The following is a 53,511-nucleotide window of genomic DNA, read 5'->3' on the forward strand; positions in this document are numbered from 1 at the left end:
TGTGTGTGCTGGTGGTCCAGGTCATTAACTGATAACACGCTGCCGCCTCCACCTTTCAATAGTTGCCGCGTTGCTCTTTTTTATTGTATCTGTTTTTTGTTTCCAGGAGAAACCAGGACGCACACATGGAGAGGGAAAAAGGGTGAGGGAGAGAGAGAGAGAGGGAGAGAGCAGGCAGGAGGAGACACCTCCTTCTTTGTACAAACAGGTCAAACCGCCTATGGCAGAGCAGAGGACGTTGGCCCCTGCTTCCCGCTCCTCTATCCGCCCGGGGGACAGTATTTAAGAGTGACACCCGTCCATGAGGAGAGGAGAGGAGAGGAGGAGGCAACAGGTGCAGCAGGCAGCAGCAGCAGCTCAGCCTCCTCACACTCTGAGAGGAAAGCAAATATTACATGAAGGTGCGTCTGAAACTCACAGCTGCAGAGACACATGACTGGGTGAGCCTTTACGTTTTGTGTTTTTAATTAATATATATATATATATATATATGTATATATATATATATATATATATATATATATATATATATATATATATATATATATATATATATATATATGTATATACATATGAAGAAATGTCCATATATATGCTTTATGGCTTCCCTGCTTTCACATATGTCCTGTTGCTGTTGCTGCTGCTGCCAAGCAACCACTTCAAAACACATGACTCTTTCTCTTTAGTTGAACCATGCACATCACACTGAGCACACCATGCATTAATAATCCATAACTGTGCTAAAGCTGTAGGTTTAGCATGTGGCAAATGATATGGATGATGATGAAGCAGCAGCAGCATCACCTTGATTTTTTTTACATTCTTTTACTCCTTTGTTTGTTTGTTTCCTGTCCAGGACAATATGAGGGACATGTCCAGAGATTGTGTAGGAAAGAGGAAGCAGTGGCTCTTTAAGGTAAGAGGAGAAATAAAAGTGTATATTCACAGATATAGACACACCTGCTTTAAGGGCACTGTTTTCAAGGTGCCTTTCTATCATCTCAAACCGGTCTGCTCGTTTTTGTCTGGCATTTTCACGCAGAGAACTGCAGCTCAAGAGATATTTTCTTTTTTCAGTATGTGATAAATCCCAGTTCTGAAATACTCGCCAACAACTTTGTCACTTTCAAAGTTTCAGTTCAGTTAAATGACCGTTATCCCTCATTCTGATGCTCAGTTTGACCTTTGAACTGAGTTACTGCAGAGTGAACGGCTGATTAGATGAGGAGAAGTTGAATGAGTGTAAGTGGCTAGTGACAAAAAAAGGTGACTCCTCCATGCGGCTCCAGATCTGGTGGTGACAGTGTGGCAGTGTACCGCTGCTGGCTGTGCTCCGGCAGGACTGACAGCTGCCAGCTGCACTCCTCACTGCTGCTACCACCTGATCTCCAACTGCTGCAGACACCGCCACACACTGTGGACACCACATCACTCACCCGTGTGGGAAATGACTAAACAGTGGCACAAAGATGACAAGAGGAGAGAATTAATAAGAAAAACATTGTTTGTCACACTTAAAGATCCAGTGTGTAACTTTTTAAAGGGGGTTTATGATTGTCCATTAGATGTCAGCATTTCTTACACACTGGACCTTTAGTATAATATCAGTTCAACATTTAGAACTCAGATGAGTTTGTTTGCATGTGCAGAAGGCTGTTGACTTGTGACTGGTTGGGAGGCAGTGTAATGTTAGCTGACGTTCCTCTGGCCAGCTCACACTGCTCTGCTACCTTAACAGTTACGTTCTGTCCTCGTTCCGTGACTCGAGCATCCTTCAGCCGGCAGAGGACAGTGAGGTTTATGTACCTCCACTCCACCTGGGAGTGCGTCCCAACAAAGATGCTCAGTGGCTGGCTGGTAGGCAGTGTCTTGTTAGCTGGTTGTTTGTGTGTGTGCCAGCTTACCTGCTGCTGCCCACCAGCTGTCCATTCAAATCCAGCACACTTCAAAACCAGTGGACTGGGATTCAGAACTGCGATTGTGCAGAAGGTTTGAGTGAGAGGTGACAATTTCCCCAAGAGAAATATCATCTATACTTTATAGAACTATAGAGTTCTGGGGTCTGACTTTAAATAGGGTCTCTGAGATTTTATCAAATCAAACTTAGGACTTTTTGAGCCCATTCTGAAGCTATATTAGTATTAATATTTTACATTTCAGGACAGCACTGGGCTTACAAACTGTTTGTAAACTTCTTTGCAGTTTTTTTAAGCATGGAGAATACAGAAAGAACTATACAACACAGATATTATCATTCAAAAACAATATAAACCCTCCTTATCCTCAAATCTAATTTTAAACCTCAAGAAAATCTTTATAATTAAAATGTATAAAAAAAGTTTGTCAGGTATTTTAGGTGTCTTTGTTGACTACCTATTTAGCTCTTTTAAAAATATGAAAATCACCATACAATCTCACTGCTTGACCTAAGATAGATCTTTTTAGTGTTTTATAGCGTCATATTATTTTTAACATACAGATGTTTTCATTTAATTTCAGTCATTAAATTAAAAAATGACTGAAAAAAAGTAAAAAAAAAAGATATAAACAATTTTTCAGAAGGCTTAAGTTTTAAAACATTCATTTTTCCAGGCTCATCAAGTAATAAAGTCATTTTATTTTTGTTGGATGGATGGTATAAATTTCGCTGGGCTCAAATCAGCCAATATCAGCCAATAATAACTGCTTTTGCTTTAAAAAACATATTTTTGTGGAAATGTTAGAAAAGTAAAAAAAAAACAACAACAACAACAAAAAAACAAAATCCAACATTTTTTCGAGGGCTGCAGCAGTGGTCATTTAAAAAAAATAGAATGATTGTCATCGGTCACCACAGGTTGATCTCTGTTACACACAGACACTCATTCACTCAAGTTTACATGACTTTCATTCTTTTGAGTCTAAAGCTAGTGGATCTTTTTCAAAATCTGTTACGTGTCTAGAGTGAGACACAGCATCGACCATGCTCGCTTTAACAGTTTGCATCTTCCACCACTTTGTGTTCCTGTCCAAACACAGGAAACACCGAGACAACAGAGCAGCAGCGTGTCCGCTTATTGAATGTTAGGCTCCGTCATAGCTCCATGCGTTTCTTCAGGATGATTTCTCGCACCATCACCGTCACTTCTTGTCGGATGCTTTCCATGGGCTCATCGGCTCGCCAGTAGCGCACGACCTTCCCCTCTGGATTTACCAGAAACTTCCAGAAATTCCACTTTGGGATTTTCTGCACAGAATCTAAAAAAACAAAAGTAAAAATCATTAAGTCAATGTGCTCTTTAAACTGTTTTCGCTTCAGGAATCATGTAGAACCAAAGCTAATCCGACTGACAACATGTGTTTAATTTCATTTAAAAAATAAACCATTTATCCTTTCTAACGATATCAAATCCCCAGTGTTGTGCTTTATTTTAACCAATTTTAAAAAAAGACTTGACCTAATAAAGTCTATGCCTGCTCAAGTCTTAAATATCTTAAAACATGTTTGCCATTGGACAGCTATGGACTTAAAAAGCAACACAACCTTCAGATACTGTGTAAATGGGCTGTTTTACTGGCGAAATTAAAGGGAGCAAACATATTTTTAAAACATGGTTGACCTAAGCATGCATCTATTTACTGAGGTGAACCATTTTTTCTTGTGTCCCTGCTGGAAGCCTTGTTTTCACCTTTCCACTTTGAACTGAACATTAGTAACCACAGGTCTGGAAAAATGTTATTTAATCAAAATCAAACAATTAAATTCTTCATTTGCAACTATGCACAGCACAGAGAGAAGTGTGCAAGGAATAAAACTACTTTCTGGCATAACAGACATTTAAATTAGGGATGGGAATCAGTATCAGTCAGATAAAAATATAAAATCTGATACAATCCAAAAATCCTGTGTATTACATTCTTAACAATGCACAGACTGTAAAAATGTAAAATAAAAATCAGCACAAGCATTTTAGCTGAGTCATGTTTGGGCTGCTTATTTCCTCTTCTTGGGAGAAGAATACTTGTTGCAGTTGGTGAATTATGTCTTTGAAATGACTCAGCACAAATGTGCTGCTAACAGCTTCATAAAATTCATAAATGGTCTAAAATGTCTGTATCAGACTAATATCAGTAGATACTCGAGTTTGTGATATCGGTCCCCAATTTAAATGACTTAAAATGTAGACTTTAAACACCCATTTAACTTTAAATGTGCACCTACAGTACTGTGTAAACGTCTTCAGCCACCATTAGATGTGTTTAAGCAATACTATGAGCAGATATAATTATATATTAATGTCTATTATAATACAAGAAAGTAAAGACAATGTGTAAGTATTTAAAAAACCTTCAAATATAGAAATACCTTCTGTGAGCTTAGTATTTATTTTGACCTGCCCTTACACTTGCTCTGTGGAAACCTAATTATTGTCATTAGCAACACCTTTGCCAACTTGTCCTACTCATTCAGGTCTGTTATGCCAGGATTTTTCAAAACACTCTATGGCATTACTTGCACATGTCATGTATACGAGTTTAAAGGGGTTACATTTATGTAAAATAAGTACAAAAGCAACCTTTCGCGATTAAAACACTTAGACACTGTAGACTAGAGTGTGGTTGCCCAGGTTCCCTGAAAACAAGGTTTTATGTATTTTTTTGTTTTTTGGCTTTTCCATTAGGGATAGTACCTGGTACTTATTATTATTAGTACCTGCTCTGACGAGGTTCCAAGAGAGCCGAGCTGAGACTATATATATTTTTACATTACATTACATTACATGTCATTTAGCAGACGCTTTTATCCAAAGCGATTTACAATAAGTGCATTTAAACATTTGGGTACAAATAAGAGCTATATACTTGATACCCAACTAACCTGATTTAGTACAACGAAAAAGAACTGCTTTGCTTGTCACTAGTCTGTGTGTCTGTGTCACTTATAAAACAATATCACAGCAGTTTCATGCAGCCGTGCTGTGACGACCCCGTCCAGGTGCTATAGTGATGGAAAACAACGTGCCTGATACACAAACCGTGTCGAGACGAGCCGTGCCGAGCTGTATAGAACTGTACAGTGGGAAAGTGCAATGAGTTAACCTTGGTTGAAGCTTTGCTTCTCTGACCAAGAGAAATTACTATCCACACCAGCATATCTGTTGCCAACAACCCTTCCACTTTAACACATCTCTACTGTGCATACCCCTAATTTTGCGTCTGATTGAGATGTTTTTGAGAGGCAAGAAGACCAGGTTTTCACAACCGATTGGAAAAAGGGCCTTCCTGCATGGAGTTTGCATGTTCTCCCCCGTGTGTGTGTGGGTTTTCTCCAGGAATTACAGATTAGGCAAGGGTGTACCCTGCCTAATCTGCCCACCACGACCCTCATGTGGAGGGTAAAGTGTAGAAGATGGACGTTTCCCTAACATCTGATAACATATCATGTTCATAGTACGAATAAATACTAATAATAAGCAAATTTGTCAAATTTGTCAGGCATAAAATGACAGTTTGTATCAGCAAGACTGCTGTCAAAGTTAAGTATAACTTTATAACTTTGTTAAAACAGCACAGTTAGTTGTGGTCTGATATTTCTTACACTGTATATAATAGTGACAGAGATAGTTTTAGTTTGACGTCTTTCCACGGACCTGTGAGGAACTTGAAGGCAGGTTCCGCCTCTGAGCCCATTAATTTAATCTTGCTGAAGAAAGGGAAGGTGACTCCGTAGGTGGACTTGGCGAAGACCTCGATGTCCCGGCTGGTCCCGGGCTCGGTGTCCCCGAACTGTCCGCAGGGAAAGGCCAGCACGTTGAAGTGAGAGGTGCCCAGATCCCGGTGTAGCTCCTGTAAGGACCTGTAGTTCGCCTCCGTCTGCTCGCTGTGACTCGCCACGTTTACAACCAAAGACGCCTGAGCAGCAGCAGGAGGGACCACAATCACCACAAATAACCTTTTTTATATAGATTTACTGAACAAACAAATACATACGATGACGCAGTGAAACCAGATTTAAAGTGCGAGAGGATTTCCAGGTTACACCCTGCACGGATTTTCTACTCTAAAGTGCAAACAGTGGTGATGATGTGGACTTACTTTTCCTCGGTACTTCTCCAAGGAGACTGTCCTCCCCTTCGCGTCTTTCACCTCGAAAGAGTAGAAATCCTCGGACTTCTTCGGCTTTACCAGCTGCGTTTGCAGGAGGAACAAACAGCCCACACCCACGGTCATGCTCAGCAGCACCGTCAGCCTCTTGGCTTTGGGGCTGGAGGACCTGGTAGGGTAGCCCCCTAACGCCTCCATCTTGGAGGGGGGAAGAACAGACCGTGCTCGGTGTGAGTGTCAGGAGGGTCGATCCTGATCCTGCCCGGATTCTGGAGGAGGAGGAGCGCAAAGTTAGCGGAAAAACAGGACAAAACCAGAAACTTAAAGTGCTCATTCCTTCAAAATAAAACCGTCCCCGTCACCAAATCACAACATCTCGAAGCACTTTGCCCAGACTTTACAACCCTATCAAGAGATAGATAATTCAACTGTCCACACAATAAGCAAGCACTTGGCTTCACTGGGGATAACATTCTTCCATTTACCATTTATAAATTCAAACATGCCCTTCTATCTATTAAAGAAGAGATCTAAATCAACAAATGTACTAACTAACTAACTATGCAAGCTCACTTGTCTATAGGTAAACTCCTGCAGATAAAATTATTATATTATATTATAATGATTCAAGTTGAAAACAAGTTTTTATTTGTCAAAATGTTCTTAATCATTAAATAGTTTTGCAGATTTCAAAGTTTTAACATTTACGTTAACTATCAGCATCCACAACTGCATCGTTGATAACTTTCCAATATCCTTATGAAATCAAAGTGTAACATTATCTCATGGCTTGTGTCACATGCATCATGTAACTACACCGTAACAACCCCTCCAAACAAAGCAGCATCCACAGGGCAACACAACCACCCAACACTGAAACACCATAACAATATCTGAACAAACACACATGACCCTTTTAGGGGCATTTTAGTCACCATGGCAACAACTTAGGCAAATGATATGATAGTGACATTAATTTGTTGATGATTTGGCGTGGTATAATATGCGTGATACATATCATTTATTATATTATATGTACTTAACAAGATTTAAATAGAAGGGTCAGAGGTCAATGTGAATTGTTTTAGGCTGAAAATATTAACCAGAAATACATTTTTAATTTTAATGCAGCTTGCTTCAGTTATGAGTGTGTCAATGTCAGAGGAAACTATTTATTTATTTATCTATTGTCGTCTTCTCGTGGACAGCAGGGCATTCATCAAGGGCCCTACAAGCGTTTCAAGAGGCGGCTCATCTACTGCAGCAGAGACTCCCCTGTTGTAAGTCCACCTGTGGCCTCTGGGAGGCGCCGTGAGTCAGGCTTTGACCTGGACACAGTGTGTCAGAGACTGGAGCTGGACGAGCTGGACTCTCCACCGAGATCCCGTGGAGCAGCAGAGCAGATGGGCCTGCGGAGAGACTGCCTCACAGGTGATCATGTTACCGCAGAGGATTGTAGGAGACCTGCCTGGACCTGCCTCTCACACTGATCTGTTTCTCAGACTTCACAATTTTCTCTTTCATTTTGACATGACTGGTCAATCGAACCAAACTCAATCAACCAACAGTGTTATACTGCTTTTATAACAAATACATTACTTTAATTGTGTTTTACACAAAAATGTAGGATTAACTAGTTTTACTGTTAAAACTTAATAACTGACTTGAAGATTCAGATTGAAAACCAATTCAATTCAATTCAATTTTATTTGTATAGCGCCAAATCATAACATACATTATCTCAAGAAGAGAGAGAGGGAGACCAGCAGCAGATACACAACAACTGTATCAGGTTTTAATTACAAAATAATAATAATGGTGATGATAAGCGTAGCCTCGAAAACTGGATCTTGATCCTGCAACCTGCATGATGAGAATACAGAGAGAGAGAGGGAGGGAAGGAAGGAAAGACACAAACTAGGGAGAGAAAGAGACAAGGTTAATGACATATAAAAAGTCATAATCAAATCCTGAGTGTGAGAGAGTGAATGTGCGTGCACCACAGGAAAATACCAACCAGTGCATTCATAACAATAAAAGTTGGATTTCACAAGAACACAGCTGTAACAATAACATATAAATACATTTGTTCCATAACTGTGTTGTAATACAAGTTAATATCTCCTGTCCTCATCTGTTTAATTATCTGTCCTTATCAGAGACAGCAGTTGACGGATGTGGGGCTGTTCCAACACCATCACATGGCACGATCAGTGTTCCAATGCCAATCAATTCATGTGATGTCATCTGTGCCCGCGGACGACCTGCCACAGGAAATGCCCCAGAACAGGTTTGTTTGAGGAACATGAACCTGTGCTACTGCAGTGATGCATTGTTTTTGTTCTCAATTGCATTTTCAGACTTATACACACACACACAAAATGAAGTAGTGGAAATAATGAATTGCTTCTGTTTATAGCTTTCGACGAGTTTTAAAATTGAGACAAAAGCAGAACAAATTATTCGTTCGACAACTGAAACATAGTAAAAACAGCAGCTCTCACTATGGTTCAAGTAACAGGTTTAATATTCTAATTATTTAGTGGAGCTAAATATGCCACACGATACAAACCATCATTTTTAATGTTAACTTCTACAAAGTCTCATGAATTAGCATGTTTGAAATTTTTTTATAAAAACAGTAGTTGATATTTTTTTCACAGGGATGGACATGGAGAGCTGCAGATGAAGGAGATGCCAATGCACAACAGGAGGGTAGAATAAACCTGGTCACTTTTTTCATTCTCTTCAGACAGAAATGTTATGCAATACCTTAGGAATGTCACCAGGAAATGAAAACAAATAGCTAAAACAAACAAAGAAAAAAAGCTGCTTGGCCTGGCTATATTTGTGTTTTTATAATCACCCTGCAACACAAATGGGAGTATGGGAAAGTGTGTTACAGTGCCCATATAGTATTGGAACAATTCCTTTATTTTTGCCATGGACTGAAAACATTTGGGTTTGACATCAAACGATGAATATGAGACAAAAGATTTCAGCTTTTACTTCTAGGTATTTACATCTGGATCTGATACACAGCATAGAAGATATCACCTTTTGTTTGAATCCACCCATTTTTCATGTGAGCAAAATTATTGGAACATGTGACTGACAGGTGTGTTGTGTTGCTGAGTCTATTCAAACAATAAATTGCGTTGAATGACTACGCTCAGTTTCAGACTGGGTAGGATAGGTTTTGCATGTGCAGACTGCATACTGTTAGCAGAAGACTTCATGAACTAACATACAGAGGCTACACCAGAAGATGCAAACCACTCATTAGCAAGAAGAATAGGAAGACCAGGCTGGAATTTATCAAAAAGTGCAGAAACAAGCCTGAAAAATTCTGGGACAAAGTTAAATGGACAGTGAGACAAAGATAAACTTTTACCAAAGTGATGGAAAGGCTAAAGTTTGGAGAAAGAAACGATCTGCTCGTGATCCAAAACATACAAGCTCATCTGTGAAACACAGTGGAGGTAATGTCATGGCTTGGGCTTGCATGGCTTCTTCTGGGATGGGCTCAATACTCTTCATTGATGATTTAACACGTGAGGGCAGCAGCAAAATGAACGCAGAAGTCTACAGAAACATTTTGTCTGCCAATTTAAAGAAACATGCAACCAAACTGATTGGGAGATCCTTCATCATGCAGCAAGATAATGACCCCAAACACAAAGGAGTTCATCAGGGGCAGGAAGTGGAAGGTGTCAGTCACATGTTCCAATACTTTTGCTTACATGAAAAATGGGTGGTTTCAAACAAAAGGTGCTATCTTCTATGTTGCGTATCAGATCCAGATGTAAATACCTGGAAGTAAAATAAAGCAATTGGCCTCACTGTTTCAATACTATAGGAGGGCACTGTACAAATTAAAAAAAACTCTTGACATTCTTTTAATTTAAATAATTGAGAACATTTAAGTGATCCTTATCATGAATGAAAACCAATGTGTTACCAATGTGAAACACTGTGTTTTTGTGTCAATAATGTTTTTCCATTGCAGGCTCTGATGAGGGAAAACCTGGTCCGGTTCCATTTACTGTTCTGGACAAAGTTCAGGGGGAGTCGATGGTGAAGCTAGCGGCGCCGTCACTACTTAACGATTTCTGTAAGTGAATGCACACAAATCCTGTGTTGTACTTAAAATGCTCTGCATGTTATAGAAGTGTCCTTGCGCCAACACACCCAATTCAAATAAATGGGTCGTTAACAGGATTTTTGTTTTGTACTCAATTCTATTGTAAGTCGCTTTGGATAAGAGAGTCTGCTAAACGACATGTAATGTTTAAATCAGGCCTTGTATTGCAGGTGAGCTCTAAAGCTCCCAGTACTGGTTTGTCTGATCTTCAAAGTTGACACTTGCCCAGAATTAAATAAAGAACTCTTAAAAGCCCATGTAACGTATGCTTTAAATCGGTTAAGACACATCAGAACTTCTGCAACTGTTCTCTTTGTCCCATCTCTTCACTTTCAGACACTAATGTTCTCGACTGCAGTTGTGATGGTCTGGTTGCATTAGCACTGGGCTCTTCTGTTTACCTCTGGAATTCAGAAACTCAAGCTCTGATGGGAAGTTTGTGCCTGAATCCACAACCAGGACGACTGCACCGTCAGTCCATCTCGTCTCTGTGCTGGAGCAGAGACGGCAGAGCTCTCTGCTTTGGGACCAAGTCGGGGGAGATACAGGTAAACTTCAAGTAAATGGGTGGTATGCAACAGGTTGAATCTGCAGGCTGACAGTTTGTGGTGTCTTTGTATCGCTCTGACTCATTAGTTGTGGGATGTTGAAAAAAAGCAGACCACGAGGAGCCTGCCTTCACACTTCTCTGCGATCGGAGCACTTTCCTGGAAACAGCACTTACTCAGCAGGTACTGGTTTGTGTTTGTTGTCAATAGAACAAATGACACAGCACATTAAGCTATACGTGGTTAAAGGGATAGTTCTTGTTTTTTTGAAGTGTGGTTGTACGAGGTACAACCACATCTCAGTGTCTTACAATGATCAACGCATCATTTATGTTGTGCAATCACAGTGTCTCAATCAAACAGCGGGTCTGTTCTTGGACGTATACATCACCTTGACCCTCGGGCTCCTGCACCGCTGGTTGGTGCTGCAGTGCAGACAGAGGGGATCTGCAGCCTGCAGTGGTCACCAGGAGACGACTGGCTGGCCAGCGGCTCCACAGACGGCCTCCTGCATATATGGGATAGTGACATTGCAGGGCATACAAGATCAAAACAGCCAGTGAAGACTATGAAACAGCCCAGTGCTGTTAAGGTCAGTAGCAATGAAACACATTGGTTTACTTTGTGTTGTGTATGGGTATTTTATATTTTCAACTAAATAAATTTTCTGTGCGCAAACATGCATTCCGTCTTGATCATCACATATCACGTTTGTGCAAACTTGAGTCACATGATCATTTTGGGCGAAAAACTAATCATTGGACGATCTGTTCAAACAATTGAACGAACTCCTGACCATTATTTGTCTTGTCATGTAATCAATGTGTTTGTGTCTCCAGTCAATGGGATGGTGTCCGTGGCAAGGAAAGATGATCGCTACAGGAGGAGGATGGAAAGATGGAGAGCTGAGAATCTGGGACACACAATCTGGGACATGTGTGACCTCTGCAAACACAAACTCACAGGTGCTTATAGATACGTGCTAAAAGCTACCAATGTCCACTGATGGCTATTAGGATGTGGAGAGAATTTTAACAAATAAGATAAAAACAAACACATTTCAGACACTAGCTTTAAGCCTCCGATGACTGCAAATGTATTTTTGGTGTGAGTACATAACAAACACATTATTAGTAATTCATCTCCTTCCAGATCTGCTCTCTGCGATGGGCTGAAAAGAAGCAATTTTTGGTCACAGGTCATGGCCGCCCTCATCACCAAATCATCCGCTGGACATGGGAGTTTCCTTCCCTCAACCCAGTCCAGCAGCTCACAGGTCAGGGACCATCAGTAGTTGTGTAGGAAGTAGTAACATCTATTGGTGAGACTGTGCAGATTGCAACAAACGTAGGACCCCGCCATTCTCCCCTCCTTTTCTACATGCAGAACATGGAACTACATTGTCCATCACATACCTGGAGGGACAACTCACAACTCTCTTCACTCTCTCTGAAAATTGAGTTTGCATCATAAGCTTCCTCTTCAAAACAAAAAAAAGCACACTTAAAAACATGTTCTCAAATATACAGTATTTAATTAGTAGTTTCAATTATTCAGACAGACAGACAGAAAAACAACTTGATTACTTTATTAATCTCTTTGGGGGAAATTAAAAACTCACCCGCAGCAGTTAGATTAAACGCCCTACAGGAAGCAAGAAAAACTCCCCAGGTACCATACAGGTGTGTGTGTATATATACGTATATAAACTGTACAAACTCCTCGTGGGGGGGGGGGAGGGCGAACAAAACAAACAGAAATAACAGAGGGACTGAAGGGCAGGGAAGAGTAGTCTGCAAACAAATAAACAACTCACAATTCACAAAAGCATGTGCAATAAAACTATGTGCAATATGGTGTACACACTCACTTACACACACACATATATATACTGTATATATACATATACATACATATATGTGTATATATACGCATATATACACATATGTATATATGCGTATATATACAGTGGGTACAGAAAGTGTTCTGACTCAGACTTAAGACTTAAATCTTTCACTCTTTGTTTCATTGCAGCCATTTTCTAAAATCAAAAAAGTTCATTTTATTTTCTCATTAATGTACACTCTGAATACTTTCCGTACCCACTATATGTACTCCCCTCCCCAATGAGGAGCTCATAAACTCCCCCTTACTGTGACACATAGAACCCTTAAACAGTTCTCATCATAGGAATTACCACATGGTATTTTTAATTACCACAACTCCGTTGACTGATATAATGAATAGCAACACTTTTCTGACTCATTCCCTTCCTGAGCTTCCAGTGACTGTGAAACTGATACATGTCAGAAACCATTGCATTTGATTTGAAACAGTGTCTTTAAACAATACATTTCAAAATTGCATTTGTTTTGTTTATATTTAGGTCACTCTCATCGAGTTCTGCACTTGGCCTTAAACCCTGACGATACTCAGGTCTTCTCTGCGGGAGTGGACCACCGTTTTCACATCTGGAATATTTAGTCATCATCACACAGAGCTCAGAGCATGTCACTCACGTTTTTCTTGGTGATTCTTCTGTGTCAGGCCTTCACATTTCCCGTCATCTGCCAGAAGCCATACCGCCAACAAGTCATGCACCACAATGTGAGGGTTTTTGTGGATTCTTTATGACAAATTTATAAACCCTTCTTATTTATGACCTTTTTAATTGTGGAATAAACCAGGAGTGAATGCTAGGAGTGAATCTTACTGAGGGTCAAATGCTTGTTATATAATTTACAACATTTTCATGATGAGATATTGAAGAAGAACTGGAAATAGCAACTCAGGAAAATGTTTACAGATGTTATAAATCAAGTGAGAAGTAAATTCATTCTACAACACACTTCCATTCAAACTGACTTCTTTTTGCAACCAGCAGAGTTGCCCCCCGGTGGCTATTTAACTAATTCATCTTTGACTTAAACTGGACCATAATTCACAAAATGTACATCATGTTCTACTGAAGGTGGCCTGAAACTAGTCATTGAGACCATGAGCACTTCAGGGAAAGCTGTGCTGACATTATAAATAAGTGATAATTAGACCAATTTTCTATAGATTCACTTACTAACTGACTTTGCAACAAGTGGAGTCACCCTCTCATGGTCATTCATCCAGGTTTCAGGCTCTTCAGCATTGGCTTTATTCTCTTTGACTGAAGACATGTCCATAATTCATATACTGTCCGTGATTCCATATGCAGCATAAAAGACAGTTGCATTTATTTGAAACCAACACCTTAATTAAAAAAAAATACAAATATGAACAGAATTACAGAAAATCTGATGAAAAATCGGTATCAGAACTGTATGATCAAACAAACTGAGCTGGGCCTATAAAATGTGTTTTAGGGAACAAAAAGTTGTCAGGCTCATGTCAGTGTAACTGATGTGTGTTAGTGTTTAAAGTATTTAAAAGAAGGGCAGTGATGACTGCTCAACATCGATAAAAATGAAAGCAGAGTTTTCTGTGGTAAAGGTTTGCATGTTGACTTGATGAGAATAAAGAGAACACTTTGTCGAAAAGTGGTCAAGAAAAGAAAAAAGTGTGACAGTGTGGCAGTGTGGCTAACTGTGATGCACGTGAGACCTGTTTCTCAGGCTGAGCTTAACCACTTTTCATCAAGACACAGACCGGTAGTCTGATGCAGAAGCCACGATGTGAAAACTGCATACCCGAAGTTTGGGTTTGCTGTATTTACATTTTTTGAAAGTTGAACTGAGGTTGCACCTCACATCTGTAATAAATACATATGTACTTTCACCGTAAGCCAATGACGGGAATGTCATTGGCTCTCTCGTGGGAATGTGTAAAAAATGTCAAATAAAATATGTAAAAACACTGTGGATCAGGTCAAAGATGAACTGGCTGAACAAGAAATCCTGAAACATGGTAACAGGGTGTGTCCTGGCTGCAAATGATTAATCTCACTTTCCACTTTTAAATGTTATACTGCAGCTGTAGGTGCTCACATCATAACTTCAAGATCCTTCTTCTTCACACCAGGTCCAGTTTTTCATATGATTTTAGTTCAGTGAGGACAGAGTATGAGCCCAACAAACATTTCATTATGTTTCAAGATCTTCCTTTTTAGATTATGGTACTTTCCGTAAATCATTGTCTGGAATTTCCTTGAGCTAAAATATGCTCTAGGTCAAGGTGGAAGTGCTAAAAATAGTGCCACTATTGTGGGTGTGTTTTTTTGTGTGCTATAAATAGTGGCACTATTTTTAGCACAAAAAAAATCCACACCCAAAATAGTTCTGCAGTTCTGAGGCAGAGTTCACTCTCTCCAGACACATGGTTGATAAACAAGACAAAGATACACAACTTCATCAGAAAGAAAATTTATGAAACTAAGATTTTTGTTCTGAGAATCATTAAAAAGTGCATTGTCAGATAATAAGCAGGCGTTTTAGTATCTCATTCTCAGGTGTGAAGTATGTGAACATGACGTGAGTAAACAGGTAAGCAGCCAAAGTGGCCTCTCCCACTTTCTCCGTGTCACGCTATAACACCACCTCTACTGTTGAGTCATAAGCAGGAGCACAGGGAATTTTTGGCAGACCGGGGGGAGAGAGGAGAAACATTGCAGAGGACTTTCATAATAATAAGATTTGAAGAAATCCTGCTGGATGGAAAAGGAAGAAGAAGATACAACACACCACCACGAAGCAGAGACAGATTCTACTGTATGTTCACCTGTGAGACCCAGATTTTGCAGAGACTGGCTGTCCTGGGTAACTGTTTCCAACTATCAACTAACTCTAATCGCAAGTTTGTTGTAATGCATTGATATATTTAACCACAGGCAGAACTCTTGTACATTTGACAAGGTGTCATTTATATCAGTGTTATTTGTTCTTTGTTCTTAGTAAGAATCAATTCAGTATATGACAGCACAAGAAAGATTTTGCTGTTTTCTGAAGATCATATATAATTACATTGTAAAGAATGTAGACATGTTGAACAATTCTACATATATATGTATATATACATATATATATATATATATCTTTTCCAATAACAATACAATTACAAAAAAATGACAGAGGTTGCACTTCCTAAGTAAGAAGAAATCAAGGACAACATCAGACAAAAATACTCACATTTCTCTTAATATTTTGGCTCAAATCACAAACAAAAGTTTGCATGTTTTGGCACGTATCCCTCATCACAGCGTCTGCAGTATTGTGCAGGTTTAACGTTCAAGCTCAGCTGTGAACCTATTTATTTTGGCACATTAAATCCTCACAGTACTGCAAATGTTTGTGATGATCTGTAGTAAAACAATGGCCTCTTCCATCATTCATTCATGCACAGCCATTACATTTGTCAATATCTCACCTTTTCCCCAACTCTCTTATGTTCTTCTGCACAGTGGTGTGTCATGGCATAGCAGTGGGTCAGATCACCTCACACTACTTCATAGTGCAGAGGCCCATGTCCTGGTCTGAAGCCCGGGAGTTCTGTCTGAGGCACTATGTGGACCTTGCTGTCCTCGGCACAGAGCAGCAATACTTCACTCTCCTCAATGCCACACTGGCAAACAGAGTCAGCCTTTGGCTCGGTCTGCAGCGCAAGACGATCTTCAGTAGCTGGACCTGGGTGAATGGGGAGGAGCTGAAGTACCAACACTGGTACAGGTGGAACTATGAAGGCCACTGTGCAAGTCTGGAGTCCATGATGGAGAGAAATGAGAAGATGCTGGCACGTTACTGTGACGAGTCACACATGTTTGTCTGTCAGGGTAATGAATGTTCATATTTCAATATTAATAATTGTTTATATTGTTTCAGGCCAATATTTGTTTTCATTGTTTACATATACTACATCTTCTGTGAAAATATACATTTCTATAAATACTGTATTACTTCTTAAACTAGCTCATCTCCACAAGGTAATTCGTAGATAGATATATATATATATATATCTTTGTAGATATAGGTCATTTTGCAGTATATATCCATTAAAGCAGTTTCATGTGTTTGTCAAATTGAATTTAATCTTGAAATTCACATTTGTTTTTGACTTGTTTGCTCTGTCTCGCAGGTCCAGTTTCCCCTCAGCCAGTGATGGCTGACTCTGTGGGCGTTGACCAGATAAATCTCAGCTGGAATGTCTCCGCCTATATGCAGATGACATCACACAATTACAGCGTGACAATGTGCAGCAGCACATGTAAAACTCATATTTACCCCTACGCCGAGGGCTCAGCCTCCATGAACATCAACATCTCCAACCTGACTTCGGCCACTGAGTACTTGATTAAGACTGCTGCTTTTGTTGTTCGACCTGAGAACAACACTGGTGAAAATACAATCCTTCAAAGTAAAACAACGGTTTTACAAGTCAAAACAGGTAGGAGAGACTTCAGTGTAAACTTTGTCGCTTTATTCTCCATTTGTATTGCTGCAGGTTTCTTGACTTTATTTGTAACTACTTCTACCATGTTCCGTAAACACTGTCTCTAACTCAGATTTGTATTTTCTCCTCTGTAGCAGATTGTTGTGCACACAATGTCATCACTATCATTTTGAAGTGGCTTAAGCTCATATATGTGGCTATTCCATTCTGGACCCTTTATTGCATCCTGAAAAAAGGTAAATCTCCTTCCTTTTTTAAAAGATAATATCACTTAAGTCATTACATTACATTACATGTCATTTAGCAGACGCTTTTATCCAAAGCAACTTACAATAAATGCATTTAAACATTTGGGTACAAATAAGAGCAGAAGTAGAAGAAGGTAAGAGCTTCAAGTAAGCCAAACTATGAAGTGCTAGTCGTAAGTGCGACTTTTTTTGCCGTCTCTGCGATCCTCTCAGTGAGGGGGGAGCAAGCCGGTTTGCCGATGCAGAGCGGAGTGGGCGGGCTGGGGTGTAGGTTTTGATCATGTCCTGGATGTAGGCTGGACCGGATCCGTTTGTAGCATGGAACGCAAGCACTAGAGTCTTAAAGCGGATGCGAGCAGCTACAGGAAGCCAGTGAAGGGAGCGGAGGAGTGGTGTAGTGTGGGAGAATTTTGGTAAGTTGAAGACCAGTCAAGCTGCTGCATTCTGGATGAGTTGCAGAGGTCCAAGCGTGAGATGACAAGAGCCTGGACCAGAACTGTGCCGCCTTCTGGGTTAGAAGAGGCCGTGTCCTTCTGATGTTGTGCAACATGTATCTGCAAGATCGAGCTGTTGCAGCAATGTTGGCAGTGAGGGAGAGATGGTCATCAAGTTCCTTGCGGTATGAGAAGGAGCTACCACAGAGTTGTCGAGGGTGATGGTTAGATCTGTGGTGGGAGAGCCCTTTCCTGGGAGAAAAAGAAACTCAGTCTTGTCGAGATTGAGTTTCAGGTGATGGTCAGACATCCACTGAGAGATGTCGGTCAGACAAGGGGAGATCCGTTCTGCTACATGTGTGTCGGAGCTGGGAAAAGAGAGAATGAGTTGGGTGTCATTGGCGTAGCTGTGATAGGAAAAACCATGAGAGACAATAACAGAACCAAGAGAGTTGGTGTATAGAGAGAAGAGGAGAGGGCCCAAGACAGAACCCCGAGGGACCCCAGTAGCTAGAGGACAGGGTTCTAACACAGATCCTCTCCAGGTTACTCTGTATGTTCGGTTTTGAAGATGGGATGAGAGTAGTGCAAGTGCAGAGTCTGAGACACCTAGTTCCTGAAGGAAGGTAGGAAACAATTGCAACAATTGACAGGTACTTAGCCTCCGGTTTAGCCTCCTGAAGCTGCCGCTTCAAAGTGAGTGCTGATTTTTAAAAGACACCTGATTAGGTGCTGATTGGTTGCAGCTGTGTGGCCACTCCCTGATTAGGGGCTGATTGGTTACAGCAGTGTTGGCCACTTCCTGTAGCCAATGAAACTTCAGTGAAGCTTTTTTTTCTAAAAGAAAACACCTGATTAGGGGCTGATTGGCAACAGCAGTGTTGGCTACTCCCCTGTAGCCAATGAAAGTTCACACCTGGTGATGGTGATGGCTCAATAGAAATTTGGTCAAAACAGCAACAATAACAACTTTCTCTTTGACCGAGCAGACAAAATATCAACAACAAACTTTCACCTTAAAGTCATAATCCTAACACAAAAACATGTTTAATGAGTATCGTTTTTTGTTTTTTTTCAGGTGGTGATGCTGATAACGATTTTGAGTCAAGTCATGAGGTCTCATCAGTGAAGTTATCTGAGGACACAGTTATTAATCTGGATCAGGAGAAAACCAGACGCATTGGTTGAAAAGGGGGCGATCTTTATCTGTATCTATTACAGAATGTCATCTAATCCTTTAATCATGTTCACAGTGTTCACAGACAGTTGTCAGTTCATCTAACCAGCTAAGTGATAGGAACATGACAATGAAACGTGAGTCAATCTAATTGAAGCATAAGATAAACTTTCATGGCCAACTCGCACCAACATGGTGGAAACGCAGTCTGAAACTCTTCCCATTTACTTTGAATGGAGCAGCATCAAGCATGGCCAAGTGCTTTGTGAATCCATTACTTCAATCTGCCCGTGTTGATTTTTTACACGCGACTAGTCACAGACAAACTAGTGACTAGTGACTCGTAAAACAGTTGTTTTGTGTCTCATTAGAATTAGAATCAGTCAAATTAAAATTGTTCAGTCCTTTCTCCATGACCAGAACACAGACTCTGTCTGACAGGGTTTGTGGTGCTGCTCGTCAGTGTTGACACTAAATACACCAGACTCCTCTGTTAAATGTTGAGATTTTAAATATTTACTTGGTAATTGTTGGAGATGAACCCACGTTTTCAGGATTGTTAAGTCTTTTTAACTGATCTACAGTTCATCATTGTTCGAAAGTCTGACGACGTCATGCATAGTGTCATCTCAACTCACTTCTAACCTCAACAGAGCAAGCACTGCTTTAGAAACAATCAATTTTTTGAATTTATATTTTGCTTTAGAAGCCACATAGGAATGGCAGCCTGTCGCACACTTCCTCATGTTTTACCACTCCAGTGGGAAGTGCAGCTGAAAAAGGGTAAATCTATCTTTTAGTACATAATAACAAATCCCTCACAATGATGATCCTATTTATTTCAAAAAGCAGAACGTAAATGAATGTGAAATTGTCCAGTGTCCCTGAAAAGGGAATCAACTTAATCTGGCATCCCTGGTCAGGTGTTATAACAACTTCATCAAAAAAAAAATTTTAGGCATAGGTTTGCCCTTTGTATAATTAGTATCTGTTGTTTTTTTTATTTCAACTTTTGCTTGCTAACTTACTCTAACTATCAAACTCTATAGGTTTATACAAAACATATAAATATTATACAGTATATTACAAGATCTTTTTTTTTAGGAGAGAGTGTCAGTAATTTACTTTGAGGCCTTCAAGAATATTGAAAACATTGCACTGATTTGCAAAAGGTCACATTTTACGGTACTGTGATTACAACTATAATGTTTCTCAACTAAGCTTAGCCTACAACAGTGTTGTGATACTTCAGGAATCTTTGTTTGAATCTCTAGAGTGCATTTGGGATATAATATTCTACTCTGCGATTTTCATAACACTTTACTTTTAAGTACACATATATTAGGGTTCTGTCACGTTCAAGAACATTTTGAAATGCAGTTCAAGATGTCGGTGCATGAAAGTATGGTGGCAAACCAATGTTGCCTGAAATTATTCAGTATTCATATATTTTATAAAAAAAGTAAGCTTTAATAGCTATTGTAGGAATAGTGAAAGTAAAGGTTTTTGAAAGAGGATGAAGCATTCAATTGTTCTTTTCATTCAACTTTCTACCAAATGTCAGAAGTTTTGTCAATAAATAATCTCATCTCCTCATGTTTGTGTGTACATTTGTTAGTGTTTAACTTTTTGGTTTAGTCTCTCAACCATATGCAGCGTCATTAACAGCTGAACAGTGAAAAACGTAGACTGACACATTTGCACTCTCATACTGAGACGTGCGTCACGTTTAAAGAAAAACCTCGACCCCAGCTGCCTGTGACTATGCTGGACATGAGAAATGACAGTTACTGTGACCACATTCTTCCATCCGAACGCACCCTGTTTCTCATGAAAGAGATCACATCCATGAAGATGAAATTTTGGTCAGGGGCCGAACCACATCCTTTGAGCTACACACATAAAGAGAAGTGTGTGCAGCGCGGGTGGGTTTCAGTGCATCTCAGCACAGCAAAGACAGAGAGTTGAAATGTTCCACCTGAGACATTTCACTCTTTTCTTCTCCTGCATTTTACTCCTCATCGTCTTCTCAAGTGAGTAATATATACACAGTATATATGTATATAAACATATATGTATATATATGTATATACTGTATATATATATACATATAGAATTTATTCATTAGCATGGTGCAGCCAATGCTGCAGATTTTGATTTGTTGGCCTGTTGTTTTGATCCTTTATTTTTGTCTTAGGTCATGGTTCTGAGATCGTTAATGGAAGTGAAGTTGTGCCCCACTCACTGCCTTACATGGCTCTGCTTCTCAACAACAAACCAGTCTGTGGAGGGGTACTGATCGATCCATTCTGGGTCCTGACAGCTGCACATTGTTCTGAGTAAGAACAAGATTATCACAATATTATCATAACATTTTCCCAACACTATTTAAGGCATTTTAGTACAGTGGTTAACACTGGTACCTCACAACCAAAAGTTCTGCCTCTTGCCAATGTGAGTTTGTGAAACTAAATTTTCACTGATTCTTCAGCTGAGGTGTATAAAAAGTGACTTTAACACGCTTGCTCAATGTCTGCTGATTTATCCTCCACATGAGGGTCACAGTGGGCTGGTGTCAGTTCCAGCTGACATAGGGTGAAACTGTCGAGTTACCCTGGACCGGTCAGCCAACATACAAGGACAAACAACCATAGACTCTCATAGTCGCACCCACAGTCAATTTAGAGTGCCAACCTAATCTGCATGTTTTTGGACTGTGGGAGGAAGCTGATGTTCCCGAAGAGACGTACACATGGGGGAGGATATGCAGACTGATTGATTGATTGATTCTTTAATGACAACACAGCCAAGCGGGTGGAATTTGTTTTCAGTACAACATTTTTTCCTTAGCCGGTTCCAACATTGAACAGTGTTGAACATAATATGCAATTACAGACAAACAACACTTTTGGCATCTACAATACAGTATTTCACATGCTTGTTGAAGGATGTTCAGAGTAGCATTGTTTTTAGTGGCTCTGTGTGTCTGTATGTGCTTTCGCACTTGCTGTACTTGCCACTATGACCTAAAGAGGGCGCCAGATGCTTATTGCATGAATGGTGGAGATCATTGTCTGTGCACCAAGTCATTTCTTGGTCAATCTGTGCATGGTATTCTGTTTCATTGTTGTTTGTGATGAAGCCTGTAATTGTTGAATTGTCCACAGTCCGGTTGAACTGGGATTCAAATCATTGACTTTCTTGCTGTGAGGTAACAATGCTAGCCATGGTTAGCCCGACCATGTGACCCGTGACTTATTATTATATACATCATATTACAGTGATTATGATATGATAATGCAATTGCAATTGAATCTACATGTTATTTACCAGTAAAATTCTGTGAACTATAATTGTGAATTGAACACTATACTGTGGGTTGTGTTGTTTTTTTGCTTCTACAGCATTAAAGAGGTGTGGCTGGGGGTACACTCCATCAAAGCTGCTGAAAAGAACGCCAGGCAGATCCAAAAAGTTAAGAAGCAATATCGTCATCCCTGCTATGACACAACAGAAAATGTCAATGACCTCATGTTGCTCAAGGTAAACTCACATTACAGCAGCAGTGAAGATGAAGAATGGACGATGTAATGTGCATACTGTGAAAGTGAAACAGACTTTTATTTGGTTATATCTTTCATATAGCATCTTTAATCTTTCATCTCCAGCTGCAGTGGTTCAATGTGCAGATATTCTCACAGACACCACATTTTCATGTAATGTTTTGTTTTCAGCTTCAAAAAAAGGTGAAGGAAACTGACACAGTAAAGTGTCTTAAGTTGGGTAAAGCTGCCAAAGATCCACAAGCTGGCACCAAATGTACAGTGGCTGGATGGGGCCAAACAAAATTCAAAAATAAGGAAATGTCAGATGTCCTGAGGTCAGTCACTGTGGCTGTGGTCGACAGGAGGGTGTGCAACTCTCCTGCGTTTTACGACTTCAACCCTGTTATCACCAGGGGCATGATATGTGCTGGTTCAGATGGTAAACATGTTGCTGATACATGCACGGTAAGTTACAGTGATTTTTGTTTTACAAGAAATAAACTGACTGCCATTCTTCACATCAGTGACTCTATTTTATTTTTATTTTTTTTATCTCTGCAGGGGGATTCAGGAGGCCCTCTGTTGTGCAACGGAGAGCTACTTGGAGTCACTTCTTTTGGCGAGAAGTGTGGCCTCATTAAAAAGCCTGGAGTGTACACTTTCCTTTCAGTGAAACAACTCTCTTGGGTCAAAGAGACGATGAAGAAATCTGACGCATGAGTCACTATTAAGGAGTTTGTATTTGCCTCCAAGTTAACCAGTTTGATTGCTTAGACTTTTTCTTTGACATATCCACTTTCCCTACTCATATGTAATAGGGAGGGGGCTTCTGCTGCAGTAAAAACAGGCAAAACTATTTTTTGAGACTTCTCATTAACGTGACCACAAGTCCTTGCATATTGAACTCCCAACAGGAAACAAGCAACATGTCGACAATATAGGAAATGTGCTTTTATTTGAAGAATCACATTACAAATGAATACTGCACATACAAAAACTGGGAAATTGTGGTTTCCTTGAAATTAAAAATAATTTATGTTATATATTAACACACATATTGCTTTATTTTGTTTTTCAATGTGATTTTTTTTATTCTGCTTTTAACACAATATGTATTAAAAATCAATAAATATAAAATTGATCTTATATGTAATACGTGTAACTGTCATTCCATCTTTGTTTAATCAGATATTTTAAAGGTGAACTTTACCACAATGTATTTGTGCTCGGGCTCCCCTTACAGTTGGCAAACGAAATTGTTTCTTACAACTGTGATAAAATATACATGTATGTCACAGTAACATGTGCATTTGTTGACAAGCCAACGGTATTGGTGAACTCTGAATTTTCCTGCTACTTAATTTAAGTATTGACGAACACTACTTAAGGGACACTTAAGTGAAGTTTTTAATGAACTGCAGGTTGTTTTGTCTTGTGGAGGCAAGTCATGACAGCATTGAAAGAATCACTTGAGGTACAAGAAGGAAGAGGAAATCCATGGTGTTGAAGACAGAGTGGCCAACATTGTGCAGCTCAGTTAAACAAAGTGTCTCTTCCAACACCTGGTGAATCTCTGCAGTGATGCCTAGACAATGTATCACAGTTGTTGAGACATCCATGGCTTTTTCTCATGATGTCTAGTCAAACCTTATTTTGAGAAGTTACCATGTTGAGCCCACTCCTTTCAGACATGCAGATATTCAGTGTCATGTTTACCCCCAGATACTGAAAATTTGTGAGAAAGAAGTAATTTTTTTTTCTGATTTTTTCTGCATATACAGTATAGATTTATTTTTGTTTTTAAATACATTTACAATCAAACGATGACTGTGCTGTTACCTTTGGGGTGCTCAGTCAGCAGGTATTTCAAATCCCTAAGAGCATGGGTGAGATTCTCCAGCCGGTGCTGCAGGTGGAGGTTTTCCTCTTTCAGAGAGTGAATGGTGTTGTGGAGCTCATAGGCTGAGGTGCAGAGGAAAAACACAGGCCTGCAAGGTACACAACATTATAGTTGAAGGTGGAAAATGTTAGTGTTATTCAAGAGCTATTTTGGTTTCTGTGTCAGAGTTGATTCAGTGATGAGTAACTAAATGGGGGCTGGAATGCTCTTTACTTCACCAGCCACTTAACTGATCAATTGTTCTGCGAGAGACATAGATTGAGCTGTTTTAGAGTTATTTTGCAATTTGTAAGTAAAATATCACATCTAATCAACTCTAATTATTGTGAACTGTAATGCAATTCAAAATGACAAATGGCAAATCACAAAACCCAACAATAGAGAAAAGACCTTTAACCTCTTTAACCTCCAGTGGAAACAAACTGAAACACAAACAAGTAGATACAACAAACCTATCAAGACATTATCTAATTTATTTTCTCCAGTAATCACCATCTTCCAATACTAGTTCCAATCTTATATTTCTTCTTAATTATATAAGTCCCACAATGTTAAAGACAGGTCATTGAACACAAAAGTTACATGAGGTTCAAACATTCAAAGGTTTCTTCACCTCAGTGACTTCCTAGCTTTTGTATGTGAGAGTTTTCATTTATAATCATCATTCTTGGCCTTTGTATGGAAAAAGGAAAAAAGTTTGTAGTGTGTATTGTGTCTTAACTAAACGACACTAAGCTTAAATACAATAAAATAAAACAAAATAACCTAAAAATAAAGTTACTTTTTTTAATTAAGAAGGCTGCTGTCATGTTGGTAGAATCTGTGAAATAATTCCAATTAAATTAAAAACTGTAGATGGACGGCTGTCATTACTATGGTAAAAAAAATAATAGTTAATGTATATCATAATGTATATCATAATGTATATAATGCATCGGTATTGCGTTATTAGTTTGTGGCCTCGGCGGAAGTGCTTATGGAGACTGTCATCATGTTCCGGGTTGATTTCCGGTCACAGAAGCTCGAAGATGGCGACTCACATGTCGAGCTGTAGGAGCTTGTGTTTACGCTGGGGTCGTGTTCACAGGTAACGTTTTAACTACTTGTTTTGCAGAAACGCGGAAAATCTGCTGTCACATTCGGCTCTTTCCTGTAAAGTCTCTAAGTTCTTAGCACGCGACGTTAGCTCACGCAGTTAGCATGGCGCTAACAGTCTGAGCTAATGTTGCCTCATCACTTTTAGTCAGTCATTAACGTTTCATCTTCTCATAGTCAATCGTTATGTAAACACTTTATAGAATGGTCAAATAGAAAATAAAGGGTTGTTACTACTATAAATTATAATGATGTACATTTTTTGCTGTAATAATAGTGAACACGAAATTGGACCTAATGATTAATGTTTTGCTTATTTTAGACAAATCTTTCATCCACAAGACAAAATGTATAAAGACCCCACCGAGATCAAAATCTATGTAAAGTCCCTGAAATTAATGAAATCTAAATTTGCCAGAGACCTTTATGCATTAATAAAGGAAGAATAAAGAATGACCTAACCAACGTGCTTCACTGTTTTTGTACCTAATTGTCTGTTGTAGTGTTCTTTATATTTCTGTTTATCTAAATGTTCAAATGCATTACAGTGTTGTAAATAAGAAGTTTAAATAAACAAATAAGAAGTACACATGCTCTAAAAAAAACAACCTCCCAAAACATCGACTTGCAGCTAAATAGATATCATTTGAAGGTTGCATCAGATGGAAATATGTATTTGGCGTCATATTCCTATAGTTGTAAAAGTGCTTGGTTGTATGTGTGTTTTAATTATGATTTCATTAATGTGTGGACTAATCAGAGACTGAACAGAGAAAACAACCCTTTTTATTAGAGTAAACACTTATTTTTAAAATTATATGGCCATTAGAATAAAGGCTTTTTAAGTTCTTCTATTACATATATATATTATAAGTAAATGAAAACAATAAACGCTGAGGCTAGTTTCTGTTTCCACATCTACCTGACGTTTTAAACTATTGCTTTGTTTTTCCAGAAGGTTTGGGATCACAGGTGACAGGAAGTACAGCAGTGGCAGCAGATACCCGAACATCTCCCTCTCCACGCCGCTGCCTGGCATCCCCAAACCAGCGTTTGCGTCTGCAGACGGTCATGAAAAATATGAGACCAGGATAACTACTCTAGAAAATGGCCTCAAAGTTGCCTCACAAAACAAGTTTGGTCAATTCTGTACAGTTGGAAGTAAGTTGCAGGAGTGACATGCAAATTATGTTTATATCCATTCTTTTGTTCACAATCAAGCTGAAGTGATTTAAATGTGAATGTCTTCTTTCTTTCCTTTGTAGTTTTAGTAAATTCTGGATCCAGATATGAAGCTAAATATCCAAGTGGAATCGCTCATTTCTTAGAGAAACTAGCCTTTTCTGTAAGTATCTTACCTTTTGAGACTTAAAGAAGCTCATGTGTTCACTTTGCAGTTAAATTTTATTGTCCAATTTAAGCTTACTGTCACTGCTTACAGTCAGTTTACAGTTAGGTGTGAACTCTGTTATTTGTTGTTTGGATTATTTCTAATGGCGCATTTCCACTGGCTTTACTCGCCTCGGCACGGCACGATTAGGTTGCATCTCCACTACAAAAGTCATCACTGCACAGCTCAGTGAAACTGCGGTGACTTCGTTTTATACGCGACACACGCACACACTAGTGTCTTCACACCACACTTCTGTAGTTGTTGGAGATTAACCCATGTTGTTAGGATTGTTAAGCAGTTTTAAGTGATCTACAGTTTGGCACTGTTTGGCTTGATTTGTATGTGGGAGGTCTCGTCCTGTGACGGGACTCAGCGGCCGGCAGTCTGACCAATCATCGCATAGTACCTACTTTTAAAGGGGACATATTATACCCTATTTCCCCCATTAAAATAGTTCCCTGGTGTCCTAATGAACATGTCAGTGACATGCTTTGGTCAAAATACCATAAGGATGAAGAATCATAGTAGTTCAATAACCCTGCTAAACCCGCCCCTTTCAGAACGCTCGGTTTTTGTGCATGGTCCCTTTATATGCAAATGAGACACAGGCAAACACTGATGCGAAGTGGTGCGAACACACGTTTGCTGACTTTATCCGGCACATTAGCTTCATATATAAAATCCTCTGTAAAACACTGTGCTCCACTGTGCAGCCACCAACAGCACACTTGTCCCTCTGCGTTGACATAATACCGCTCTTCCTCCCTCGCCTGCACTCTCGCAGGGACAAGGTGGAGCTAAGGTGGAGCTTGCGAAGTAAACGTACTGGTGGGGCGGTAACATTCGCGGTGAAATGCGCATGCTGACGTCATAAGCGCAGGGAATTCAACATCGAGCGTTTTATCGCCTATACTTACACTAAGCGGAACCACGAAAACATGACTGAGTATTGTTTTTCCACACTTTGGCGACTGGTAGGGCCCCCAGAGTCCCAAATATCAGTATTAAAATGGTTAAAAAGTTGATTTTGCATAATATGTCCCCTTTAAGCACGCTTGGAACCTCGTCTGAGCAGGTACTAAAAATAGTACCTGGTACCAGGTACTAGGCTAGTGGAAACGCTACATAAACTGTGCTGTGGCGAGGCGAGTAGAGCCGGTGGAAATGCGCCATAAATGTCCTTAGGAAGTATCTTGATGCAGTAGAAGTATTGCATAACAACAGAGAACAGCTTGCAGTTATCCACCTGGCAATGTTGTTTTCCCAACAAAAACTGTTGGCAGTAATGTAGTTGCAACAACTTGAGAGTCACTGCGTTGAAAGATATATTTTTGATTTAAAGGAAGTCAAAGTTAAGAATTAAACTTGTAAAATCATATTTTAGTTTTTAGTTGATATTCATGTAGCTTATATTCGTTCATATTGAGTGCAGGGCCTTGAATTGTATTGAACCAATTTGTACGTATCATGGTCAATTGTTGTTGTTTTTTGAAGTCCACAGCTCAGTACGGGAGTAAAGATGAAATCCTGCTGACACTAGAAAAGCATGGAGGAATTTGTGACTGTCAAACCTCAAGGTATGAGTTCTTTCACTTATGTCAGTGTTTGAAAGTCCATGAAATTCCATGACCATCTAAGTAGAACCTATTTTTTTTTTTTTATTGTGTTTTACTATGTAGAGATACCACCATGTATGCAGTGTCTGCTGAAGTGAAGGGTCTGGACACAGTGGTCAGCCTTCTCTCTGATGCTGTACTACAGCCTCGTCTGCTGGGTGAGTCATGTAATTCCTCCATGAAATGACAGATGAGAGATTGAGAAATGTGTGTGAACATGGAGACTCCTCTGTAGTCTTCATGATAAGCTATTTTTCACACAGATGACGAGATTGAGATGACCAAAATGGTGGTACGCTTTGAGCTGGAGGACCTAAACATGAGGCCGGACCCAGAACCTTTACTTACCGAGATGATCCACGCTGTGAGTTAAATGTGATTTAGACACACCAACACAAGCTGACATCATTCCTTAACCAGGTAACATAGTGTAACACATTTCAGTTGTAACCAGTTAACAAGTTATACTGATCAAAGCAGTTAATTGGGTGATTAAATAGCTATCAAAAAATATCTAATATCTGTTTTTAATTGATTAGACAAGATATGCCTTTATGTCTCCCTGAGGACAACTTTGTTGTGTGCATTTGACAAAACATGGATGCAGTTGTCTAAGCTATTATCAGTAAACCACATACATAGCCATGTATAATGGTAAAATGTAAATCCACACCAGGATTTCAAACCATTGTGTCAAATTAGATTTTTGAATTAGCTTCTTAGCATGCTTTTTATTTTTGAACCAGTGTGTGACCGTTGATTGTTCGTTTCCAGGCTGCCTATAGAGACAACACAGTCGGACTGCCACGCTTTTGTCCTGTGGGTAACGTAGACAAGATTAACAAAGAAGTACTGCAAAACTACCTGCGTACCTACTACTGTCCTGAGCGCATGGTGCTGGCTGGAGTGGGCATTGAGCACGAGCAGCTGGTGGAGTGTGCCAGGAAATACCTGCTGGATGTGAAGCCAGTGTGGGGAACGAGCACCGTGTCCAGAGTGGACCTGTCTGTAGCTCAGTACACAGGTGGCATTGTCAAGGTAATTCATCGGGTTTATTACATTACATTACATCACATCACATCACATTAGTCATTTAGCAGACGCTTTTCTCCAAAGCGACGTACAAGGGAATTTGAGTACAATTAGCCAGGGGTGGAGTTGAACTTGTGACCATGATGTCTTTTGCACACAGGGTACCGGTCTTAACCACTGAGCCACATCACTTTGTTACATGTTTGGGCCTGAATGTTTTCCTCAGCTGATGTTTATCTGGAAAAGAGTTTCAGTTTTAAAGGAATTCTAGCTTCACAACAAAAAGAATCATGGGGGGGAAACACAATAATACAATTATTTTTTTTTTTTACTTAAACATGTACACATGTTTTTTGGTCACCGGTTTGAACAGGAAATTGACACATTACTTTTAATGCATCACCCACTAGTTAATTAGCAAAGTTAAAATCAAAGTTTGATGAATATAAGCCCAGTGTTCACCTGCTTTAAATCTCCTGGGGAAAGTATGTGGCTTTTTGGTTGATAAATGCTCCACTAACCCTAAATCATCAGTTACTGTAGTCACTAACTGTGTTTTTCACTTGAAACAGCAGACTGAGCCTTAACAGATCTGACAGCTAAACAGCAAGCACTCGAAAGCTTTGCAAAGCAAAGGAGAGCTAGGTCAATCACCAACTGCATTGTTTTAACATTGTCTTCTATTATTAGATAGTCTAAAATATTAGTATATCTTAATATTATAATATTGCCACCTTCATATGAAGTTTTCCTTAATTTTCTATTTGACAAATCAGTTTCCTGAAAAACATTAGATGTGACACAACAGTCGCTGAACAGTAACTACTGTATTATTTTTTTTTAGAAAGAAATATCTGAATGTTTACATTGAGGGAAATTTCACTGTCATAAGGAAATGACATGAATTCTGCTGTAGTTGATTTTGTGAGATAATGGCTTTGTCTTTTAATCTGACAGATGGAGAAGGACATGTCAGACGTGAGCCTTGGCCCCACCCCGATCCCAGAGCTCACCCACATCATGATCGGCCTGGAGACCTGCTCCTTCCTGGTGTGTGTTTGTGGTGCCTGGATTCTATCAGTTGTGTGATTTGTGTAAGCTTCAAAGTCCAAAAATTAAAAAATAAAGTTTTTTCTTTGTAATAGGAGAATGACTTCATCCCATTTGCTGTGCTCAACATGATGATGGGTGGAGGAGGCTCCTTTTCAGCAGGAGGACCTGGTAAAGGCATGTTCACCCGTCTGTACCTGAACGTGCTCAACAGGTGAACAGCTGAAGCTCCACTGTTTGGCTTCACTTCACAGTTCAGACTCTGCTTCATTAATTCAACTCCAAACAACAGGATGTATCGGTTGTCACTAATTTAGCTTTCCGTGTTTGGTGCAGGCATCACTGGATGTACAACGCCACCTCCTACCATCATAGCTACGAGGACAGCGGCCTGTTGTGTATCCACGCTAGTGCTGATCCCAGACAGGTTGGTGCAACGCTAGGGCATCTTCAGGTTTTGAAACATTAGATGTAGTTTCTGTTCTGATTTTTCAGTTTTCATTGGTTTATGCATACACCTTTTTTGTCCTCTTAAAGCTCAGGTCTGTTACATGTAACTTATATTAATCCTCCTCACTTACCAATAGCCCTCAATAAGTAAAGTTGTCTGGGAACACTGTTGCCCTTGCATTGTATACGGCAGAGAAAAAGTGCAGCCAACATTTTTTCAACATTTTGGGTGTGAAATAAAATGTGCTACACTGCAATGATAAATAATTCCAGTCTATAATGGCTTTCCATTATACTTTTATACATTATTTGAAGCTGAAATGGGTATTTAACTGTCAGATTACCTTATTGTGCTTTTGCAGCTTTAGTAATGAATAACTTTCAGCCTGTTACATATTTACAGAAGAAAGTTGAACCATGTCAGATATCTCTCTATTTCAGAGACATTTTTGATATTTATTTAGTTTTTCTTCATTTCATGTGATGTATGAGGGAATATTCTTACTTTAATGGTCTGGTAATTCAGTTGGTTTAGTCTTTGCCGATGATCACATTTGAATTCTTGCATTTTCTCTCCAGGTGCGAGAAATGGTGGAAATAATAACCAGAGAATTCATCCAGATGGCTGGAAACGCAGGAGAGGTAACGCGGTCATCACAGATTCACAGACATGTTAGTTATTCTTACACGATCTAACAAGCATTTTATCTTTTCACCTCTCTGTTCAGATGGAGCTGGAGAGAGCCAAGACTCAGCTCAAGTCCATGCTGATGATGAACCTGGAGTCACGGCCGGTTATTTTTGAGGATGTCGGTCGCCAGGTTCTCTCCACAGGAAAGAGAAAGCTGCCACATGAACTCTGTGACCTAATAAGTGAGTATTGAATAAAAAAAAAATATATATAGTGACTTGTAAAAATGTCCTCAAATTATGAAGAAATCAATAAGTGGTTTTGATTTGTGCTTTTTAATTATAATTATAATTTCTGTTTTTTAATCATTTCACTCTTGGAGATTTTAAGTACTGATCATTATTTATTTCACCTTTGTATATTTTATCTTATTGTTGTCTTTTATCATTAGTAGTATCAGAAACGCAAATCATTTCTAAATCTGAATAAATCATTAATTCAATTTTACATCCATGGTTTTAGTCAATCATCTTTTCTGTTACATTTAGACTTTGAATAGCCCTTGATTATTAATTAATTAAGTGCCGTATAAATAAAGTTTAACCCTGTAACACAGAGTGTATCGCAGTCGACATGTTTGTGCTAACGGAAAAAGTTTCTGAAACCTGAGAAGTTGCATGTCAAAGCCAAAATGTGGTTATTATTATGGTAATTTAACTCCCGCCGTCTTTGTCACCAGAAAGGAGAGAGTTGGAAAAAACACCTTTTCATAGTTTCCAATGTTTGGCCTGTTTTTGGGCATTGAGACAAATACTCAAATGTTATTTTAAATATGTTTAACACTGTTGTGTTCATATACAACTAGTGTTTTCTCTCAATAAAACTTGAGACACTATTTTTAACATGCAGTAAAGTGTAAGTTACTGCCAGATATTGAAAGTTATTCTGGAAAATGGGCAAAAGCACTTACTCACAGGACATTTTCTGGCTCTTTTATGGTTCAAATAAGCAACAACAAAAAAGGCTAGACAGACATTTTGAGGCTTAGTTGTCAAAGGGTTAATTGATTTTGTATAATTTCCAGGCAACGTGACAGCCAGCGATATTAAAAGAGTGACCACGAAGATGCTGCGCAGTAAGCCTTCAGTCGCGGCTCTGGGAGACCTGACGGAGCTGCCGTCATACGAGCACATCCAGGCCGCACTGTCCAGCAAGGACGGACGTCTGCCCCGCATGTATCGTCTGTTCCGATAGAGCCACGCCCACCACGGCCACTCGGCCCACATGAACTGAAAGATAGAAGATTACCCTTATGTTCCCTCCCATCATGCAGCTGGACACAGCTCAGTCAGGGAGGATGCAACATCCCTGACACGGGAATTAAAAAAAAAAAACTCTCAAAAGCATATACGGTTGGAGTATATGTATTGACTGTTGGTGGCCAGAAAGCCATATGTCAATATTTACTGATGTCTTGCAGGAGATGGGTTTTAAAAGGATGTTTCACCCCAAGCCACCACGTTTTGTTTTTACACAGTGAAATACACAAGCAGAGATGAGGTCATAACGCTGGTACTTTTCATTGAGCCTTTCAGTTTTCAAACCTTCAGCTCCTTCAGTTTCAAACCTCACACTTTCTTTTCATCCAGAGCAAATGTAAAAAAGCAACTTTGAAATACTCAACTATTTATACAACAGCACTTGATAATCTGCCTTTACTGACTCAAGACAAACAATACACAGTACTGCTTAATTAAATAATTATAAAGAAATATGTATGGCCAACTTTACAAGTGAAGCCAGTTTGTGCTTGAGACTGAAAACATGGTTTTAGTCACAAACGTCTCCTGGAGAGACTGAAACCTGATTCTGTCTGCATTTGTGTGTGTTTGTGCGTGCGTGTGTGTTGTTACCATTGTAAATTCCAATAAACTTTAAGGAGATCATTTACAGGCCTAGTTTGAATCTGAAAAGTTATTAACAATCTGGCACAAAGTAAGGTGAGATGTGGGCTGGTGCTCTGATCCTCGGTCTTATTTTTAGTCGCATAATAGTTATTGACATTAAGCATTGTCTTGTGTTTTAACATGCTGATGATTAAGTATAAAAGCTGTCATTTAAATATATTAAAAAGATGCTTGTTCATTTTGATAGCACATTATGATAATGACATATTCTCTTCCTTACCTGATGGTACATCAGTAGCTTTTAACAAACATTGATATTAATATTATGATCCTGAAACCAACAAAGATAACAATCTTTTTTTTTCAACATCTTTTTTTTACAACATCTTTTTTTTACAACTGCCAGGGAAAATGACAAATATTATTATTACCATTATATCAGTGGCTTCTGTCCAAAGTGAATATATTAAATGTGACCTCTGTTAACATCTGGTAAATAAAACACATTTTAAAGCTGTTTACTGTGTGTAAAAAAAAAAAAAATAGCAAAGAAGTAAAAATTCTCTCGACAAAAAATGTTTATTAAAGGCTGTAAGATTACAGGTTAACATAAAAAAATAAAGGTAGAAGGTCTTGAGGAAATGACAAGACCCACAGGCACTTAATGTGGAGCATTACTGCTCTTGATGCTGGAAATGCAGCTTCATTAATATGGTATGTAACATATACAGTACATGGATACAGTCTAATGTTTATGAGTTTACACAGCAGCAGGATAGATGAGCGGTAAGGCAATAAATTAAGATTAGCTGCAGAGGATCACTTGGCCTAATGAGAGGACATTTAATGACAGAAAAGTTTAGTTCCTCGATATAAACTGTCCCTGAAATTTGACTTTATGTAACACCTGCTTCGATTCTCAATCTGAAGCTGCTTCCAAACATGCAAAGTGTGAACATTTTCCAGAAATAATCTGGAGTGAATCAACCATTATGATAAAAAAAAAGCCCCACTCATAAATTGATCATGGTGAGTTTCAAATGTGAATGGAGTGACTTAAAAATTCTGTCTAACTGGCCAACATTATGATTTCTTTGAAAATAATAAACAAATATGTCGGATTTCTAGTCATTCAAGGACTTAATGATTTATAATAATCTGATTTATGGTTCTTGTTTCTTTTAAAGCAGTTTCTTGTTCAGAATATGAAATGTGCATACTGTCTCATGGGCCTAGTGACAAGACAAATTCTCTCTGGAGAGTTTCCATCACTTAGCCAGTGAAACTTGCATTTTATTTATCTGTATAAGTTAAGTATAAGTATAAGTGTGTTGGATTCAGGTTGGGCTTTTGGGGAATCACATTTGGACACATCACAGGCAGGTGCCAGTGTGCGTCCATGTTGGAATACAGTGGGAACATTTCTGGAAAAGCTCACAGCGAGTCAGCGTCCTGACCCAGGCACCACTCCTCGTCTGGGACAGTGTGTGACTGAGACAGTCTTCATATGTCAACACGGACGTCCACAAAACTGAGAGCAGGTATTTTTGTGTTCCATAGTTCTTGTCTGAAAACTGCTTTTCTGTCTAAGTCTCCTTTAAGGACAGTTTAAATGACCTAAATGACCTAAAGTGCACCTAAATGTTTGCTGCCGTTTCATGTGATGTGCTCTGTAATGAAAACAAATCACAAGGCCTTTGAACAAAGATGTACCATTCAGAAATAAATAATCTAACACTGTGTTTTGTGATGCTATTACAATATCTATATATTATAATATTAATAGCAAAATTAAAATAGACACTCAGCCTGCAGGGTTACATCAGTGTACATTGCATCATGTGACTGACGATTAAGCCGCAACAGCGAGCCCCGCCCCCTCACTCTGTCCCCGTCTGTTTCAGACAGCTGAATATAGAAAGGTCAGACTGCTGCTGTGTCTCTCTGACCTTAAGGTCCCTGACCTCAAGTGCAGTCAGCTGCTTGACCAGCAGGGAACAACGTAGTTCAGTCATCACAACCAACAATGGGTGCTGGGAAGTCACTGCTGGTTTTCCTTTTGGTCATTTTTCCACCTCCCTGTTTGTGGAACAGTGTGAACCAGTCCAGCCTGGTCTGGTCTGGTCTGTTCTGGATCAGAGTTCACTTTAAGAGATGGAGCAGACGGTGCTGCTACTGTGGTTCTTCATGGCTTCCCTCCTCTTCAGCTCTCTGGTGATCCTTCTTCTGATGCCCTCTAAGTACACGCCTCGGTCAAACTGTCCCGCACCCAGAGGAATACTGACACACACATGGGCAAATACAGAACAGCAAATATTAAATATGATGTTTTTGTGCAGTAGCTCCAAACAATTTAAAGTTATCAAGTTAAGGAGGGCAGAAGATAGAAATCTTAGACTCCACTCAGACCTGGTATTAATCTGTCCTGAACACTCCTCATCGATCCTGAATCCACCCTCAGATCAATAACAAAAACCACATCCTGAGGTGGTTTGAGGACGCGTCTGTCCACATTCCTGAACTGCATGAATGTGATCGGTCCTCAGGACAGATTAGAGGCTGTCTCCTCAGTTGAAGTCCTCTGATCTGCAGTAGTTTCAGTATTTTATTTACACTAGTCAGCGCTCATAGTGAAATGTATTTGCAGCCACGGCAACAATATTAACACTAATAGTGACTGATTTATTTTACTAATGGTTACATACTATTCCAAGAACATGTTTTGGCCAGTCCACAACTGTGTGGGTGAATATTTGTGCTAATATTTGTTCTTAAAATCATGTGTTGTGAGGTCACAGTAATCCATCCATTCATCTTCTACTGCTTTAGAGTAGACTGCTCTTCTTCTACTGCTTTATCTCTCACCAGGTCATCATTGAGTGTACATGAATGTTTGTGTCACATCATGTAATGAAAAACGAAACACCGTGTGTGACTCACTTGTCTCTGCCTGGCCGCAGTTTGACCTGGAAGACACCGATGACGGGCCGATGGTCTGAGGTCTTGATGTTGGAGCAGCTGGTGTACTTGACCACTTTAATGTCATCGGCCTGTCTGTTCCTGAACAGGATCCTGTCCTGTGAACACAAACACAGATCCAGTTGGAGCAGCTGAACACGTTCATGTGTGACAGAGACATTCGGCACTTTTCTTCTTACTGTGTATGAAGGTGTCCTCTGTTTGGAGGTTGTGTCGTAGATGTCGCAGCCGATGTCAAATTTGTACGTTGGGTTGAAATGTATCGACGCCTCTTGGAATCCTTTGAAGACTGCGCCTGGAGAAACAGATGCACGTTCTCAGAGTTAATCAAATGCAACAAGCTTCTCTACATGCTTTCACTCCTCAGGTGTGAGCATACCGTCCTTCATCTCCTTGGAGAGCTGATCATGCTCCAGCAGTGAGCCCATGTCTCCACCCTCTGTGTGACTCATGATGGCCTCCACGTCACTGCGGTCCTTACTCAGCCGGAAGTTAAAATCTCCAAACCAGAAGACCTGGTCAAATCTTGTGGTGACGTCAGCTACAATCACAAATAAAAGATTATATTCTTATCAACATCGCAGCTTTAATCTGAGCTGAGTACGAGCGCACATAGGACAAGTGCTTGTATACAGTAGGAATGACATGGAACTTTTATTTTGAACTTAAAAACCAGACCAAAGCCGGGACAAAGACAGAAAGCGATGGTCATGGACACAGAAAATAAAGATTACTCAAGCTAAAAATATTTCAGGGGAAAAGCAGAGCAAATAACTCTGGATCAGCATTTTCTCAGTTAAAAAATTAAAGCAGAATTTTGGATATAATTTGTGAACTGTCATGGATCCAGTTAAAGTTTAAATTTTAAGTTAGATTGTTAAGATACCCTTCACATGTTCTACCAAAAACTTCCAGCTAAATGCTTAGTGTCCTGCCACTTTCAGGTTGTTTCCTTATTAAACAGTGATTTCTGTTTTTAACCCTCTATTTGCCACTGTGTTGAAGAAAATGCTATCATTTCAGATTTTGGTCTTACATGGTGTGGAGCGGTAGGGGTTGGTGTCCGGAAGGCCTTTTGGAAGAGCCAGAGCCTCAATGATTTTGTTGTAATCAAGGATTCTCTCGTAAACTTTGGCATCTCCAGCTGGAAAGACAATCGAAGAAGCGCTTTGAAACACAGGGAGGACACATTTAAAAGCATTTATGGTGAGTGTCATAGCTGATTAATGCTTCTTATTGCACATAAAAATGAATTATGTTGCTCCATAACTTTAACACAAATTTTCATCGGGCTCCAGCTGCAGCCACTTGATGCTTTTTAAGGGAAATCACTGCTTTAGCCTCTGCAGCCTCACTCACACGGACAGATTTCTACTCACAGGTAAAATGGGATGTGATGAAGAGGAAGGAAGTGCCAAAAAAGGTAAAGGCGATTCCCACGGCCCCTTTGGTCTTGATCTGAGAGATGATTCTGGTTGTGACTGTAGCATGCTCCACTTCTGTGTGAGTCAACAAAACAAAGGTTTCTTCAGTCAAATCAGTTTCACAAACCTGTGTGAGAAACATTGTTATTATATCAAAATGATCTTTAAGCCAACAATGATGCATCATGACGTAATTATACACATGGGTTACTGTTGAAGGACTAGGTTATTATCCATTATCGTGTTTTAATTTCTTTTGATTATTTAGTTCATCTCAAAACTCACAAGCAAGGGTCTTAATATTATCTGTACAATATTTGTTTTATTTTTGAGCCAAATGTCTGAGTCGCTACTTATTTCTGTACATAGACTAATCAATCACGAGATAAACTGATGTTTATTTCCTGTGTGGAATTGGGACTGACCTGAGCAGAACCAGATGAGGTCTCTTCTGACAAATACAGTGAGATACAAAACGCCATGTGATGCAGCATACAGCATAACGTAATAAGGTCCCAGTGTCTCCTGAAGACGTGTCTCCCACTCTCTCCTGCACACACACACACACACACATACACACAGTGATAATGTAAGCACATTTACAAAACTGAATTATCCACCAGAATTAAAAAAAAAGCATAACTTACCTGTCAGGACAACCCTCCTGAACCCCAATAATATAAAAGTCTTGTGCAATATCAGAGTCTGTTGGAAGGAGGAGGTCATCTAAGTTGAGTGGCAGCCCCTGAAAACGACAGAAACGTGGTTAGAGCTCAGCCGGTTGTCTGGTAGTGATTTTAGATTACACATGTTTCCCAGCGATGTGAGATGCTGCTACAGTGTTTTGATCTCCTTGCACCTTTTCTCCCTGCATGTTCCACGTGGTGATGTAGATGCCCAACCTCCTGTCTGGGAAGTAGCGGTCAAGCTCCTCAGCTCCAAGCAGGGCACCACTTCCCATCACGCTGCCCTCCAGAAAGCTCCTAGAAGATATAGAGTGTGTGTAAAAAAACAAGTAAGCACTTTCAGTGGCAGCCAGAATGAAGTGTTTTAAGTGTTTCTCTGTTTATTAAGTTTTCTTATGTCCATAAAGAAGTTTAAAAACACAATAAACTGGTTTCTTCACAAACAAAAATCAATCTTTGATTACCGATTATTATAAATAACGATTGGATACTTTCATTTTGTCATGGTAACATTTTTGGCCATATGTAACCCACAACAAACTTAATAACTAAAAGCCAGACAATGTTACAAAATTATGACTTAACAAAAAAAAGTGCTGAACAAGTATCCCCTATCACACTCACATTTTCTTCTCGAGATGTTCACATTCATAAGAAAAATTACAAACTGTTGTTTTTGATTTTTGAAAAATGCTGAACTTAATTTGAAGAGTGCATGTACTTTTCTTTGGACACATTTTCTTTTGATTAGACCAAAGATAAGGCGGTTAAAACTAGAGCTCACAGTGACACACAACTGACAAAGAAAAGCAACTAAATTACTACAAGATAATTATTTTACAACATACATAGATGAACTTCTAAGTATGGCTTGTTTTATGTTAGCACTTGTGGAGCTTAGACACCTTTGAAAGAGACTGTTAACTAAAAGCCTTATGACACCAGATTGAGTAAACTGTACAAAAATCCTTCAAACCCAGCCTAGGAAAAAATCCAGCTTCATTATCTACATGTTCTGCTATGCCCACTGTACCTGTTCCTCACATCCTGAGGTCTGATGGGGCTAAGCACACTGTAGGTGGACCTCAAGGAGTTGACAGAGGCACTATCTGACCCCATGTTGTCCAGAAGCCGGCTGTCGCTCAGGTTTCGGTGCAGTCTCTCCCCGAGCTTCTCTCTGGCCAGCACAGCATAATCCAAACAATCCCTGTCAATCCTATTAGCAGCCCTTAAAGTGGCTGATACAAAGTTCTTTTCCAGAGTGGGCAGTGGCCCTGAGGGTTGCACCGGGGACAGTCGCAACTTGGCAGGCCTCACCCCGAGGTCTTTGGGGTCGTTATGCTGACTGTGGCTCATTTCATACTGAGACAGACTGTTTCCTCTCTCCTGGAAGACTGGAGATCCTGTTGTAACAGCAGAGAGCGGTCTCACACTGGAGTCCTGGTTTGTGATGGTAGCAGCACTACTGACGACGATGCCATCACGAGCTGCGACCATTTGCTCTTCTTTAAGTGAGTCTGTTGAGGAGCCAGTCTCAACCGGGTCACTCAAACTCTCCTGGCTGTTCCTCAGTGTCCTGTTTCGCACCATCTCCTCAACAGAGCCACTTCTGATGGACTTTGACTGTCTGGGGAGTAAAGGTGGCCGAGGTTTGTATGGAATGACATCTCCCTCACCATTTTTAGCTGTGATCTTAGTGTCATGTTCTTTGCAGGGTTTGACACCAACTAAGGAGGCTTTGAGTGGCCTGTTGCTGTCATTAACAACTGCATCCTCTTTGTCAGGAGCTTCACAGTGCTGATCCAGGCTGCCATTCACTCCATTCTCAGTCATCCTCTTGTCATGTCTGAGACCAGCTGTGGTCCGGTGGATAGATGTCACTCATTGCAATGGAACGCACACCTAAAGATGTGGAGCACAAAAGAATTCAGTAAAATGCCTTAAACCAAATCTGCTAACCCTGAAATGCATTGCATGGTCTCAGGTAATGCATTTCAAGAGTTGAACACTGTAGGTACAGCCTTGAGAATCATAATCTGTTTTTGTTTTCTTTTTACAAGGTACATTCTTTTGTGTTTTTGTGTATAACAAATATAGTAAGAAGGAATGATATTCCAATTAAAAAGCAGGGACTGTCAGTTCTGGAGAGAAATCTGTATCATGAAAACAAATAGTTGTCTTCTGTTCATTTCTGGGGGGGTTTCAACCACATAATAAATGTCATTACTGCTTTATTCATAATTCTGCTTAAAAATATTATGTTTAAGTGTTTAAGAAAACTAGAAGATGAATGACAGCTTAAGTTGTGGTTACATTTTGTTCTACATAACTCAAGAATCAGAAGCTTTAAATCTGAGGCATCGTTGAGTTTTGTTTACTGATTTATAACCATAGTAACAAAAAGGCGAATCTGTAACTTATTAATTGGCTGTTTAAATGTATGCTTTACACAGATATCGCCACTCTGCAGCTTTAATTAAGGACAGTTAGACATATCTGCATTGGTTTGTAGGTTAGCGTACAACGAAAACTAGCAGCGGCGGCTAAATAATGTTAACCTTGTCCAGGCAACAAAACAGAAGGAAAAAAAATCACAGTTTTCCAAACACGTACATGAAAATATGCATTATATTGCGATTGCTTTGCTGTCATCTGTCAAAAGGTAAAATTACAAATATACGCAAATAAACTTTATGAGCTACAAACACATAGTTTCTATAGGCTATGGATGAGCTAAACCGTAGCAGTACGCAGGTTAGCTTAGCTTACGTTTGAAGCAGACGTTTGTACAGTTTATTTGGCTGATGTTGAAAGTCGCTGTCCTGTGTGGTAGTTAGCGTGTTAACATAGTGAATGGAATTACCTCTTGTGAACTGCAGTTTATTCCCGGTGCGGCTTATTTCATAAGCTAATTCTATCTCGACTTCCTTAGCAACGTTTGACAACACAGATTTAGTAACTAAGACAAGAGAGACTCAGAGTGACTCTCAGCACGATCAAGCGTCACAGCGCCATCCTGCGCTGAGAAGTAGAGCTGCAGGCTACTACTGAAGTACCTTTTCAACTCGTATGGAAGCCCGTTTCTGCCATTTGAAAAAAAAATATTATAATATGTATAATATGATAATATATTCACAACAATGAAATACTAAGGCATAATAATTAGATACTAGTCATAATTATGAGATACTAAGTCATAATAATGAGATTCTATAATAATGAGTCATTATTATGATGAGATACTAAGTCACGATATTGTGATACTAAGTTATAACAATGAGATTCTAAGTCATAATAATGCAATAGTATCTCATTATTATGAGATGCTGAGTTTATAATCATGAGATACTTGCTTGCATGACTCATTTTCATTTTCATGAACCATTGACATTTGCTTTGCACTATATCTTCGTTATTATCTGTGCTGAAAAACAATAGCCATTAGGAAAGGTCACATGTTGAACCCAAAATATCATCTGTGCTTTTTTAATTTTAATTTACTGACGGGCTTAAAGAAAACATCTTTACACCATTTTTACACCAAAAACCTACAGTTGAAGAGTTGAAACGAGGATGTTTGGATTAACGGATTCATATTTGTATTGACAGAAGTAGAATACAGACATAATTCATATGAAGGCATGTGAGCAGCATTACCTGAAACATTATTTATGTTTTTAACTCATCATCTGACTGACTTTTGTTTTCTTCATATGGAACGCAATCAAACATAAAATCACTGACTCTACTGGCTCTAGAAAATATGTATATTTGTCATATACTGTACTGTGTAATATTCTTTTTGTCATGTTTAGAGTAAAGACAACATTCCTCTCTCTTTATTACAACATGCTTAAATCTGTGACTAAATGTCAGGAAAAATCAAACAATAGAAAACATGTTTTTGCTGACAAAACAGCATATGTCACAGTCAAACAACAATGTCAAGTTGCGTTCGCTGATTGTTAACCCTTTCACAAGTTCTGTCCCCCCCCTCCCCCCCCGTGTGTTGTACCAGAAATGGTACATATTCTGCACATTTCCATGGCACCATTGCTGGCTCAGGGGGTTTTAGACAATGGGGCCGGTCTGTGGGGCAGGTATAAAAGAGAAGGGTTAAACCAGGCAGAGTACAGTTTTGTGCAAGAGCAACCACAGCAGCCACCCAGAGTCCAGCAAAATGACTTCCAGTGGAATGAACATGATGAGCAAGGTGAGTTTACTTTGTTCTTGCTGTCACCAAATCGTAAAACGTTTAAAATGGGGATTTCTGGTTGAGCAGGAACGTCACTTATGTCAACATTTTGACAGTTAAACATGTGTCGCTTAGAGTGATGTACCCACAGAGAATCATTAGGTCATACAACTCCATATTTGTGATATTGTTGCTCCTGAAAATAGCCAACTCTTTAATTCTGATCACATGTGGTAAGTAAGTAAGTAAATGTAAGATGAAAATCCAAATGTTCTTCCGTGTGTTATTTATTTATGGTTTATTTACCATTGGACAGATACAGTGCACATCGATTAACTTTTATTTGTTTGTTTTGTCGCAAATACACATTCTATCCAATAACTGACAGCTACCACTGATTTTTCAGTCTATAATTTGCCAATCACTTAAACCCACGGAAAGGGGGTGAAATACTGTTTTTTAGTGGCTCTGTGGGTGTCTGTCTGTCTGTCTGTTTGTTTCTTTGACTGTGCTTCTACACTTGCACTTGCACTTACCAATATGACCAACAGAGGCCGCCAGAGGCTTGTTGAATGAATGGGGGTGAAGACTGCCATCTGTGATTGTCTCACATTTATTGATGTGTCTCTATTTGGTTTCTCCATTTTTCACAAGTAGCACTTCAAACTTCCTTGCATTGGTCTATTCTATTCTATTCCATTCTATTCTATTCTATTGTATTATATTCTATTTTTTTGACATTTGTCAACCATTAACCAGGATTTGAAAAAATCGTCCCCAAAACACTTGATAACTGAACTTCATCATGTCACATATGCTGCATATATCTCTAACCGAAGCCTCTCCCTCTGTCCCCTCAGATCGTCTTCTACGAGGACAGGAACTTCCAGGGTCGTTCCTATGAGTGCATGAGTGACTGTCCCGACATGTCCTCCTACCTGAGCAGGTGCCACTCCTGCAGGGTGGAGAGAGGCTGCTTCATGGTGTACGACCGCTCTAACTACATGGGCAACCAGTACTTCATGAAGAGGGGCGAGTACGCCGACTACATGAGCATGATGGGCATGAGCGACTGGATCAAGTCCTGCCGCATGATCCCCATGGTAAGACCTCACACCTGGCTAGATGTGGTGTAGATGGCGTGTGTGGTTAGCTGTAGTGTAAACCTCTCTCATGTCCTGCACACCACAGCACAGGGGATCCTACAGGATGAGGATCTACGAGAGGGAGAACTATGGAGGCCAGATGTATGAGCTGATGGACGACTGTGACAGTGTCATGGATCGTTACCGCATGTCCAACTGCATGTCCTGCAACGTGATGGACGGCCACTGGCTCATGTATGAGCAGCCCCACTACAGAGGCAGGATGATGTACATGAGGCCCGGCGAGTACAGGAACTTCTCCAACTTCGGCATGAGCGGTATGAGGTTCATGAGCATGAGGCGCATCAACGAGTCCTGGTATTAGACTCTTTGCACTGAATAAAACTGTCATAACCTATTCTGAGTGTTCATGGTCTTTCCTTCACATTTAAGAGATGGCCAGTGTCTTTCATTCTCTTTCAATGTTCATTTCCCATCCACATTTTCTCAGATCAGCTTCTCCAGTCTCCTGACTGATGCATGTGCAGGATTGTTTTCAGTTATCAGTTGCTGTTGGGCTGAATCTAAGTTTATTTTAAATATTAATGTTACATTTTACTGTGTATTTATTCATGAGGACAAGTGCAATAAGTTATATCCATAATGTGAACAACTGCTATTTATCTTAAGGCACTTCATTATTTATACCATTACTTTTATATTTGTTTTGCTTAGCTCAAGGATTTGTGTATAGTGTTTTATCTTTAATATGGCTTCTCCGGTTTGCTCCAAACTAAATGTCATTGTACTTGTGTGCAGTGACAATAAAAGTATCTAGATTGTTCTTAAAAAGGAGAGAAGTACAGAGAATCTACAGAGAACAAGAAATACTTTTACATCCACATCATGTCTGTGACAATATCCATTGGGAGAGTCATGTTGGTTGCAATGTGCATCATCACCACTATATGTCACCAAATTGTCCACACTGGATAAAGAGGATTAGGGAATGTGAATTTATTTTTGGAAACAAAATTTTAAAAAATTAGTTAGAATTCTGAAAAGTCAGAAGTCTTTTTTCCCCTCAAAATTCTGACTTTGATCTCAGCATTTTTACTTTAATCTGTAATACAATTCATTCTAATCCTCTTCAATAAATTAGGACATAATTAAGATAGAAAAAGAAAAAGAAACAAGAAAAGTGTTTGTTGTTCCTGTAAAAGTAGCTGTAAAATCCAGAAGGTAAAATAAAGTCTTCTGAACAAAAGAATAAAAAAATACACCTATGCAAAAAAAAAAACACAAAAACAACACGTATGCGTTAACTCCAGCAGGGGGAGCTGGAACCAATCCCATCTGCCACTCGGTCAGAGGCAGAGCAAACAGCCAATCACACTTCACACACCTATGGTTAGTTTAGAGTCTCCACTTGCTGGAGAACCTATAGGAAACCCTCACACACAGGAGAACATGCTAAAAGGCTGCAGTTGAACTAAGATTTGAACCAAGAACCTTTTTGTTGTGAGGCACCAGTGCTTCAACCATAGGTACCCGGAACTTACAAAATATTGGACATTGTGGTCTTCAAATATGCCAGGTGGTAGAATAAATAAACACAAATATAACCGCCCTCCCTTGTGAAGAAGAATGAACATTTAATACTAACAAACAAGTGTGAAATATGAACGTCGGAAATGTTGATTTCAGTGTGCATTTTTTTGCACAAAGCTTTTTTTTCAAAAAATAAGACTCATGCACTTGCCCTGACATGGAGGAAGTTTAGTCTGAATGTGAGTAGAATTCAAACCACTGTGTCTACGGCCTCACACAGTAAACTTGGACACTGTCTTATAAATACTTGAAGAGCTGAGATTGAGTGATTGTATCGACAGCATGTTTCTCTCAGTGCTTTAGAGCACAACAACCGAGCAGGTAAGCACACAGCACGGATCCTGGATCCAAAATAAGTTATATTCCATGCAATTAAAGCGTATTTAAGAGGCATAATTAAATCCTTTTCTGTTGAAAAGATACAAGAGTTAGGTAAGGGGATAATTTAAAAGTAGTAGTAATAGTCTTTGTTTTTGCTACATGCTACAGAGGAGCAATAAAGACTTCATTTAGAGTTATTTGGACACTATTAAAACTTGTAGTTTTGTGTTTTGTTACGTAAGATCAGACCATATTCATTAGCTGTTATACCAGTGTTTCAGTAATAAATGCCAACTTATGCATGATCTGAGTTGTGCAGTGGGAGTCTTCAGTTTTATTTGTGTTAATTGTTCTGAAATGTAGCTTTAAAATATCCATGGTGCCTGGTGGATGCATCCTACTAGTTGTTATAGGTGCTTTTTATAAAATGCCAAAATCATCACTCTATCAGTGGAATATCATTTACTGGCTGGACTAACTGACTTTTGTGAAACAAACATTTGAGGTTTTGACAACCATTATAAAAAAAACAACTGGTACAACAATGAATGTCCTCCTTGGGATGAATGGTGCTAATTATAAATGAAAAATAAAATCTGTAGTTACAAAGGATTTACTGCAGCATTGTTTATTTTTTCTCTATTGCTCCAACAAAATATGAATATTCTGTATATACAATTTTTGCTACACGTTACAGAGGAGCATATTAAAGTCACATGCCTCTTTCTTTCTTTCCTTCTTTCTTCCTCCAGAGAACAGCCAATCCAGCAAGCGAGAGGATAATCAATGCCCTGATATGAGATTCAGCCTAATGAGGATCAGAAACATCTTAATAAAGGCCTATAATCCACCACTTAATCCCTCATTACAGAATCATCTACACTCATTGGTCCTGACTCCGCACCGCTGCAGTGACGGCACATTTGGGCCCATTGTTCTGCCTCTCCTCATCTCTAACCGAGGCCCACGTCTCCCTTTGTCTCCCCTCGGTGTCAGTTATATTTGATCTGCTCTTATTAGACTTTCAGACGAGATGAGCAGAAAATAGTGCTTTTGTGTGCACTTCTCGGGTATCTGTGGTCAGAAATGGAAAGTGAGACATATGCTTAATGAGGAGGGGATGGACTGATTGCAATGTCCTTTACCACTGAAGGACACACTTTCCAGGCGACGTCTGTGATTATGTCAGAGAAAAAGAACGTGAAGTGGAACAGATGGATTAAAGTTTAATTGAGTGTAGGGGAGACTTTGAGACTGTGTTTGGTTCTGCATTAACACAAAAGTTTTACCCAAGTTAAAAAAGTATTAAAAAGTAGTAATATTTTAGACAGAGCTGCATCTGGAAATTATAATCTTGAGCTGATGGTATTTAAAATCCTCTTGATTGCAGTGGATATGTCCCAATTCAATTTTAGATTATAAAAAATAAATAGCAGTGGAGGGGAAGTTAAGTCAGAAAGTACTTAACTTTATTTAATACTTTAATCAAAAAACATTGTTGGGCCAAATTATTTGGGTACAAAAATAACACATCATTACCAAATTAATAATACGAGTGACATGTTTATGATGTTTTTATGTATTTAATTGTTTATCAGTTTCCTCAATTTCAGGGTGCACTGCTGATTCTCTGTCACACAAGGCAGACGTATGTTCTTGTGTTTATGACGCGCAGGGTTTCACATTCAAATGGTAAAGTTGTAAAATTACAATGTAATGATAATGATAATGTAATTCACGGAATAAAGAAGGAGAAAATGGCCATTGGAAAACCTTTCCTAAGACAAATACAACGATTGGAATTATATTAAAAATGTAAAATAAGGAAATAAATATACATTTTTAATCTAATAGAAACATAGTGTGTAATTTCTGCCACTAGGGGTCTCTTAACCACAGCAATAACAGAAGGGGTAGTTTGATGACAGAAAGCAGTGTGGGATCTTGGGAATTGTTGTCTCATTAGGTTTTGCACTTTGTGGGGAGCGTTTCAGTGGCAGAATATGCAGCACATGACAATCAGTAGTCATGATCCACAAGTAACAAATACACACAATAACGTTAAAGAAATAAAGCAGAATATTTCCTTGCTCACTCTGTTTTCTAGAGCGTTTACCTTAAAAGACAGTAAAGTGGATGACGTCATTAAACAAAATGAAACACTCCATGAACAGAAATATGGATTTCTACCCATTTAGGTCTGGACTTGTGTTTGGCTAACATAACATAAGTCTCATGAGTTGTACTTACTTAAATGTAGAAGTGTTACATATTCCATATTTAACTGCCACAACACATCACAACACGGAGCTTTCAGAAACGTTCCACTCATGATGCTGTGAATACATCACGGTGGGACGACCTCTCAAATGGACGCATCTCCTAATTAGAATAAGATAATAATGAATCACCAGGAGTGGAATTAGGTTTTGTTACAGCTACTCCTGCAAAGGATAGAAAATAACAGAGCTTTGCAGAAATATAAACCTTAAATATTTACATCTGTGTCACTCTCTGTTGAGAGAAATAATGAGAAATAACAAAATATACATAATATAAACAGTAATAAAACAACAATAAGAGAATGAAAATGTAACTAGTTTAACTACTACAGGATATACAATGTGTAGATATATATATAATGTGTACAATATATATATGTACATCTATGTATATATATACATAGATGTATATACAGTATATACATATATATGTATTATATACAAGTGCTAAACAGTGTTACTTCCACTTAACAAGACTGAACAATATAAGTACCTTAAATCAATGCTAAGTGTTTATAGACAAGACCATAGTGGAGCTCTATTATTGCATAGAGAATTATTGCACAGTGGTTCTAACAACAGGGTAGATTACATTGTTTGAAGGAGCCAGAAGTTTAGACCAGTGTTTCTCAATCCTGGTCCTGTGAGTCAGATGTGCTGGAGCAGGGAAACATCTAAAACATGCAGGGCAGTGGGTCCACTGGACCAGGATTGAGAAACAAATCCTACCGTCAGAAAGACCAGCTCCATCCCCAACAACATTACTGGACTTGTGGACTAGTTTGTGGACACGACAACAAAGAAGATAGCACTATCTACCACAGAATCATTGAGCATCGTCAGAAAAGGTCCTCCTCCATATCCACACCAGAAAAGGCTGGATGAAAATGCCAAGTGAAAATCATGTACACTAATGAAGGAGGTTAATATAGAAGTATGTTTTGAGAGTGGAGGAGTCTTTTTTTTTCCTTCAGGTGAAGCTGTGAGAGGATCCTCATGGGGTTTGGATAATTAGCCCCATGAAGGTGAAGAGAAGGCTGTTTTTTTAAACCACCATGCCCCCACCTCTTCTTCATTTCTCTGTGTACTGAGGTGAGTAGGAGGAGTAGGGGGATAAAACAAAACAAATAAAACTCATTAAAGTTGCCCGTGTGGCTACAAATCCCCCCTCAGCCTGATGCTTACACAGCACAGACATCATTAGCTCTGGTCAAAGAAGCCGTGATTATTCTGCGTGGATATGAACACAGATCAAAGCCTGCTGTAGGTCATTGTCTTTTAACCTGAGACAGCATTCTCAGAATCAGAGCTCCCTTTCTGATCTCAACCTGTGGAGACACACAAAATCACTAGAAGACTGTCAAGATTAGGGGGAAAAAAAACAACTAAATGATTTATTTAATAATACACCTATGGCGTTTTTCTCCTTGTGAAGACTTGAATGATTTTTGTGAAGCTGTAAAATAACCAAAAGAAAAAGGTTCTTTTGTAGTTGCATAAGCAAAAGGTTTAGTGAATCCTTAACAATGTGAGGATCAAGCAGAGGCCTGGATTTCCCACAATTCCTAGAACAGCTCCTCTAGTAATAGTAATAGTAATAGTAATAACTTCATTTAAATAGCTCTTTCCAAAACAAGACTCATCACAGAGGGACGACTCATTCCTTCATTCTGTCAGACTTTTCCTTGTCATACTATATTTCACCTTATCAGCACAAGTAGAACAAAATCTATCAATTATAGTGTTTTATATGACTGTAAATGTGCTTACGTGGTGCACTAATACTCACGTTTCAATGCTCAATACTGCATTAATACTGTACTGTAATTTACAAATCCTGAAAATCGTGTGTGTGTGTGTGTGCGTGTGTGCGCGTGTGTGAGTGTGCGTGGAAGACACACCTGTTTCCAATTCCTCATCTACCTCTCTATATAAGCCTCTCTATATAAACTCCCATTATTGGTTGGACAGACTGGAATGAAACCTCATTTAAAAATATAGGTGGTTCTGATTCTAAGTACTTAATAATGCTGGGTTAGGGTTGTTTGTAAAACAAACAGACATTCTTGTTTCCAGAAGGAAGAAGTGATATCACATGGTTCAGAACTGGAAAACTATTTGATGGGTTAAAGTTAGCTCGTACATTCATGTTTTCTTTTGAATGAGTGAACATGTAAGTGCAGTTCCTATAGGCAGTGATGCCACAAATATAGTTTGTTCTGGCCTGGTGACCTTATGGCCTCTATTTCCAACTGTTTTTTTGTTTCTGCTGGTGTTGGAAAGAGTGACAACAGTAACACAGTCCCTGATAAAAATCAGAATGTTGGTGTTATCACTGACACTTCACTTCACACCAGAGTCCCTCCTCGTTCCACACATACTTGCATCACTGTTCCTCTGAGTCCCTCATCATTTGACCTGCCTGAGAGATTTGTTGCCTCAACACGCCTCGATAACTCGATCTTATGTGTGCAAATGACTCAATTTCCATTCCTCTTACTCGCACACAGATGTTGATAAAAAAAATGTGTTGACATTATGCAGAAACAGAGGCAGGTGCAGGGGTTTTCTCCTCGGGGCAGCTGTGGCGACTGTAACTGCTCTCAGACAAAGAGAGCATGTGCCGACAAATGCACCGCACACTAATCACACACGATAAGATCTGCAGCCAACAGACAGCAGGCACACGGTACACACCTCAGGCACTGGAGCTCAAGGCTGAGGGAATGACTGGAGTCAACCGTGACCTCATCAAATACAATAACAAGTGTGAAAAAATCCTAATCTTTAAAGTTACAAGTGAAGGAGTTGATGCAACACTGTCAATTAAGACACATTTTTGTTGTATTATTGTGTTGAGTAACTTCATTATTTGGTTTATACATCTCAGGGTTAGGGTTAGGGTTATACATCTCTGTATGACAACATCTCAGACAGTAAAGTAAAGCATCAGACTTACATTTAGCTAAATTAACATCAAGGTTTTGTTTTTTTTAATACATTCTCACTCCTCAGTCTCTGCTTCCAGCTGTCACAGATAAGAACTCGGGTCAGCAGAAGGAATGTTGGTCCTGGTGGTGTGTGCCGGTCTTTGGGAAAGGAACGAGCAGTTGAATCCAGTCTGCCACCAGATACCCAGGAAGTGATGACTGAAGAGTGGATGTGTGAGTAACCAGAGAGACTTCAGTTCACTGTGTCCTATTGTGTGTGCTAAACACACACAGAGTCTGGTTTCCATAACATCAGAGAACATTACATTGACTTACTCTAACTTTAACCATAACTACTACTGGCCTAACCCTAACATTAACCTTAATCTAACCCCTATAATGGGACACACACACACACACACACCCTGCACAGGGCAGCAACAGTTGACCTTTGGCCTCTGACCTTATAATGAGCAGTTTGAATATAACATTGATAACAAATCTTTTCCATGTCACTCAAAATGATGGATCCAGCAAAGCTCAGTGGAAGAAGGTGTCACCCTCCTTCTGCGGAAACAGTCAATTAAAATCCATTGTAACATTATGTTGGTATTTGGAGGACAGTTGACCACAGTGGTGTAGCGTGAAATAAAAACTGAAAAAATTAAATTTGTATTAAACAACCTTCACCTTCCAGATCAAGAGACAACGTCCACTTTTAAAATATACATTCCATGGATCTTTTGTGAACGGGAACTTGAAGCTGTAGAGAAGTCAAGACAGAAAAAAGCAACAGCAACGTCCAAGTTCGACAGAAACCACAAAGAAGCACCCACCAAACGTCTGCTGCTCAAAGAAACCCGGTTGTTCAGGAGTTTGATGTGATAAATGCTTCTTGGTCGCCCATGTCTGATAGTATTGTTTGTTAGAACCGGTTTTCAGATGCAGCACACAAATAATTTTACATAATTTCTATTCATGAAGACCAAACATAGGCAGAATAATAGTATTTTGCCAATCTTCACTCACTTGGTGCTGAGCAGGTCACGCAGACCATTTACCTGAAAAGCAACAAAGATGGTACAATGGTAAAATGCTTCTTAGAGAGAATCTAAACTCCATAAATCTGTTGATTTTTTTTCTGCAACTTCTCATATTATCATTTTTTTTTTTTTTAGGAAAGAAATGTAATGTAAATGTAAGGTACTTTAGCAGTTTACACCAAAGAGCTTTACTAAATAACAACATTACAGACACACAGTATTAAAATTATTTCATAAACATAGGCCAGAGCATAAAATTACAGAATTAAAATTACTGGGTATTCAAAGCCATTCTGAATACATATGTTTTGAGGCTAGATTTGAATACAGCAGTTTTAAATGAGCACAACAGGGTAAGTAAGTTAAATCCATAGAGAACCATTTTTTTGGCCACGTTTGTCTGTCCTGGATCTCAGTGTTTACGCTGCTTTCTTTAAATGAGCGACTGAAGTTTCTTTTTTACAAGGAACTCTTAAGAACTGGGAGCCTGTTTCACTGGATTAACCTCTGACCTTTGTCACATTAGCCACTAATGAGCAACACTAATAAACATGTGTAACACCATTAGCTGAGTTCTCTTACTGATAAAGTCTCTCTGCTTTAAGATAAGTGAAACATGAAATGGTCTTTATTTTCCAATAGAAACTTATTACTTGAAGGAAGTTTGTTTGTGTATCAGCTGCTTGAACCTCAGGGAGTGACCACTGAACTCTGTCCTGAGTCCAGGCTTTTTGATAGAACCTAGAGGCATCAACTACATATTGTGGTCCAACCTGGCAGAGTCCACTTACAGGATAACTCTCCCCATGTCTGGATCAGTGGAACATTCCAAACCTTATAGGGATGATGATGATGATGATCAAAGGAGTTATTAGGCTGGCCTGTAATTTATAGACTTTGTGCATAATCACTACTTTACTTTCTTTGAAGATTAAAGGTTAAAGCTTGAAAACTTCTTTCATTCACTGTCAAAACATAGTAATTATGAGAGCGGAAGGTTCAACCTGGCTTTTAATACTACAAATGTTAGGATTTTTATAACCTATAACTCTTTGTGCAGTTAAAAAAAAAAAACATCTTTTGAAATTTAGCCCCGCAGTTATATAGTAACTGATTTTCAGTGTCTGCGGAGTCTGTGGCGTGGGCCCTGTTGTTGACACAGCTGCAGACTGGGTGTAAACTAACATGTGCAGAATGCACGGTGACGCTGCTCGCTAACGCAGCAGCAGCAGCAGCAGCAGCAGCAGCGAAACACAAAAACTGGACAAAGGTTGCCTCCTCCAAACCCACTGTGTGAAACGCAGAGTGAAACCTTTCAAGCAAAAATTC

At 39.3% G+C, this 53,511-nt stretch overlaps 7 protein-coding genes and 1 long non-coding RNA gene across 11 annotated transcripts; 5 read left to right on the forward strand and 3 right to left on the reverse strand.

Moving 5' to 3' along the window:
- The first annotated feature begins 312 nt into the window (after positions 1 to 312).
- Positions 313 to 13,614, forward strand: LOC122770151 (cell division cycle protein 20 homolog B-like). Of its 3 annotated transcripts, none has more exons than XM_044027158.1 (12): positions 313 to 440; positions 857 to 916; positions 7,293 to 7,515; positions 8,244 to 8,374; positions 8,748 to 8,799; positions 10,094 to 10,198; positions 10,565 to 10,776; positions 10,865 to 10,959; positions 11,140 to 11,368; positions 11,616 to 11,741; positions 11,929 to 12,052; positions 13,163 to 13,614. In XM_044027158.1, exons 1-12 carry the CDS (start codon positions 396 to 398, stop codon positions 13,258 to 13,260), a joined length of 1,500 nt encoding a protein of 499 aa, XP_043883093.1. In that variant the 5' UTR covers positions 313 to 395; the 3' UTR covers positions 13,261 to 13,614. The 3 variants fall into 3 exon arrangements, with proteins under 3 accessions (XP_043883093.1, XP_043883094.1, XP_043883095.1); XM_044027159.1 differs by having other exon boundaries at positions 7,296 to 7,515; XM_044027160.1 differs by having other exon boundaries at positions 313 to 401.
- Positions 2,598 to 6,357, reverse strand: gpx8 (glutathione peroxidase 8 (putative)). The gene is made up of 3 exons (XM_044027161.1): positions 6,076 to 6,357; positions 5,631 to 5,892; positions 2,598 to 3,237 (listed from the first exon to the last, which is right to left on the reverse strand). The coding sequence occupies exons 1-3, from the start codon at positions 6,280 to 6,282 to the stop codon at positions 3,074 to 3,076; spliced, it is 633 nt and encodes a 210-aa protein (XP_043883096.1). The 5' UTR covers positions 6,283 to 6,357; the 3' UTR covers positions 2,598 to 3,073.
- A 1,623-nt stretch (positions 13,615 to 15,237) lies between the features above and the next one.
- On the forward strand, positions 15,238 to 19,528 carry LOC122768998. The gene is made up of 6 exons (XM_044025246.1): positions 15,238 to 15,248; positions 15,323 to 15,521; positions 16,163 to 16,531; positions 16,834 to 17,142; positions 17,283 to 17,384; positions 18,909 to 19,528. Exons 2-6 carry the CDS (start codon positions 15,476 to 15,478, stop codon positions 19,016 to 19,018), a joined length of 936 nt encoding a protein of 311 aa, XP_043881181.1. The 5' UTR covers positions 15,238 to 15,248; positions 15,323 to 15,475; the 3' UTR covers positions 19,019 to 19,528.
- A 1,209-nt stretch (positions 19,529 to 20,737) lies between these two features.
- Positions 20,738 to 23,607, forward strand: LOC122768999 (granzyme A-like). Its single transcript, XM_044025247.1, has 5 exons — positions 20,738 to 21,040; positions 21,205 to 21,346; positions 22,412 to 22,550; positions 22,742 to 23,017; positions 23,114 to 23,607. Exons 1-5 carry the CDS (start codon positions 20,977 to 20,979, stop codon positions 23,270 to 23,272), a joined length of 780 nt encoding a protein of 259 aa, XP_043881182.1. The 5' UTR covers positions 20,738 to 20,976; the 3' UTR covers positions 23,273 to 23,607.
- Positions 23,608 to 23,655: 48 nt separating this feature from the next.
- On the reverse strand, positions 23,656 to 24,555 carry LOC122770135. The gene is made up of 3 exons (XR_006360499.1): positions 24,392 to 24,555; positions 24,218 to 24,277; positions 23,656 to 24,137 (listed from the first exon to the last, which is right to left on the reverse strand). It is a non-coding gene; the product is annotated as an uncharacterized LOC122770135 (long non-coding RNA).
- An 893-nt stretch (positions 24,556 to 25,448) lies between these two features.
- pmpca (peptidase, mitochondrial processing subunit alpha) lies at positions 25,449 to 33,669 on the forward strand. Of its 2 annotated transcripts, none has more exons than XM_044025830.1 (13): positions 25,449 to 25,539; positions 26,503 to 26,708; positions 26,813 to 26,892; positions 28,435 to 28,517; positions 28,620 to 28,714; positions 28,820 to 28,920; positions 29,331 to 29,594; positions 30,546 to 30,638; positions 30,734 to 30,852; positions 30,975 to 31,065; positions 31,668 to 31,730; positions 31,817 to 31,961; positions 32,804 to 33,669. In XM_044025830.1, the coding sequence occupies exons 1-13, from the start codon at positions 25,481 to 25,483 to the stop codon at positions 32,971 to 32,973; spliced, it is 1,569 nt and encodes a 522-aa protein (XP_043881765.1). In that variant the 5' UTR covers positions 25,449 to 25,480; the 3' UTR covers positions 32,974 to 33,669. The 2 variants fall into 2 exon arrangements, with proteins under 2 accessions (XP_043881765.1, XP_043881766.1); XM_044025831.1 differs by having other exon boundaries at positions 26,506 to 26,708.
- A 508-nt stretch (positions 33,670 to 34,177) lies between these two features.
- inpp5e (inositol polyphosphate-5-phosphatase E) lies at positions 34,178 to 40,548 on the reverse strand. The gene is made up of 10 exons (XM_044025829.1): positions 39,749 to 40,548; positions 38,889 to 39,012; positions 38,677 to 38,774; positions 38,455 to 38,579; positions 37,985 to 38,104; positions 37,642 to 37,749; positions 36,985 to 37,146; positions 36,785 to 36,900; positions 36,567 to 36,703; positions 34,178 to 35,906 (listed from the first exon to the last, which is right to left on the reverse strand). The coding sequence occupies exons 1-10, from the start codon at positions 40,546 to 40,548 to the stop codon at positions 35,774 to 35,776; spliced, it is 1,923 nt and encodes a 640-aa protein (XP_043881764.1). The 3' UTR covers positions 34,178 to 35,773.
- A 2,290-nt stretch (positions 40,549 to 42,838) lies between these two features.
- On the forward strand, positions 42,839 to 44,413 carry LOC122769356 (gamma-crystallin M2-like). Its single transcript, XM_044025832.1, has 3 exons — positions 42,839 to 42,928; positions 43,771 to 44,013; positions 44,102 to 44,413. The coding sequence occupies exons 1-3, from the start codon at positions 42,896 to 42,898 to the stop codon at positions 44,378 to 44,380; spliced, it is 555 nt and encodes a 184-aa protein (XP_043881767.1). The 5' UTR covers positions 42,839 to 42,895; the 3' UTR covers positions 44,381 to 44,413.
- The last annotated feature ends 9,098 nt before the right edge of the window (positions 44,414 to 53,511 follow it).

This window comes from Solea senegalensis, linkage group LG5, assembly GCF_019176455.1.
Source record: "Solea senegalensis isolate Sse05_10M linkage group LG5, IFAPA_SoseM_1, whole genome shotgun sequence".
Lineage (NCBI taxonomy): Eukaryota > Metazoa > Chordata > Actinopteri > Pleuronectiformes > Soleidae > Solea > Solea senegalensis.

Coding starts and splice junctions, on each gene's coding strand:
- LOC122770151 (XM_044027158.1), top strand. CDS start 396: ATGAAGGTGCGTCTGAAACTCACAGCTGCAGAGACACATGACTGG. Junction 7,516..8,243: donor GCGGAGAGACTGCCTCACAG/GTGATCATGTTA, acceptor TGTCCTTATCAG/AGACAGCAGTTGACGGATGT. Junction 11,742..11,928: donor CTGCAAACACAAACTCACAG/GTGCTTATAGAT, acceptor ATCTCCTTCCAG/ATCTGCTCTCTGCGATGGGC.
- gpx8 (XM_044027161.1), bottom strand. CDS start 6,282: ATGGAGGCGTTAGGGGGCTACCCTACCAGGTCCTCCAGCCCCAAAGCC. Junction 5,893..6,075: donor TGGAGAAGTACCGAGGAAAA/GTAAGTCCACAT, acceptor GCTGCTGCTCAG/GCGTCTTTGGTTGTAAACGT. Junction 3,238..5,630: donor TGCCTTCAAGTTCCTCACAG/GTCCGTGGAAAG, acceptor TTGTTTTTTTAG/ATTCTGTGCAGAAAATCCCA.
- LOC122768998 (XM_044025246.1), top strand. CDS start 15,476: ATGTTCACCTGTGAGACCCAGATTTTGCAGAGACTGGCTGTCCTGG. Junction 15,522..16,162: donor GCAGAGACTGGCTGTCCTGG/GTAACTGTTTCC, acceptor TCTTCTGCACAG/TGGTGTGTCATGGCATAGCA. Junction 17,385..18,908: donor TTATTGCATCCTGAAAAAAG/GTAAATCTCCTT, acceptor GTTTTTTTTCAG/GTGGTGATGCTGATAACGAT.
- LOC122768999 (XM_044025247.1), top strand. CDS start 20,977: ATGTTCCACCTGAGACATTTCACTCTTTTCTTCTCCTGCATTTTACTC. Junction 22,551..22,741: donor ATGACCTCATGTTGCTCAAG/GTAAACTCACAT, acceptor TTTTGTTTTCAG/CTTCAAAAAAAGGTGAAGGA. Junction 23,018..23,113: donor ATGTTGCTGATACATGCACG/GTAAGTTACAGT, acceptor TTATCTCTGCAG/GGGGATTCAGGAGGCCCTCT.
- pmpca (XM_044025830.1), top strand. CDS start 25,481: ATGGCGACTCACATGTCGAGCTGTAGGAGCTTGTGTTTACGCTGGGGT. Junction 25,540..26,502: donor CGCTGGGGTCGTGTTCACAG/GTAACGTTTTAA, acceptor TTGTTTTTCCAG/AAGGTTTGGGATCACAGGTG. Junction 28,921..29,330: donor TTACCGAGATGATCCACGCT/GTGAGTTAAATG, acceptor GTTCGTTTCCAG/GCTGCCTATAGAGACAACAC.
- inpp5e (XM_044025829.1), bottom strand. CDS start 40,548: ATGACTGAGAATGGAGTGAATGGCAGCCTGGATCAGCACTGTGAAGCT. Junction 37,750..37,984: donor CATCACATCCCATTTTACCT/GTGAGTAGAAAT, acceptor TTGTCTTTCCAG/CTGGAGATGCCAAAGTTTAC. Junction 36,704..36,784: donor AGAGGACACCTTCATACACA/GTAAGAAGAAAA, acceptor TTGTGTTCACAG/GACAGGATCCTGTTCAGGAA.
- LOC122769356 (XM_044025832.1), top strand. CDS start 42,896: ATGACTTCCAGTGGAATGAACATGATGAGCAAG. Junction 42,929..43,770: donor GAATGAACATGATGAGCAAG/GTGAGTTTACTT, acceptor CTGTCCCCTCAG/ATCGTCTTCTACGAGGACAG. Junction 44,014..44,101: donor CCTGCCGCATGATCCCCATG/GTAAGACCTCAC, acceptor TGCACACCACAG/CACAGGGGATCCTACAGGAT.